Source organism: Atractosteus spatula, chromosome 25 (genome assembly GCF_055471065.1).
Source record: "Atractosteus spatula isolate fAtrSpa1 chromosome 25, fAtrSpa1.hap1, whole genome shotgun sequence".
Classification (NCBI taxonomy): domain Eukaryota; kingdom Metazoa; phylum Chordata; class Actinopteri; order Semionotiformes; family Lepisosteidae; genus Atractosteus; species Atractosteus spatula.
Window position 1 is genome coordinate 4,449,827 of NC_142730.1, and position 72,089 is coordinate 4,521,915.

At 40.2% G+C, this 72,089-nt stretch overlaps 4 protein-coding genes and 3 non-coding genes across 7 annotated transcripts in view; 6 read left to right on the forward strand and 1 right to left on the reverse strand.

The window, feature by feature from the left end:
* LOC148815129 (perforin-1-like) overlaps nt 1-3,092 on the reverse strand; it is a 4,369-nt gene extending 1,277 nt beyond the window's left edge. The window contains exons 1-3 of the mRNA XM_088905737.1: nt 3,029-3,092; nt 1,279-1,842; nt 1-155 (exon numbers count right to left, since the gene is read on the reverse strand). The exon at nt 1-155 is cut by the window's left edge and continues 1,277 nt beyond it. Of these exons, the coding sequence (XP_088761863.1) occupies nt 1-155; nt 1,279-1,820 (697 nt within the window). The 5' untranslated portion in view covers nt 1,821-1,842; nt 3,029-3,092. The remainder of the gene's footprint in view (nt 156-1,278; nt 1,843-3,028) is intronic.
* Nucleotides 3,093-6,467: 3,375 nt separating this feature from the next.
* On the forward strand, nt 6,468-13,320 carry LOC148815130 (E3 ubiquitin-protein ligase TRIM39-like). Its single transcript, XM_088905349.1, has 7 exons — nt 6,468-6,624; nt 8,270-8,371; nt 8,993-9,112; nt 9,723-9,794; nt 11,030-11,056; nt 11,488-11,514; nt 12,260-13,320. Exons 1-7 carry the CDS (start codon nt 6,504-6,506, stop codon nt 12,787-12,789), a joined length of 999 nt encoding a protein of 332 aa, XP_088761475.1. The 5' UTR covers nt 6,468-6,503; the 3' UTR covers nt 12,790-13,320.
* Nucleotides 13,321-25,627: 12,307 nt separating this feature from the next.
* Nucleotides 25,628-31,037, forward strand: LOC148815131 (uncharacterized). Its single transcript, XM_088905351.1, has 2 exons — nt 25,628-26,034; nt 28,428-31,037. Exons 1-2 carry the CDS (start codon nt 25,863-25,865, stop codon nt 30,587-30,589), a joined length of 2,334 nt encoding a protein of 777 aa, XP_088761477.1. The 5' UTR covers nt 25,628-25,862; the 3' UTR covers nt 30,590-31,037.
* Nucleotides 31,038-45,219: 14,182 nt separating this feature from the next.
* On the forward strand, nt 45,220-48,960 carry LOC148815132 (uncharacterized). The gene is made up of 5 exons (XM_088905828.1): nt 45,220-45,313; nt 45,532-45,825; nt 47,646-47,977; nt 48,627-48,712; nt 48,900-48,960. Exons 1-5 carry the CDS (start codon nt 45,256-45,258, stop codon nt 48,958-48,960), a joined length of 831 nt encoding a protein of 276 aa, XP_088761954.1. The 5' UTR covers nt 45,220-45,255.
* An 18,435-nt stretch (nt 48,961-67,395) lies between these two features.
* trnas-cga (transfer RNA serine (anticodon CGA)) lies at nt 67,396-67,477 on the forward strand. The gene has a single exon. It is a non-coding gene; the product is annotated as a tRNA-Ser (tRNA).
* A 216-nt stretch (nt 67,478-67,693) lies between these two features.
* LOC148815134 (signal recognition particle RNA) lies at nt 67,694-67,992 on the forward strand. The gene has a single exon (XR_016086091.1).
* A 326-nt stretch (nt 67,993-68,318) lies between these two features.
* On the forward strand, nt 68,319-68,400 carry trnas-cga (transfer RNA serine (anticodon CGA)). The gene has a single exon. It is a non-coding gene; the product is annotated as a tRNA-Ser (tRNA).
* Nucleotides 68,401-72,089: the final 3,689 nt, after the last annotated feature.

Sequence of the window (72,089 nt, forward strand, 5' to 3'; positions counted from 1 at the left end):
TGCCTCCCAGGCTGACCTGGGTGATGAAGTGAGTGCCGTAAGTCTGGATCATATAGTAATACTGGTGTTTAGTACTAAAAGTGTATTTTTTAGGGAGCATCTTCACAGAGACTTGAAATTCCTTGTGAAGTGGGGGCTTGGTAACTAACCTGTACCTGGAAACAGAAAAAAACAATTTCATGAAGAACATACGACCATACAAGAACATACAAGTGTTCGTAGTTCACTAGCTAATTACTCATATCAATAGCTCGTAGCTACAGATAATTAACAGAAGGTAATGTCATCCCCTTGAAATGTGCAGAGTGTAGACTTCTGCTGCATCAGAAGACCCCATGGTTTGGTGTAGTGGGGTTTGCACCCTGTCTAGAGAGTGGCGTTGAGGTTATAAGCCACTGTGTCTAACTCCTGGCAGGGACAGAGCAGATCTAGGATCGTCACACTGGCTTGGGCAACAGGTTTTCATAGCCTTCCAGCATCTAATGGAACTAGTATTCCCACTCAGGGGTAGTCCTGTCATGAGCAACTCTTATTTCAGTTGTTCTGTTAGATCCTATGAATGCAACAGAGTGACAAATATGTGGAGAGTGAGTTGCCTAGCTGAGGGAATGGCGACATAGCTGTGAGGTTAGGATGCCCAAACCCCCATCACTAGTGAGAGGAATGACCTAGGGAGCTGTTACAAGGGTGTAGATGAGGAGGCAGGAGAAGTGCAAGAGAGATACACAAAGGTAAGTCCTGGGTGCATGATATACAGTATATATGAAGTGGAGCAGGAGTGTGTTAGATGAAGATTTAACCTTCTTCCTTCATATTAACCTAGAGCAGGGCAACCAGACAAATAGTAAAAGCACAGAACCTTTTTAGTCCTGTGCAGAAAAGACTATTAGGAGTCAGAAATACCTGATCTCAAAAGCATAGATAAAGTCTACCCTAGTGGGCTTCTTCGGATTCAGCAGTGAAACACAAACTAGAGGGCACAAGTGGAAACTACTTGGAAGTGCATTTGAAACCAGGAGAAGGCGCCACTTCTTAAATTCCTAACGTATAGGGCTGTAGGAATATGAAACAAGCTATCCAGCAATGTTGAAACTGATACTCCAGCTTCCTTCATGACATGGCTGGCTGACATCCTGAGATCTATTTGTTGTGTAATTAGTGGAGTAAAAATAATTAAGCAGGAGTAAAGTAGAACATAACCTTTACTGAAAAATGTGCTGATGATGTAATGTATAATAATAATAACAGCAATATCAATATCAATAAGAAGACTGTTACCTGTAGAAGCTGCAGCTGACCTCATGGCTGGTGAAACTGTATCTATCTTCCTTTGACTTCTTCATAGCAAAGTTGGCGTCCCGGGAGTGAGTCCCCCCAAGAGCCGCCCCTACTCGAAACTTGGGGTTGCAATTTAGATCCAGGCCAGTTTTCCAGTTGTTTTCCACGCTGGAGGTGCTGTCGTTCACAAGGGATTCGCTGGACTCATAGATGGTGCTGGAGAGCTTCATGTTACAGCTGGCAATGGTTCTCCAGTCCACCATGGCCAAGGGGATCTTCTGCATCTTCCCGTTTAAGTACTGGTTCCTTCTCAATTCACAAGTGCCATCTGCCTTCTTCCAGTCTTCCATGTTGATCACGTAGGCACCTTTGCGCTGCATTTTCACTATGTCAAAACCTTCACCTGCCAGGTTGTAACCGGGCACAAATTCAGCCTTCTGGCACTGGACCGGTGTGCCAGTGTACCCAGCTCCAAGGATAGCAGGGCAAGACAGGACAGGAAGTGCCCAGCACAGGAAGACGAAAAGCCCTGGTCTCTCCATCTCCAAGGACAGCACTGTCAATCTGGAATGCAGAAACATTGAATAGAATTTCTACAATTCTGTAGCTGTCATGTCTAAAAACAAGCCTTTTTTCAAATCTCACAATCCCCAGAGTGCCAGAGCTTATTTTTTTTTACATAGACTTGCAGATGTTTTATTTTATCTGAATCCATAATGAAAGACTTTCAGTAACAAGCGGAACCTAAAGAACTAAGATAATATTTTAGTCAATCTTAAAGTAAATCTAAGTTCTAATGACCTGCTATACATATTTGACACAACACTAGTTTTTGTCACACATGCATAACTGTAAACAACAGAACAAATAACATAGCATGTGAATATTATACAAATGAGTTCCTTTGCAATTTAGAAAAAGATAAATATAGGTATTAAAGTTAAGCATAATTGAGAAATTTCTATATTTCTATATTTTCACATGCCTATATGAAGCACAATATTAGTTCCATTTTATTGAATATAATCTCAGGTTTTATTTCTTCTGTATTTAGTTTTCCTTAAAGTGCAGATTTTTCTAAGAACACACTAATTAATGTGATTCTAAAGTCCATTTGATCTGATTTGGTTATTTCATTTTGGGAACAATATACAAGGAAAGTGGATACAAGGAACCTCAATAAAGACCATAATAGTTATAGTATCTATCGTAGTTCAAAAGGGATATGACTCTACACAGCTTATATATACGTTTCTCTACACCTTACCCCTCCTGTCTTTGAGGTAACTTTCTCACATGCTCCAGAACTCAGACAGCACTTAAACCTTCCTTTCTCATCAGGAGTTTAGTGTAAATGTTCACCATTTGGGTAAATATTCACCATTTGGGGTTTAGTACAGGGGGAGCATCTGTGCTTAAGCAAGTGTGATGGTCAGAGTTTAGCATGTGGACTCAGCAGGAGTTCGCAGCTGCTACCACTACATGGGTATAAAGTAACACACAGATTCTGCTAGCAGTCTCCATCACAAGTAATAAACCTGAGTGCCTATGTCTTTAACAGGAAGCTTTGTCCTGACACTTGACTTCTTTCAAGATCTCCAGCTCCAATAGCTTCTAAATAGGAAAAAAAATAGATGAACAGAATGACTCCTCTCATTTGGAATATCTGTTGTGTTGTTATGCAATGGGAAAAAAAACACATTATTTTGAGTAGATTTTAAAATAAATTAATCTCCCGGATGTCACATACCTTCTGATCAGGTCTTCAGCGGTGAAGCCAGGAACAGAAGCCAGTCATCTAAGATCAAGCCAAGCCCAGCAGTGGATCTGTTAAAGGTCCCGACAGTAGATCTTTTGAATCTAAATGATCCCCACACACTAAAGGGCTGCTAAATATATAGACCCTGCATTAGGGCTGTCTCGTTGAGGTTGACCACTTTCAATGCACATTAATACATACGATGCATATAGATATATTTTTTTGTGATACTCCCACCTCCAAACTTACAATGCAAAATAATATGTGGCTAACGTGCATGAAAACTAACCACAATTAACCACATCAGTATTGAGGTCCAGCAAAGCCCAGCTAAAAACAATCTTGCACTCATCCTGGGAACCACTAAAGAGACGAGTTCTGTGCCAGGCTGGCAGCTGCAGTAGGTGGGTTGATGGGTGCCTCACTGACTGATTTCTCCATCAGTCGTTTTAATAAGCATTCACTTTTCAGACTTAACGAGACTTCAAGCTGATTCTGCCTTTAAAACGCTTCGTACATACTGTACACATCTTTTTCAAATTGAATAAGGAATGGCTATTGTCTCCTTATTTTCATGTTAATCCTGCATGCGTTGCTGCTGCATATAAACCAGACTAACAGGGTTTATCTGTCCCTTCTATACACTGTCCTGTTGCTTCAATCTGAATGAGCCAAGAGCATTGAAATTGCTGAAGAGCAGTGTCATTAGTATGTAGGGCAACTAACACAGAAATCTGATCTGCTAAAACCACAGATGATCTGGTGTAACAGCAAGCCTCCCATCCTAGGCCATATTAGCGCGCAAGAGCAAAGAACTCTAGGTAGGTGAAACAGAGCAAGGATTTGACACATAATTGAACACTTACAAATTGTAATTGTACCTTCAAATTAGAGCCTTTAAACTTCTGATCCAGTTACTTGGGTCTGTTTGATTAATACACCTTAACTATTGACTTCATGTTAAATATTGACAATTCCCCTTAATGGGTGGCATGGTGCAGTGGTTAGTATTGCTACCTTGCAGCACTGGGGCCCTGGGTTTAATTCCTAGGGTGCTATCTGCATGGAGTTTGCATGTTCCTCCCATGTTGGCGTGAGTGTCCTCCGGGTACCCCAGTTTCCTCCCACAGTCCAAATATATATTGGTAGGTTATTTGGCTTCTAGATGTGAGTGTGTGTGTGTGTCTGTTTCTGTGTGCCTGCACTGAAATGGACTGGCACCCCATCCAGGATGTGCCCTGCCTTGTGCCCGTTGCTTGCTGGGATAGGCTCCAGCTCCCCCACAACCCTGAACTGGAAGAACCAATTAGAAAATGGATGGAAGGAACTTTTGAATTTATTGCAATTGTATGTTATTGTGGAGTTTGTGTGTTCTCCCCAGGGTACTCTGGTTTCCTCCCGCAGACCAAAGACATTGAGTACTGGTTGGTTAATTGGCTTCTGGGATAAACTGGCCCTGGTGTGAGCATGTGTGTCTCTGTGTGCCCTGTGATGGACTAGCGTCCTGTCCAGGGTGTATCCTGCCTCTTGACTGTAGCTTCCTGGGGTTGGCTATGGATGGATTTCCTTTAAATTTTGTGAGCTACTTTGTGAAACCATTTGAAATGTAACTGGTCTTTGGGTATGACTGTCACCTCATAGACTTTTACCCGTCACACTCTCCTTAAAAGTAAGAAGTGGGATGACTATCACAGAGCAAAAATATCACATTTATTTTATTTATTAAAACCTTAATTATAGTAGCATTAAGGTATTGAAAAAGCAACAGTTGCATATTCATCTGAGGAGGATTGACACCCTGTATCTTAAAGAAATTATGTGACTGGAACATTTGAACTAACATCTACTAGGGCAAATGTATTCCATGAAACATGTCGTATGAGAATAATATAGTTTATCAAACAATATTTATAATTAAATATTATACCATATAGTTTAGCACCAAACCAAAGGTGACATATCTGTAGCTGTTTAGTATGGAAGAAGCTTAGTAATAAGGACTGTAGGTACACACACCTAAGGGAAGAATGGAATTCAATGGATATTTGAAAATTAACTTAAAAACTGTGCATTAAGACCGTGACCCTCACCAGCACTACGTGATTAAAAATGGACAGCTGGGCTGTTAAACTGACTTCACAGCAATTCAATTAAAGTTTCTTATCATTTCTATGGCCATTTCAAAACTGCTCTGCACAGGAGAGAAAAAGCTACCTGCAATTTCCTTTCTCATGAGATAAAAGCAGCGCTGAGGCAGCAGAAAAGCAAACCTCTTGATGCAAAGTGACCACAGGCCAATCGGAAAACCAATTCAAGCTTTGTTCCAGGAATTCAAGGCCACAGGTTGTGGCTGAAATAAAAAATAAATTCTCTCTGATCTCTTCTGGTTTTACATGCAGAAGCTTGTGTGTGTTTTATTTGGGGTTTTATCGTTCATTTTTTTCTCTCTCCATCTACTGATTCATTACTTTTTATTTTTACTTTGACTTTATTTTTTCAAGTAACCCTGGGGTTAAGAGAGGACAGTTTCGCATATTGAAATGTACATTAAACAGCATTTCATCCTAACATATCATTTATTAGCTATATGTTTTGTTAGCTCACCAGTGGCAGGTTAATGTTTCTCAGACTCTGCTGAAAAAACTGTGAACTGTGGGAAATCGAAATTAACTTGTTCAATCAGCATTGTGCTGTCAGCCGAGAGGAATACAGTCATGACTCTGATTCAGACTTGATTTTAAGCTGAACTCTAATATGCAGACCATATACTCTAATTCAGATACTGCCTGATTTTAAACTTTTTAAAACTTTTTTATAAATTATGATCCTTTTAGGAGCATGCATCTTATTGCCCATTGTGTAACTTCAGATACATAGTTGAAATATAAGGTATTGATCATTTTACAAAAAGATGAAAAATGTCATGTTTGATCTGGACTCTCTGTATAACTTCTGTGTTGTGACTTTCCACACTCTGAGATGCAACACCAGCACACATCCTGGAATAAAGAAGAGTCAGAGAGGAATATCCGTGCTCTAATGTCGAGACATGACGCCAACAACAATGAAAACAGGACAGCGAGTGAAAAATTACAGAGCAATTGATCCATATTCCTACAGTAGAACAACTTTCCTTGTGAAGCGCAGCCTTGTGAAGCAGGAGGTTCAATTAAACACAAGAAAAATGAAAATAAAATAAATGTGCCTCTTTCACATGAGGGACAAACTACCAAGAAACATATATCTGATCCTGATCTATACTTCCTCCAATAAGTGTAGTATAATTTCCTTAGAGGTAATATACTGTATTCAAGGTTTTCCTTTAGTTAGTCAGAGAAACCAGAACGTTGCAATGCAAGTTTGAAAACATGAGAAAAAGGGGAAGTGATCCATATTACCCAAACATATTTTTCCTTGTCTCTACACTTCAGTACAGAATACAGCACAGGACAGGTCTCTTACAGCTATGTCCATGGAGCTGACTCCGGCTTACAACAATCTGGACCACATCTACCAGGATGCCTATTCCTGCAGAGGCCAAAAAGGAGACATGGAAGAAGGACGGAGCTCAAGGAGACCTGTGGCAGGTACTAATCTCAAATTATAGCCATCTGTCTTCAGATGCTCCACAATTTGTTTTTTTTTGTTTAGCCCAGATCGAGTTTCACACATCTCTTTAAATCAGTACCTGCTGTAGCACAGGGCAAATTTGAGAGAGGTGTACAGTAGGTAGTTGAATAACTGGTTTAAACAGGTATTGACGAGCCCCACTGGAAGGGGAGCCAGAATATTTTATGGATCTGGAGGACTGCGTCCGAGTTCTCTTGGAAATGGGAAAAGCACAAGGATTTCCTGGCGTTTCGTGGGTTCAGAGTCAAGAGACTTGCATACTGTATTTAACTAAATAAATCTAATTAGTACTTAATAGCAAACCTGGAATTACATTTACAGAGCATACAGTAGTGTGTTACAGTTAATAGTTTTATTCTGAGACCAAACGATTTTAGGCAAACAGCAATATTAACACAGGGGTTTATTTTCCAGCATATGAAAGGATATTTTTTAGGGTAAAAGACAGAACTGCAAGAGGCAGGTCTCAAAGGTTTTGTTTTCCATGAAACAGAAGCTTCCCCTTTCACTTCTCTGCCTGTACATCTTAAAAATATCCCTTTTCAGATGGAGACATATTCTCTCTATTCTAGTGAAGACATTTGATCATTGATTGTCATAAACAATAGGTTAATAGGGGTTCTTAGAGCTTTCCATAGTGTTATGGGAAATTAATCATCAGAGGAGCAGGACTCAGTCTTAGTAAGATACATTTTTATTGTTCAGTAAAGACAGTAATGCATGCTGGGTCTTCCCTGGAGAACAGACAAACTGCAAGGGGTTCCTTAACAACTCTTATATAGGCCCAAAGAAGTTTGTTGTACAACCTGAATGCTTGACCAGTTCTTTGATATGCAATTACTTTTGAGCCTTTCCTTTGATAAGTAACAGAGATTGTTTTCATTGACTTAGTCTTAGAAAGTGGAAAGGGTGGAAAATAAATCATTTATTGAAAACTCTGTAACATCATTTTAATCCTGGTAATTATTTGTTGCCGCTAAAAGAATCCTAGTGGTGGCACTGTGGCTAAGGATCTGTGTCTGTGACTGGAAGATTGCCAGTTCAAATCCTGTGGCTGGCAGAAGATTCCTACTCTGTTGGGCCCCTGAGCAAGGCCCTTAACCCCAGCTGCTCCAGGGGTGCTGTATAAATGGCTGACCCTGCACTCTGACCCCAAGCTTCTCTCTCCCCATCTGTGTGTCTCATGGAGAGCAAGCTGGGATATGCGAAAAGACAAATTCCTAATGCAAAAAATTGTATATGGACAATAAAGTGATCTATATGTTTCTAGGGAGCATGCTATTAACATTCAACAAGCTATCATTCCTGCCCTGTAGCCAGACAGCACGACAGCCACCCATCTTCAAACTGTCTCTATCATGACAACTACAGTGCTACACTGAAGCAAAACTTGCTGGATCTCATCAACAACCCAAGTCACTTCTGCCTCGCTAGTTATTTCTTGTGATCATAATCTTTGTCCCAAGAAAGTGAAAATACCTCTTCAGCCTGGAATGCTATGTTTAAATGGAAAAAAATACGTTGTTGTAAATATGACACACTGCTTTGTGCGTGCAACCTACTAGGGTGTCATTTCAGTCTTGTCTTTTTTTACCTTGGCAGCCCACCACACAGGCCATGAGTCACTATACAGGAGAATATCTTTCATGCTGGGTGGCCTGTGCTGTGCACTGACTGTTGCCCTCCTAATCCTATGTTTTTTCAGTGAGTATCATTTCATGTTATAGATGCATTTTTTTACATATTACCTGATGTCATTAGTAAAACATTCTAACAGCATTAACAATTGTTGTCGTTGTTTTGCATTTATTATACTGCATGTGGGCATGCATGTGTGGCACAGAGGCACGGTGGTTAGCATTTGTATGTTCTCCCCATGTTCACGTGGGTTTCCACAAGTTTCCTCCCACAGCACAAAGGCAGGCTGGTGGGTTAACTAGCTTCTGAGAAACTTAGCCCTGGTGTGAGTGTGTGTTTGTGTCTGTGTGTGCTCTGCGGTGTCCTGTCCAGGATGTACCCTGCCTTGTGCCCCTTGCTTGCTGGGATAGGCTCCAACTCCCCAGCTACCCTGAATTGGATAAAGGATTTGGAAAATGGAGGGATGGGTGTACTGTACTGCATGTGTCCTGCGTATCCCAGGAGTGAGTAAAGGATCTTTCAGATCTGTCAAATTAATATGGCAGATTGCATTTGATGTAATCAGCCATGCTTTTGTAGAAAATACAATGTACAAAAGAAGGGACCGCTCACAGTTCACATATAGAGACCATATTTATGGCTGTGGCACAGTCCGTGGTCTGTACTGTTTTTTTTTCCATCGCTAAGCCTTCAGGATCTCCAGGCAGAGGACAGAGGATGTCACCCTTGTTGCGACACTTCAACCAGAGCCCCAGAACCAGAAGGAGAAACCTCTCGAGTGCGTTCCAAGTGAGAAGCTGAAAGATGGTGAGTTTTTCAGGCAGGCTGGACTTTTGGAGGAGGTTAGATTACAGTAATGCCTTTCATTGAAGTTGTAGAAATGGGACAAATTATGATGTCTCAGTATTTGTTTAAAGAACAAAGGTATTTCAGGGATCAGATGGTATTATATCAGTATTGTTCTGGGATGAAACTAAGATAAGATCACTTTATTAGCCCTATACAATTTCTTGCATTAGGAATTTGTCTTTTCGCATACCCCAGCTTGCTCTCCATGAGACACACAGACAGGGAGAGAGAAGCCTGGGGTCAGAGCGCAGGGTCAGCCATTGTACAGTGCCCCTGGAGCAGCTGGGGTTAAGGGCCTTGCTCAGGGGCCCAACAGAGTAGTATTCCTCTGCCAGCTGCAGGATTTGAACTGGTAACCTTCTAGTCACAGGTGCAGATCCTTAGCCACCGCTCTGCCCTAATGTCTAGTATGGATATAGTATATAGTACTATATATGACTCATGCAATAAGACATCACCAACAGACTCCAGCACTGTGTAACAACAGAGACATACAGTGAGGTTGAACTGAAGCAAACTACAGGCCTAAGACACAGAATCACTCAACAGAAATTTCTTCATTGTTTAGATTTGCAGGAACGTATCTACAGAAATCTAACTGAGAGATGTGCCAGCATTCCCAATGCAGAATGCAAAACAGGTAAAACATGTTCACACTTTTCTTTGAGCTGCAGTTTGGTGAGGAATTACTATTTTTGAGTACTGCAAGTTAAAATAAACAATCACATTTTAGAATGTTAATGGTAAGTTCTTATTGGTGTTGTTGTAACAGACAAATAAGTTCTGGATCCTGAGATGAAGTTTAAACAACTGAGTTAATTGCATGCAAGGAACAATAAGACTGAAGTATTGTTCGGAATATAGGTACCAAACTTCCAGTTTATATAGCACATTTCAGCCGTTTCTGACAGTTTGTTACCATGGTAATGGGGAGAACTCACGGTTTTGGTCGGTTTTAGGTTTCCTTAGTTTTAGGTTTCCTTAGTTGGGGGGTCTCTAGCTTGCATCTGGAATTCTTATCAGTTAACCCCCATCCCTGCCATAACTCAAAGCCTAGAATGTCTTGTGTCACAAGAAGTCCTTGTGCACAAAGGAATCAGTTAACCCCCTCTTCACATCTTATATCTTTCTTCAGTGTCCATTGTTGCTACCTACTTGAACCCTTAATTGAGCTAACAGAAGAGTCTGGACTCTTCTGGTACTTACTTTCAGGGGTAGTGTTGTGCAGGTGCTAAATGCGGAGCGCTTCAAATCCCAAGTCCAGTGTCATGCTCTGATTCTACATACTCATTACTTTTTGAATCCATAAAAATATAGAGAGCACTTCCAGGATCTGATGGAATTACAGATGTGTGGCAGGAATTCTTCGGTAGGAGTGAGAAAACAGCTGGACTCTCACTAAAGGCCATCTAAGGCTTCTGTTGTCAATAGACACATCGGGTGACAATTAGATAATTGGTGGTTGTTTATATCAGCTTCTCTCAAGGGGTTAATAAAGGGGATGTTTGGGGATATAAAGGGGGATATTACCGTGTGTGGGTGTTTGATAGCAGTTTGTGGAGGTAGGTGGAGGTTGTTTGCTGTAAAGTTCTAGTGACCCATCCAGTATTGCTTTTGTAAGTTCTTAATATCTTCAGGTCCCTGCAGCCACCTTCAGTAAGGGTGGGATCTGCCTCAAGATGGTAAATAGAAATTATTATCCACTTTACACATATACTGTATACAACTTACATTTTACATTGCTGCATTATTGAGTGCCCTCAATAATTGTTTAGATATTCACTTATGGCTTCAAAAATGTCTTCAAATCAAGCAGCCTGATGTTATTTGAAATTTATATGAGTTAACCAACACAGAAACTTTATTATCCCACAGGATCGATGGGAGCAACCCCTGGCACAGGTACTGTTATTGAAGTGTGCATATTCTCCCTTAGAAAACAAACCTGCATGCTATCGATTACTGCAAAAAAGAGTTTTAAGATAGCAAACTATTTAGGAATAGTACTATGAACAATGTAAAATACCTTTCTAAAATCTGAAATGTATCTCATAACAAGTTTTTTTTTTAAACAATATTTAGTTTTCAAATGTCAGAGATGGAATGACAGAAAGAACTGTTCATGGTGGATTTGAATTATCAAAATTTGAGGATAGCAGATATTGTTTTTAAAAGACATCAAATGTTTTAAGACTCTGCATTATTTACATTTTTGAGTACATAGAATACATTCTTCTTTACAGTGCTATTGTAACATAAATTATAATTTGGGGAAAAATATTTTTTCTAAACACATTTGTGTTGAAATTAATTCACACATCTCTCCTCTCTAGTCTGGAGATTGATCCTTGACTCATCAGGTAGGACATTGCTTGTCAACACTATTTTTTATTATAGTATGCTGTACAGAAACAGGTTGATTTTGTTTCACAATATATTAAATTTGGAAGTATAGTAGAAAGTGTATTATAGATAAATATGCTGTATTTTAGCCCTTCACCTCATCTTTTAAGAGATCAAATTCAATTTGCATTGATATTTTTTTCTGTAAGTTTGTCAGTCATTGTGCATTAAAACATTTCACATCATGTAGCTAACTGTCAATATATCTTGGAAAAGCTTTCCGTGTTTGTATTGTGGGCTAGAAATTAGATGTATGAGTTTAAGGGGGGGGGCACCGATCTTTTTTGTTTGGTTCAATTTTTTAATATTCCTTCATGATCATACACACCATGAAAACTCCTAACAGGATGAGAACAAGCTTAAACGCTGTTTCACAGTTTATCCAGTAGATGGCGTTTGGCACTGGCGGTGATAAGGAATCTGCGGTTCTGGAAAGGGTAAAAAAGGCGAAGTAATTAAAGGCACCGCCAGAACATTTTGCACGCTAATTCGTGTCCGGTTTCCTTATCACTTTGCAGTTCACCCCGACTTTTGCAAGGTGCCCCTTGTCTGAGACAGGGGTGACATATAGATACCTTGAGTATTTCTGTTGATGGTTGCGATTGTTGGTGGTTTGCCCTCCATAAAATACACACTTATTTGTCAGATTGCTTTTCTAAATCTCATGTTAATATCTCAAAATCTGTTCTTTTCTCCCTTGAGCAAATATCTATCTGGATCCCAGCACTGCCCATCCAAAGCTGATACTGTCCGAAGGAGGAAAGCGTCTGAGATGCGGAATTAGTAGCAGTTATGTCCATGACAATCCCCTGAGGTTTAATATCTGGCGCTGTGTGCTGGCAACAGAGGGGTTCACTGCAGGCAGACACTACTGGGAGGTGGACCTGGGGGAGAATTTGGGCTGGACCTTGGGTGTAAGCAAGGAGTCTGCACCAAGAAGAGGAGAGTCCCCCTGGACCCCAGAACAGGGTTATTGGACCCTGTCTTATGGAAATGAATTCAGTGCAGAAACAGAACCTCTCACCCAGCTTTCAGTGACCCTTAAACCCAGAAAACTCGGAATGTTCCTGGATTACGACGAGAGACAGATCTTATTTTACAATGCAGAGAGTTCAGCTCACATCTACACCTTCGCCAATATGGAGTTCGATGATCGCCAGAAACTGTATCCAATTTTTTGCACTGGGTTTGTCAACTTTGATCTCACTATAACGTCTGTTAGAAAGAACTAAGGGAACCGAAACTGCTCACGAGAACGATTGCAATTCGAGGATGTTAAAATGTCTTTACTTTTTTGCAATAGGAGCTAACTTGTTTTTGGTGAACTTGTTTCTTCGATACTTTTGTTCATTCAAACTCTGGACTAATGCTATTCCAATTAGACTAGTAATGGTTCACTAGTTCATCAGTACTTAAATGTTCTTCCAATTCAGGGTTGCAGTGGAGCTGAATGTGATGTGGCATTAAATCTGCATATTCCAACCTTCTCACTCATCTGAAGATCCAACTCCATAAGAAACATGGGCAACTAAGCCTTCTTGTGTGCTGCGTCACATCTCTGGAAGTCATTGTCCAGATTCAGTAGAGATTCTGCCACGGCCAACTTTCCAAAACCCATATTGACCCATATTTTAATAAAGCTTTTATTGTACAATTTACTTTCATTCTTGGCTTCATTTAGTCAGTGTGCTGTGTTATTTTCATGCTTTGTGTGTGCTATTGTAGTTTTTTAAAATAAAAATGAATAAAATAAAAACATAAAATAATTACTTTCTTATTCATTTCACAAACCACTGCAGAGTAGCTCAACTCCATCTGCGGCTGTCAACATTTTCAACATTTGTTCTTTTATCGCAGAAGGGTAAGTCTTGATGGAGAAAAAGAACTAGAAAAAGGCACGGAGATGACTGTGCAGTACCCCTTATTTTCATAAACCGAATATCAATTTGAGGCGAAGGTGCTTTCGATCGAATACATTGAACTGCACCTGACATTGTACTATAGAGAGCAGGCTCAGTGATTAAGTCAGGAACATCCAAAAAAAAGACATTTCTGCTGTAAAAAAATGTATTCCCCGTGTATACCAGCAGATGTCGCTGACTGATTGCTGTAGGAAGGTGGCAGCCGTGCTCAAGCACTCACTGAGGCTGTTCCGAGCTCTGAGGTATATAAGAGCAGCTGTGTACTCGTCAGTCTCGTCACAGGCTTCAGAGAGAACAGTCAACACCAATCAGACAAAACTGTGCATCCTGAAGAGTCTGCATCTTCAACATTTATTTTGTCAATAACACCAAGAGCTGTAAAAATGTATTTCATTACAATAATACCAGTGACGTATTTTATAAGTAGGTATATTTTGTAGGGACAATGTACTGTATATTTACCACGTGCAAATAAATGTGATATTTTTAACTTTATTCTTTTTTTTTCTCTGCATTATAGGTATCACTCAGGCTTTGGATGTGAATCAGCCCTTCAGTGTATTTTCCCAAACAGGACAGAAGGCTGTAGTGAGATGTAACCACAGTATTGTGAGCTATAACAGTATGTACTGGTATCTACAGAGATCTAACGGAGCTCCTGAGCTTTTGATTTATGGATATGATAAAGCTGAACCTAAAGGACGTTTCTCAATGGAATTCGACAGAGCTGGTCGTGTAACTGAGCTTCACATCAGTGACACTCAGCTGGAAGATGCTGTGATGTACTACTGTGCAGTGGAGCCCACAGTGGTGAAGAGCATGAATATCTCAGTGCAGAAACACCGTGGAGCAGTTCACCCTAAAACAATGACCAGGAAGATGCAGAAAAGAAATAGCTCCATGTGGCCAAAACTAAGTTAAGTTGTATGACCTTTCATTATCAGAAAGCTGCTTATTCCTAATAAGTGTCACAGTTCAGCTTGTACACAATTATTGTTTTATGATTTTTTTATGCATTACATTTATGTGCAGGTACTAGATATCGCAGTAGATGGCAGCATGGTGGTTAGCATTGTTTCTTCACAGTGGCTGGACTTCGGGTTCAAATCCCAGACCTGGGGCGCTATCTGTGTGGAGGTTTTTATGTTTTCCCCCTGTTTGTGTGGGTTTCCTCCAGCTGCTCCAACTTCCTTCCCAGTTCAAAGGGTTAATTGGCTTCTGGTGTGAGCGAGTCTGTGTGTGTCCTATGATGGACTGGCGTCCTGTCCAGGGTGTACCCTGCCTTGTGCCTGTTGCTTGCCAGGATAGGCTCCGGCTCCCTTGTGACCCTTAATTGGATGATTGGATGAAGCAATCCAGTTAACATAAAGTTGTGTTTCTATATAACTGACTATTTTCTGTGAACATCTGGATCATTCGAGTGGGCATTTGTTCCAACACACCTTGGCTCTAAGGCGTAAAGTGAAGTCTCTGTACATGTAAACCACAACACATGAAACCACTTTGGTTATTTTGGTTAAATTCTGCCCTAACATAAAAAATCTCAGAAATAATAAATATTTATAAACTTTTCTCCCAACTTCCAGAAACATGCTAACTACATAGCTAATTGAATTGGTGTCTTTAAATTGCCTTCAATAGTGCTGTCCGGGAGATGCTGTCCCACCTTGTACCCCATGTTTCCAGGATAGTTTTTACATTGCCACAAGATTTATCAGGAATGGATTAATTCCTTATAACAGATTTATGAATACTGGCTCCAGAATAGTAGTTCATACCTTCACTGCAGTCTGCTTATCAGCTGCTCTGATCCCATGATCTGAGCTTGTGGTGAAGTAATAAGGGGATGGGCTTGTCAGAGAGTAAAGTAGTACTACGAGCTGCTGCACCAGTTCCTCACAAGATATTGACTGTTGGGTCACAGATCTCATCACACTCTTTCTAGACTGAAGAACAACAATGCGCCTGGGGATTCTCCTATACTTGTTTCTTTTCTACACTGGTAAATACTTATTAGAGGTATCGTCTTCTTTTAATAATGTCTACATTGTTGTGCTGAACATATATGAATGACTGTGATGTATTTTCAGGGCTGACTAATGGAGATAGCATACACCAATTGAAGGACATGGAAACAACCAAGGAGCTCCAGGACATCAAGATCTGGTGCAATTACTCTGTCACATACAGCAGTACCAATGATTATCTGTTCTGGTACCAGCAGAGACCAGGGAGGAATCCCAGATATATTCTCTATAGAACAGGAGGTAGCACCCAGGATTTCAAATCTAAAGAATATGATGATAGATTCACTGGATACTTAAATACATCAGCAAAGCTCACCTACTTGTCAATCTCACGCACACAGCTGTCTGACTCTGCTCTCTACTACTGTGCTCTGAGGCCCACAGTGAGACTGATCAAGGAGCAGCTGCTCACAAAACCCTCTCTGAATGGAACCCCTTGTAGTAAAATCTGACACAGACACACAAAGACAAAGGTGTCTCCACTAGCTGCTATTATGAGTCTCTGTCAGTACCAGCCTGCTGTCTTCTATCATGAATGAACTTAAGGTCATAGATTTATTAACAATACCCCCATATAGATGTTTTTAATTGATATTAAATATTTTAAATATTGTTCATGTATTACAACAGAACAATATACTTTTCATTTGAATTGAACCTATTATCTGTTTTTGACTCAATTATCCAGGAAAATGTAGATAATCATCTCACAGGATAACTTCAGTCTTTCTTCATGTTCAGGGCACATCAATTTTATTACTTTTGCACACAGCTCTGCACTCTAGGCAGAGATAAAGAGCTACTGTATAGTATATCATTTTCTAGATACTGCTCTTTACACCTTCCTGAAAATTAAAAGCAAAAAAAAAAACAAAATGATGCCTGAGTCCAACATACTCTTCAATAGTTGCAACACTTTCATGTATCTAAATGATCAATAATAAAATTGATCAGAATCAGTTTCCGTAAATATCTGTGCTGTCCGTGAGCCCATTGCTTTGATCATCCAAGCCATCATCATGTCCATTAAAATCTGTCTACACCTTTCTGATTTCTATCACTTACAAAGGGCTTGGTAGCTGAAGGCCAAACCAGATACCATTAATTTCCTTGTGTCCTAGTTCAAATACTTTCCTGCAAACAATTTCTTTATCATCTATGACAAAATGCAACCAGTTAATCACATTCCAAACTCTTTCAACCTGTAGGCTCTACAGTATGCAAAGGAACAATAGGTTTATTCCATGCTGAAAAAAAGAAGAAAGAGAACACAACGTTTTGGCCGTGGAGCCTTTTTCAGCATGGAATAAACCTATTACTTGTTCCTTTGCAGCCTACGCATGCTGACGCAGCTACCCACCTGGCTCTACAGTATGTCCCACCAGTCTCAGTCTCTATGGAGAGTGTAATCAATATCACCTTAATTTCTCCATTTCTTACGGGATGTCGGCAAAGAAGTCGTGACAATTAGTTAACAAAAACTAAAGACTCAGAATCACCTTCAGGGCTACCAATGATAGCATGAATCAAGTCAATATAGACTTCAGATATATATTTTTTTCAGTCAACATCTCAACAGCAGTTCTGACAGCAAACCTCTCACAAAAGGATTGAATGAGACCAGTAGCGGTATTATTTCATTAAATCAAATAGTGTGGATTCAGGTTAAGGGCAGTTCCCAGATTTCATTCTCTTATCTTTCATTATTTCAGCACCAATAGCCTCTCCTACTAAATTTCCCCCACATCAGTGTGTATCTTTTCTCTAGGCAGAGACTTTGAACTGACACTGTTCCCAGGGCCTGGAAAACTCAAACTCTGATGAAGATGAAGCGTGGTCTGATCCCGTACTGCACTACAGTTTCCTACCTCCTGCCACAGGAGTGACGCTTCGCAAGCAAGAATATGCTGCATATGCAACAGCAAAGCAGCTCATTACAGGGGAAGGGAGGAGGACAAAGCAGACACACAGGACTTCTCTCCCTCTTCTGGCTCAGATCGGCAGTGATATGAACAAACTACTTGTGATTTGCTCTGTTTTAATTTTCCTCTCAGGTATTATCATCTTTCAATACTTTTAATAAGTATTATCAACAGGATAATCCTAATTGCTAATATTCTTATTCTTATATGTGTACTACTACTACTATGAGTTTTTAAATAATAAGTAACATAATAAAATAATAATAATAAAATAATAAATAATATGTGTTCCATGTATAGTTGTATACAATAATTATTTTGTAACATCCTAAATACTGAGGTTTAATACTGCGTATTCTGCTGTTCTTCATTTTCCAGCCATGGCAGCTGGTGACATTATCTCCTCCGAACAGTCTGACATCTCCAGGACAGAGCGGGAGTCTGTGACAATTAGCTGCACTTATGACACAAGTAGCAGCTACGTTCGTCTTTACTGGTACCGGCTGAATTCACAGAAATCGCTGGAATATATCCTGTACAAAGGGGCTCGATCAGTTAGTGCTTCTCATACCGCCAATTTTGCTAAAGGACATTTTAGTTCTACTACAGACTCCCGATCCACAACACTCATCATTTCAGATCTGACCCTTGGGGACTCCGGTGTTTATTACTGTGCTCTGAGAACAGACCCACAGTGTGCAAACTGACTGAGAGGCTATACAAAAACTTAATTGCCAGAAAAGCCATTCTCAACACATCTGTTTAAAGACAAATGCTAGGTTGATGGAGAAAGATGTGGTTGATTTTGTCAGATAATATTCCATTTTGAATAGGAAAGTTCAGTCTGCTGTCAGTTAAGTTAAGTTATTGTGGTCTTTTCTTTAAATGAAAAGGAGAAATACTGAGCTGGTTGATTAGAGATTAAATGCAATACCTTTTGGGCTACCTTAATGTGGTTTGGATATTAAAGAACAGCTTGCCTTCTCGAAAGCCAGCTTCCTGTATATGCTGTTGATGCTCTTCTGATTTCTTCTTCTTTGAAGCAGAACTGAACGCAGCTGCATGTGGGAAAAGCTGCTCAAGGTGCTGATATACTGTATCATGCCAGGGAAATATGGGATCACTGCTGTCCTATCAGGGGGCTGTAAAGCAGCCCTCTGTGGATGGCTTCACAGCCGAAATGTTGTGATTTCTCTCTTCTCTTTTCAGCATGGAGTAAACCTATTGTATTACTTCTTTCTTTGCAGACTATGCATGCCGACACAGCTGCCCACCTGAACTACTAAAAACTATATTGTACGTACTATGATCTCATTTATGAAAGACCAAAATTCACAGTCTATTAATGAATTTCAAATAAGGAGCTGTGTCAGTGCATGATGGCTGCAAAGGAAAAAGTAAAGAATAATTTCATGCTGACAAGAATAAAGAAGAAGCAATATATTTTGCTTTTATGCTTTTCATACCTGGAGAAACGTTGTGTTTCTTACTTCTATAGTTCACGAATGGGTAACTGTTGAACTCAATAGTCTGGATTCTTTACTGACATACAGGAAGCCTGTTTAAAACTGAATATATCTGATTAATCTCTTATCATTGCTTAACAGGCTTCACTCACCTAGTGAGCCACAGCAAGTAATTTACAGTGACAGATCTGACCAATGAGCTTCATAGAATTGAGTCCCTGTCATTGGTTTGCATTTGCCAAGTGGGTGGAGCCATACTGCTGCCCCTCCCCCAACCCACACAGTCACACTCTCATTTACTCACCTCCTCCCTGTGTTCTGGGCTGAGTTGATTTCTCTTTTAATACACTGAGCAGCACATTTCACAGCACAATGTATCTTTCTTTAGGGTTGCTGCTCTGCATTGAATTCTGTAAGTATTCCTTTCTAGCATCTGTGTGTTTACCATTTTACCTACCCCACCATCTCCTAAATATTTAATATTTTGATTATTATTCATGACAGATGTTTCCTCTGCAAACCAGATCAGATCGAAGAACACAGTTGCGTTAAAGACCGAAGGTGAACAAGCTGTGTTGGAATGCTCCTTCAGCACGAGCAGTTCCAGCTATCTGATCTACTGGTACCGCCAGTATCCTGGGACGGCACCTCAGTTTATACTGTACACAGGGTCTCTTAGCAACACTGCAGATTTTGCCAAAGGAAGATTCTCAGCCAATGCTGATACAACCACTGGTCTGACAACTCTAACCATTTCTAAAGTGCTTCTGGAAGACAGCGCTGTGTATCATTGTGCACTCAGAGACACACAGTGGATCAGTCCTGGATGCACCAATACAAAAACCTAATTTACTCTCAAAGTACTAAAACTCTACTGTGCTTGTTGTTCATAAGTACAATAACATTAAGGTTAACCTCAACCTCAAGGCAGTTGACACACTGTAAAATTTGTTTAGTTCCAGAATCTTGTGGACTGATTATACTGCAGATATAAAACCTGTTCTGTTTCCTTTTTGCTTTCATCGCTGTCTCACTAGCAGATGTTTATCAACCAATTAAAATGTGTGTGGTGAAAACTGGCCTCCTTTTCCCATTGCTGGTACCAGGCAATTCCTGGATGTGCCAACTGTTAAAACAGTTGCAGATGCAGCTTTTTTCTGAAAAGTCTGAACATAAGCCTTTAGCTCATGTGGTTTCTAGTAGTTAATAGATCTGAGGATCTTGTCCAACTGTCTCTGGAAAGAAGCCAGGACAAGCTTATATGGGTGGGTAGGTGGCTCCAGACTCCCATGAACCGTTGTGTAAGGAATACCACCAGTCATCAACATAAAATACACTCCCATATGAGACATTACTTCCCCAAGCGGCACAGATTAAGAGAAGTAGAAATGGATAGGATTGTTATGGTATGAGTGGAAAATGGATGGCAACAGCTTAAGGTGATTCTGCTTAAAGCATAGAACATATTCATCCCAAGAAACAGCAAACCAGAAGCTGAAAACAGTGTGCCAGACGAGTCAACAAATATAAGGAGAAAGCAAGCACTTGATAAAATCAGTAAAAACCAGCAGTTAAGAAAAAGGAAAGGAGGTGCAATGATCTGCAAGCACATGTAAAAAAGATTATCGGAAAAGGCAAGGGAAAGACAGAAAGGAATATGTCAATGGAGGCTAAATGAAAAGGTTTTTCAATAGAAAAACAGCAAGAGACACATTAAGGATGCTTCTCTTCATCAACAGCTAGATGATGATACAGCAGCAGCCACTCTCAACTAGGCTACAGGGCTCCCCTTAGTGGTGACTTACTCAACCATAGTTACAAAACCCATTCTCACAATAACCAATAAAGGGAAGGGAAATTCCCGGTTTTCTGTTTGTAGAAATTATTTTTCAGATTAATCAAATCAGGTATACTTTTACATTTTATACCTCCCTTTAGAGAGATGCAAAGGACTCTATTGTTGCTTGTTTTTAGAAATAATGCCAACGAAGGCACACGTTGTTAACTCATTTCTATTAACGCTGGCTGATATTTAAGCAAGATGCATGAACACACACAAGCATTTGGTCAGGTCTGGAGAGACGCCCGTGGTCATCAGTTCCTATACTGCTCACATGCAAAGCAAGTGATCCACTGTCCAAGCTGATTATACAGTGGGCTAATATCACTCTCACCCTGAAACTACCTTCATTGTATAATTCCATTATTTTTATTTCTAAGTATTAACACAGCAAACAGTTAAACAAATGAACGAATGCATTCCCTGCACAAAAAATGTTTAGAATTTAATTTTTAAAGAATTATTTGCAATTTTTGTGTTGCTAATTTAATTGATTCAACTCTGTTACTACTGACATCAACAACAGTATGGACAATGGAACTACTGTAAGTGACATCAGCCTAACGTCCATGACCCACTTAATAAACTTTGTTTTAAAAGGGAGGTTGCAACTATAAACTTTGTATTAAATAGGAGGTTGCAACTAACTATTGTCAACAATTCATATTTGGATGCAGATTTAAGGGTATTGCTGTAGATGTGTAGGAGAGTGTTAATTTCTCGTGTAAGGTCCCACGAGCACATTATTAACTCAGTGAAGTACAGTACTTTGTTTCCCAGTGATCTGTGAGAATACATCTGTAAAACATAACATTCTTAAATGGCAGTATAAACCAAATAATAAAGGCTTTTGCAGTTTAAAGGATTAGCTCATACATCATCACTGTCTTCTGTTGGGAAAAGGAAAGTGGGAGGGATTATAGCAGTTCATGCCTTTGCAGAACATAAAATGTATGAACAGCCTTTTACTCACAGATCACTTTTACTCAGTGATCACTGCCACAGCCTCTACCATGGGTCTCAAATCCGGATTATTGCACTCAGTGGTTATTGCACTGGTTTTCTTTCTATGTAAGTATTTCAAATATACTGTATTACCATCTGTTGATAAATAAATGTTCTTATAAAAGTTTCCGGAATGTAACCAGTTTTGATCAATCTGTTTAGCATTTACTAATATATTTACATTAACATGTAAAATCTGAAATCTTACGCAGGTGTGAGATCTCAGTCTCAGGTGTCCCAGAGACCAGCCTCGCTGACTGTAACAGAAGGAGAGACTGCGATCCTTTACTGCAACTATTCAAGTTCTGATGCCCGCAGTCTACACTGGTTCAGGCAAAGAGCAAATGGAAGCCCAGAGATTATAATGATCTTGTTTTCCACACAAAACGAGGAGAACCAGTTCAGTGGGTCAGTGGACATGGAGAAGAGGACGGGAGTTTTCAATGTCAGCAATTCACAAGCTGAAGATTCGGGCTCCTACTACTGTGCGGTCGAAGCACAGTGTGTGAATCTTGTGAGAGAGGCTGACAGAAACTCAGTACAGTTCACAGAGTAGCTGCACTGTGTGAGCTGGGATTCACATCAAACTGGAAAGCAGTACTGCTTGACTTTGCAACTGATAGGCTGCATTATAAGGGTTGTCCATTATTTATTTCTGCATCCACATTATTTGTTACTTTTTAAATAGAATCGGTTTATGGACATAGATTTATTGGAGTAACAAGACCATGTGTTACTGGATAAAAACTGCCATTTCAAAATGCAGTAATTGAACAGAACTGTTTCACGTCCACACTCTAAGTTAATAAAATCAACTTTATAAACTGTTTCCAAAGCAGTTCTGTGTTGAATGAGATTTAAGGGATTCATATCTCTGCAACTGTCAGCTTGTCCCACAAAGAAATGACTAAAGACACAGAAAAGTGTTTAAATTTCCCACATTTTTGTGATTTTGTTCATTATGTTATTGTTAGAATTGTAAAATCTACATTACATAATGACATAATGACCTGTAATTTACAACAGAAAAGCACAAGCAAATCTATGTTATTTTTTACTAAATAAGATTAGTTTATGCTGTAAATTCTCTTGGGTTCACGTTAATGAATCTGCAGTATTTGCTCAATTTCCAACTGATTATCACCAGCTTACAGAAATCCCTAGTCACAATGACCTGCGGTGTCTCGTTATCTGTGAATCCAACAAGCCTGGTATTGTACAAACATCAATGCACAAAGCGCAGTAGACATTTCATACAGTGCGGTAGCCCAGCCGTAGTAACAAATTGCAGTAACAGCTGACCTGCCACTAGAGGCAGTAAAGACTTCTAATAGACACGCATAGACACACGTGTGGTGGATCTGATTAGTTAATCATTAAGGTAAGCGGCACAGACCAAGCAAACGTTCTCAGACAGGTAGAATTGGGTGAGAACGAAATCAGAAACATTAAATAATCACACAGCTAGTTCTTCCTGGCAAGGTCTGCAGAGGGATGTCTGGTGGAACTACCTCCTAGATTGGAGCCACTACAGTACATTGCAGACCGGTCACACGCAGTTTAAACCACTCAACCTTTCCCCCCTCAATTTCTTTCTCCTATTTAATCAAATCAGTACATGAACTAATCAGTAGATCAATAAATGAATAAATGTGTCCGACCCGAAGTCCATATGATAAGACGTTTTTCAATCAGATGCCAGGATAGATGAGGGATAGGCTTCATCCAAAAAGACTAAAGAAAAGTAGAGAAGTAAAACTGAAAATTGAGCAAAGTCAGGCCTCCTTGAGACACAGAAGTAAATCTTACTTAACCTTCATTTTAGCCTACTACTGCCTGATTACAGATTCAGACTAGCAATAGCCTGCAGGCAGGATGGAGCCTCAGACTTCACTGCATACACACTTCCTGGGTGTGTGTTAAAGCTCTGACACAGAGCAGCAGAATGACACTCTGGGTGCAAGCAGCACGAAAGTAATAAGCACACCGTTTCTCCCGAGGCCTCAGCCTGACATACGGAAGATCACGATGGAAAAAATCTCACTGCTTCTCATCGTCTTGGTTCTTGTTCCAGGTGACTGTGGCAGCCTTATTGCTGTTATTATCTGTATTGTCAGCAATGTTGATGGGCATTGCTCTGAATGCCGTGTTTAGTATCGCTGCCTTATAATTTTATGGTTTATAATTTCCAGATGTTACGACTGGTGACTCTATCAGATCGGAGGAGACAGAGGCTTCCAGTCAAGAAGGAGAACCGGTGACACTGCACTGCACTTACTCCACCACTGGAAGCTATGTTTATCTTTACTGGTTCCGACAGTACCCTGACAAGCCACTGGAATATATACTCTTTAGACCAGCACGGTCCAGTACCTATTCTCACACTGCAGACTTTGCCAAAGGCTATTTTGATTCATCCACCACAAAGGACTCAACTACACTCACTATTAAAACAGTCTCTCTAGCGGACACAGCTGTCTACTTCTGTGCCATGCAGAGACACAGTGTGAAATCGAATTGAGAGGCTGTACAAAAACTGGAACAGCCCTCTCTTTAGCAGCTGTTCCGGAGGGAGACGTTATCTCTATTTCACACCAGGATTATAATGTTTGATGCGGAGAGATTGAAGAGATTTAAGATTTTCAGCGGGTTTTTATTTTTGCTTCCTTTTACATTGCTCAGTGATGAGGATTTGATTTGTCTGTTTCTGTACTGAATACTAACCACAGCATTTACCTGTTCCAAGGAACCCAACTTTGTTTCCTTAGGTATAGTGTACAGAGAATGCTAAGATTGTGTCATCAGTCAAGGATGCACAGAGTCATGGAGGAGCTGGAACCTGTCCTGGCAAGCAACGGGCACAAGGCAGGGTGCACACTGGACGGGATGCCAGTCCACCACAGAGCACACACACACACTCGACCAGAGCCCACTACACTAACCACTGTGCTACCCTGCTGCCTCAGTGAATAATCACTACTCAAGTTATACTGATGGCTGGTTTCCTCAAATTATGCTTTTGTAAGGCATTTTAAGAGCTAAGGTTTGGAGGACCAGTTATAGAAAACAATAGTCTATGACAAAAATGAAAAGAAAATATTATGACAGGAACAGAAAAAACTGTGTGTATATGTTACTAGAAAAAAAAAGCTGAATCAAAGTTGAAAGAACGTGAAATTTAATTTTAAAAAATAAACGTGTTCTTTGCTAGATTTATGACTCAGCCTCTCAGTTTTACAATAGCTCCAGAAAGCATCTGTATTCCATGTGTAAAATGAAACCATGTGTACGCACGTTTGTTGTGTACACTCTGTCATGTGTGCGTCCTTATTTTCATCCATCACATTGTTCATGTGCATATGTCAATACAACTTCTCAAAATACTGCAGACCGTACTGCAGGTACAGTAATAGAACTCAAACGAGCAGTCAGAATTACTACAAAAAAAAAGGAACGAAATGGGGAGAAAAAAACAACATACTTAAAAATAAAGACACTAAAACAAATTTCGTCCCACAATAAAAAAGTCTAAAACTTTTTTTAAAATCTGGGCTTCAAATAGACAATGATGAATCGAATATTATCCCAGATAAGTTTTTGTTTTCTTCTCGTAACTTAAGTCCTAGAAGTAGGAGAAGCGACCGGTCCAACACAATGACTTCATTTCCCCAGTTCTGGAGCTCTCTCATCTACCCCGGCTTGAATTACCACATCTCGCGGGATGTGAAAGAGGCGTCGAGATGTGCCGTGACAGCTGTGACCTTAGGGGCTGACGTCACGCCCACAATGATGAAGAGGGGCTAGTAATAGCAGAGGATGTTTTTGCTTTGGCTGTTATTGAAATAAAGAATTCCACTCCACTCCACCCACCCCCGCCCCCCCCCCCGTTACCATTTTTGAGTGCTTTCACAATGTAACGATATCAATACTCAACGCCTTGGTAAATCGTAAACAGGGAATGAGCGTAGGAAGGCAGTACTGAGCGAATAGCAGGCGTGATTATTACACGTCTTGTAAGAAGAGCTGGACGTTTGCCTTACGAGCACGGATCTGACACGGATCTATGTGAACAGGCTGTGAATTGGGACCGCTTGCCCACTCTCCCCCGACTGAAAAAGTTCAGATGGAGAAAGAAAAGGAAGACGCGCCTTCACAATTTCAGCTGCGGCAGCAGGGGGGATCGGGAGCCGCGGGGGATCGGGGAAGGATGTCGCATCCCGGCGAAAGGGATCGTGTTGGGTCTGTCCGGATCTGTCCGGGAATCACGGGGGCAGAGCTGACAGAAACCGGGGCCGGTAAGCTAGGACTGAGCTGTCATTTAAAAATTTTTTTTTGCTGTAGTGCTGGATATGGACTATCTGGGCAGAGCAGCGTTCTTGGTTATTTAATGATAATTACTGCTACTGTATTACAGTTTTATTAAAAGGGCGTGAAGGAAGACAAGAGCTGACCAGAGCAAGCCAGATTTCAATATTACATTTCTAGCAATGTGATACTGTAGCTTCATATTTTACATTAAGATCATTATGTATGAATAATCATTTAAACCAGATTCTCTATCGATTGAGGAATTATCATCCAATAAGGACGTAGCCAAAAGCCAGACCAATGTGCACAGAAAGCGCCGAAACAAAATTAACAGTAACGTGTAAGCCCTTGGTTCTTAGTGAGAGAATGACAGTGTGCTCTCATTTAGTTGTCGTGGGGGCTACAGTCGTTACTGTGTGTGTCCAGGTGTTAAATATTTGTGTTTGTAATCAGCCTTCACAAGTAACATTTCTTCCAGCAACAAGAAGCATGCATTTCGATCCGTCTTAGGAGTTGCGATTGATGGAATTCGATGTTGTAGGCTGGGGAATTTGTTTTTAATTGACAGTTTTTACATTTATTTTCATGGACAAGACACAATAGCAGAACTGTAAATGAAACCTTAAACACCTTTACTGTCGAACATGGAATGCAAAACTAATCCTGAAAAATATATATGAACGCTACTAGCATTTTTTTTCAAATAGCCATCTTCAGGGCATGGAGCTCTGCTGGTCTTTTTCCAGCCAATCACAGAAAGGCTCTTGGTACTGTACATACAGGAGTTTCTCCTTGTAGAACCTGTGCAGACGATCCCAGGTGTGTGGGTTCCTACCAGGGGTACAGTGAGGTCTGATGCTGTTGTGATCAAGCTCCATACATGCCTGATGAAACATTAAACAGCTGTGTTTCTGGTGGAAGCTGTGCACAGGTCAAATATTAGATTAAAATACAGTACAAAAAAAAAACCCTGAAATGTTAATGAATGTTATTACTGACAGACTATTCCATGTGCCAGTTTTGGTATATAAGCCTGTGGATTTCTTTGCATTATTGATGCATACATTGGTTTGCTCCATTGATATTTTGCATGAATTAACCTTAAATAGTCAGTGATTAATTTCTCAAACCTCAATGTAATAATTGGATAATAATTAGATGCAATTATCTAGGAAATCTAAGAAGAATAGCCACCCATACATTAGTACAGGCACAGAAGACGGCAAATGATTATATACAGTAAAGGAACAAGTAATAGGTTTATTCCATGCTGAAAAAAAGAAGAAAGAGAACACAACGTTTCGGCCGTGGAGCCTTCTTCTGGTGACACCTGAAGAAGGCTCCACGGCCGAAACGTTGTGTTCTCTTTCTTCTTTTTTTCAGCATGGAATAAACCTATTACTTGTTCCTTTGCAGCCTACGCATGCTGACGCAGCTACCCACCTGATTATATACAGTATATATTTAATTAGAAAATGACAATTTAGTCAAGAATCATTCAATGTAGGGAGGATGATAACTACAAGAATAAATAATGAAACTCAGTGGTGTGAGCATTGGTTCTATCTTTCATAATAATATAGCCATCTTAAACATCATAATACTGTTGTATTTTAATGGCCAAAACTCTCATAAAATATTTTTCTATATATTAAATGATAACATTTTTTGCACACTGTTTCCATCTTGATTGTTACTTTCTTATTTTACTTTCAGCAAATTTAGAAAAAACGTAAGCAATTTGTTTTGTTTTAAGAGAGTCTATCTACTGTAAATATATGCTTCTTTTAAAAGTCTGTGTTCGCAAAAAGAGTGAAACTGCCCAAGCATTGCATTTAACCTCAGTGTGTCCAGATACACTCTCTTAAAACCAAAACAAATGCTGAAGTTTGTATATATAAAAACTCTTAATGACTTTAAAGTGATCCGATGCAAAGATATGTTCTTCCGCAGTCCCCCCATGATTAGTTTAAGAACATTTCCCTATCTTCACCCAAATAGTACTTCATCTCCCTAAAATTCAAGACCTCCTATCACAATACAAACATTTCAAGAGATACAGGTTCCGGCATCCATGTCTGTGAAATTCACAAGTCACAAATCCTAAATACAGAATCCATTACTGAAACAGGGGAAACAGCTCTCTTCAAGAGCAAAGACAAGGGTCACAGAATATATGTATTCATTTTTTTTAAATCATACTGAATTGTAACAACACCATAAGGCAAATGTTTCTTTTCTGAAAGCTCTTAAATAACCTGAGTATTTTACTTTTTGAGCATGCAATGAAAGTGCGGTATACTGGCGCTCATGGTTGTGACTGGACTCCCCACGGTCCCCCTGTTAAATGCACTGTTCTCTCACCCTGTCTGTTCTGCAGGAGCGGGGCAGGCCACCCCTGATGCCAGCGAAAGGCTTTCTAATCTTGAACAGCGGCACCATGAGAAGCAGTGGGGCTCCAGTCGCAGACTAGGCCCAGAATGCCCCGCTCCGGCAGGCAAGGACGCTCTCGCCCTGCGGCACAAGAGCAAAGAGAGTGGAAAACACATCGGCACTCTGACACGGGCACCTGAGTGGGTTTCACACAGTCTCAAACTACTGAGATCTGACCACAGCACGGCGGGGCTCAGTGATCTGGACGCTGAGAATGCGAAAGAGAGTCTCACTGGACTAGAGTGTGGTGTTGAACAGGGGGTCAAAGAAGAGGAGCTGAACGAGCTGGATACTGTTCGAGTTACTGAACAGAGCAGCGAGCCCCACTCGGCTCAATCCACAGAGCAGCACACTGAGCCACTGCCGGTTCACATCAAAGAAGAAGAAGAAGGCAATGATCTTCTGCGTGGACCTTGTGAGGGATCTCCATTCGTGAAGGAAGAGGTCATTGAGCTGGATTGCGTCCACATTAAGGAGGAGAGGGAGACCCAGTCCACACACTCAGATGGGAACAGGTCTGAGTTTGATCACGGCCAGCTGGGCCATTACACAGAGGACTGCAAAGGGGAAGAGCAACTCCGAGGCCAGGAAATCAGGAAGACCGACCCGCTGGACATTATAGTTCTGAGGCCTTGCTCCGTCAGAGTGGAAAGACTGTCATTACAGCACAATCAGCAACAGCACGAACCCCCCACTACGTCCGCTCCACCGCCTGCGAGTAAGAGCAACGAGGGATCTACTCGAAACCCAGACGCTGTCCATCACAGCACCCACTGTGGGAAGAGTGTCAGTCACTTGGGAGATCTTGTGGCACACCACCTTATCCTGCCAGAACACAGGCTGTACTCCTGCTCTCACTGTGAGAAGAGGTTTACCCAGCCGTCTGATCTTGAGATACACCAGCACATTCACGCGGAACATAGACCTTTCAGTTGCAGCCAATGTGGGAAGAGTTTTCCCGAGTTAAGTGACCTAAACCGGCATCACCGCTGTCATACAGCAGAGAGACCCTTCATCTGCAGTCACTGTGGCAAGAGTTTTAACCAGTTATCCAACCTTAAAATACACCAGCACTTTCACACCGGCCATAGGCCATATAGCTGTAGCCAATGTGGGAAGAGCTTCAGTCAGTTAAGTGACCTTAACAGGCATCAGCGCATTCACACCGGAGAGAGACCCTTCATCTGCAGCGAGTGTGGCAAGAGTTTTAGTCATTTAAGCGTTTTAAAATGCCACCAGCGAGTTCACACGGGAGAGAGACCTTTCACGTGCAGCCAGTGCGGGAAGAGCTTTAGTCGGCTCAGTTTTCTGAAATGCCACCAGCGCATCCACACAGGAGAGCGCTCGTTTATCTGTAATCAGTGCGGGAAGAGTTTTATTGACTTGAGAGGTTTAAAAAGGCACCAGCGCATTCACACGGGGGAAAAATTGTTCATCTGCTGTCAGTGTGGGAAGAGTTTCCTCGATTTAAGCAGCTTAGAAAGCCACCAGCGCACTCACACAGGAGAGAGGCCGTACAGCTGTAGTCAGTGTGGGAAGAGCTTTATTGACTTGAGCACCCTCAAACGCCACCAGCGCATCCACACAGGAGAAAAGCCTTTCAGCTGCAGTCACTGCGGGAAGAGTTTTATTAATTCAAGTGACCTGAAAAAGCACCAGCGCATTCACACCGGGGAAAGGCCGTTCAAGTGCACGCTTTGTGGCAAAAGTTTTTGCCAGTCAGGTGCGTTAAAATCCCACCATCGCATTCACACTGGAGAAAAACCCTTCAGCTGTACCCAGTGTGGGAAGAGTTTCAGCAATTCGAGTGATCTGATCAAGCACCAGCGCATCCACACAGGAGAGAGACCCTTCACCTGTAGTCAGTGTGCGAAGAGCTTCAATGTCTTGAGCAAATTAAAAAGCCACCAGCGTGTTCACACTGGCGAGAGGCCTTTCAGCTGCAGTCAGTGTGAGAAGAAGTTTAGTCTTTTAAGCACACTGAAACGCCACCAGCGCATTCACACAGGAGAGAAACCTTTTAGTTGCAGTCAGTGTGGGAGGAGTTTTAGTGACTTAAGCAACCTAAAAAGACATGAGCGCATTCACATAGGGGAGAAACAACTGTAAGATATTTTCATCATTTCGTCTTTCCTATTACGGTTATGATCTGTCCAGTTCTTCCACAATATTTCTATTATGCTTAACACTGTTTGCTATATAACATTCACTGTTGTCGGGCCTATATTAACATTTATTACATAATCCTCTGGCACCCTTTAGCCTGACCTTGTCAGGTCTCAAAAGCTCTCTCCGGACTGATGTTATTACTTTAACTGCTGCCCCACATTAGCTTTGAGAGCAGGTTTTAAGGCCTGCAAGAAGAAAGCACAAGGCAGAGTTTTGACTCTGTTGCCTGAGCAAAACATTCATGTTCCCCAGAGCAGTAACTGGGGTGTAATATCAAGTCTGTGAACAGGATGTCTTCAAATTACTGTACAGTATGTTGTTTTAACAATCCGTATTGTATTTTTTACAATGTACTGTATGTGGTAATAAATAGAACTGCTGTATATTCCAACTTGGTTGTGTCCTCTATGTGAACACACGTGGAGACAGAAATAAAAGGGTAGAGGCATAAAATCAAGTTTATACCCTAAAATGTATCCAGCAGCATTGAGTTACAGTCAGCGTGGGGACAGTTACACGACCTTGGTTGCTGCTGTATTTCTCATCGTGCCACCTTGCTGGGAGAAGCCGGTTTCTCCTGTACTCGGGAAAGTAATGACACAGAGGCACAGCTCAGGGCTTGTAAATTCATAAGAGCCCCAGAGGTTAATGTCCATTCAAGTACCCAAGAGGAGCAATAAAATGTGTGCTCCCTGCCAGCCTCCAGTGAGGAAAGGCAATATTGAAGGCTAGATTTTCCCAGTCTTAATGAATTACAGTAGATAAGTGACCTGGAAAATCTTCCTGGAAAGTACAGAACTGGTTTTAAAAAAACCACGCCTGGTGTGCTTAGGATAATTCCAGGATTTTACAGAGCATCGCTGCAGATTTCATGCTAAAAATTCTAAAGTGGATTCTCAAATTTTAGAATTCTAAAGTGGAAAGCAATCGCTGTGCATCCTGTTTAATTTCGTAGGCCAATCGAGATGTCTTTATTGTCAAATATCCCCACCTACTGGATAATCTGTAAAATGCAGGTTGTCCATTCCTGTTAGTTAAGAATAAGAATAAGATCACTTTATTAGCCCTATACAATTTTTTGCATTAGGAATTTGTCTTTTCGCATACTCCAGCTTGCTCTCCATCAGACACACGGGGGGGGAGAGAGAAGCTTGGGGTCAGAGCGCAGGGTCAGCCATTTATACGGCGCATAACTTATTACATAACTAAAAGTCTCAGTGTACAGCACTGTTTCCGTAAGACTATGGTTAAACCGATCTGCCCAAGCTTCTGTTCAGCTTATTTACACTGTGAATTGAAATGTTTTTTCTTAACCCTAAGAGCTCATTAAAGTAGGACTCATTCTCGAAGAGTTACTCATTACTGTGATATTGTGTTCTGAAACAAAGCTTATTCTAGTGTAGGAGATTGGGGGTTTGATTTACCGTAACAATCAGAAATTGCAACAATAAATTGCACAAGTACTTTATGAGTTTTAGGTACCAATCAAACAGAATATTTTATAGTCTCCCACACAGATTCCAAATTTACAATATGCAATTTATCGATCTAACCAAAACATGCATAACAACAAACGTAATAGAATATACAGTATATCTGTGAAATGATCTGCTGGGATTCAAAAGCTGAATGTTCACTCAGGGATTACAAAGACCAGAATTAATAACTTCAGAGTTAAAATACGCATCAATTATAATGTTATGGTCTACCTCCTTATTTTTATCAGTCTCATACTGTTAAATCACATTAATATTCTCAGACACTAGTCTGCATTTACAGTTGTGAACTAAATATGTGTTTGGGTAGTAGTTCAACTCTCGTTAATTATAATGTGAATAATTCTGAATAATGAAGTTACTCAACAGATCTGTTGTCCAGACGTCCGTGAAGAGTTTAAACTTCATGCTGGTAAAATGCAGCTGATCGGGATTGTTTTTTCTATAGCTGGTTCTCTGTGCTGGCAGAGTCCCGGAGCAGACAGATAGAGAGAGAAAGAGCTTTTGCCTTGCTTTGCTCTGCCGAAGTAGCGAAGTCTTTCTGCCTTTGGTCTTTAAAAACCGTCTGTACCCAGTTTGTCTTCTTGTGGTCCAGCCTCAAGTTAGACAGGGGTGAACTCTGTTCATGCCAGCTATATATTTTTTTGTTCATAATTTGCTCTGATATTCTGGATGTCAACAAACAGAAGGAGTCTATTTTTTGGAATGGGCAAAAATAAGCCAACACAAGATGTCTTCTGTTTCAGGAAGAATATCTTAGAAAGAATACTGTGCTTTCCTGACTTGCAAATGGGAAGCCATTCTCTTGGCAAAAAAAAATGGCAAAAATACTAGGAACCCTTACAGGGCAACAGTGACAAATTATATTACTCTAAAGATGCCAAGTCAATACCTTCCAGATGTGCATCTTCATCACCCAGGCAGGCAGAGCAGTACAAAGGCAGTTGTAGAATTACTGAAATCTCTAAACACCAGAAGGAAGCTGAATTATAGGAATTGCTGTGCTAAGTTAAACACCTGATCAAAGACGTACTTCGTCTTAATTTGAGACTCAATATTCTGTTGCATGCTGTATACAGTAGGTTAGAACATTTAACAATTTGTCTAGGAATCATTTTATATGTTCATATTAAGAGTCGAGAAATATGAGCCCAAGCTATCTGTAAATTGAGGAAAGACAATAATAGAATAAAACTCAAATGGTTATTTGAAATTATAGTGTTATAGTTGTACTCAACACTAGGTGGCAGTATGTGCAGTACAAAGCTTCAGCCTTCGTCAGTAAGGTATAAGTGCAGTAACACGTCTGTCTCATCACAGACTGGCTTCAGAGAGACAAATCTGCACCAGAGAGATTAGAGGAGTCAAGATCTGTACTGGGAATGTCACCAAGAACTGGAAACATGTTTTTCATAGCAATGATCCCAATAATATCTTTCATAAGTGCGTGTATTTTTTATTTTCATTCTCCACTAATTGTATGTAGATTTTACTTATGTACTGTATGTCTGTTAGTAACCAGCATTTATGTTCTGATTTTACTGTAGGTCACTCAAAGGCTGAAATTGATCAGCCCTTCAAGGTATTTTCCTCTACAGGACAGAAGACTGTACTGAGATGTAACCACAGCTTTACAAACTATAACAGTATGTACTGGTATCTGCAGAGACCCAGTGAAGCTCTTCAGCTCTTGATTTATGGATACAATTCAGCTGAACCTAAGGGACGTTTCTCAATGACCTTCAAGATCAATCTTGTAACTGAGCTTCACATCAGTGACACTCAGCTGGAAGATGCTGTGATGTACTACTGTGCAGTGCAGCCCACAGTGGTGAAGACTGTGAAGATGTCAGTGGATAAAACACGGTGACATGGCAGCAAATGTGCTTACATGACTATGAAAAAGAGCTCAGAGCTTACTGAAGCAATCACACATTTTCAATTTGATCTACTATATTCTACCAGTTGCCTTAATGAGAGATGATTTCAAATGTAAGAAATATTATTTTTTTATTCTATTTTAATAGACTTGACATACAGCATGAATATCAAAGATAAAATTAAAGAGAGCAATTGAAACATTCGGAAAATACATCCATACCTGCTGGTGTTCTAAGGTTACACATACAAGATAAATAAATTAAACTGATATGGTTCAAAGTAAAACTACAAGTATACATTCAACTAAATATTTGAAAAATAATCAATACCCCCTATTCCTCCAAAGCTGTGTCATCACAGAGCTGTTCTTTCCAATCAGATTTGGAACCAGATTCTGTCCAGGTAATGTGGGCACTATAAAGAACACCAGGCTTAGAACTTTACAAGAGGAGTTGCTATTGTATTTATATTAGGAAATTATGATTTCCTATATTGTGGAATTCTAGGGCTAAAAACAATGCTCCTGTTTTAGTGATACAGTACATTTTTAGTACAGAGAATTCGGTTCCTTTTCAATTGCAGACATTCATATTTCAGAGGGATATTTAACATCCCACCACTTATGAAGTGGGACAATCATATCTGTGTATATTTAAGGTTACAGTATACTGTTATATTACAGTAGGTGCATTGTTGAATGTGACCATTTAATACCTGCAGTTAACATCAAGGCAAAATTATCTGTCAAAGTGAGATAAAAAATTACTTTGCTAAAGCAGCCAAAAGTTCTTAGTTTAAGAGAAGAACAGGACAAAAACCGCCTGAGTCTGCACCTAACTAACCTCTGCCATGTACCACCTGCAGCTGTACCTTAAAGAAGTCTTGGGAAATACATCCAGCCTGTCTGTCCTGCAGGGCAGTCCCAGCATTGCTTTGCTTTGCTGTGTGCACTGAGCTCAACAAAGACTAAAACTACACAAGGCCATCTCCTGCTACTCTGCTGAAGATTTTCCACAACACTTGTCTTATATAGAGATAAATGTTTCTTAACCTTTAAACTTCATCTAGCTCAGGCAAGGTAGAATGACATTTGGGAGACCTAGACACTTGATCATTAAGGTCACTGAGATGTTATGGTCTGAGAGAGGCCATCACTGCAGTCTTGATTTCTGAGAGAGGCGGCCCCTGTAGCCTTACTTCCTGAGAGAGGACTTCCCTGAGAGCTTACATTCTGAGGCAAGCTGTCACAGAAACCTCATACTCTGAGTTAGTCAGGTTGTCAGTGTTTCTGCATCATCATGATGTTCTTCTGTATTCTTCTGGTTTTGACTATATCAGGTAAGTACAAGTACTGTGTAACAGACAGCGGATTTAATATGTTAAAAATGGGTATTTTCTCCATTTTAAATCGATTGTGCTATGCCATAACACATTTCATTTTGGTTTTCCACAGTTTATCATGTGAACATCTGGTTTATCATGTGAACATCTGTATTATTGTACTGTTTCATGATTTCATGAACTTTAAAACACGATTCTCTGATTCAACAATAATGGAAAGCACAAAATGGCACTGTACATTTTGGCAAAGGGCACAGGGCAAAATAAAATTTTTAAGAGAATCTAAGCTAAAGTCCTAAAACAGGGAATAAGAGAAGTGTATGTGAATTGTCAAATGACAATCTCTTTTTATGTTGTCAGGAGAGAGTGGGGCAAACACGATTGTCCCAACATCTAAATCACAAGTTGTCAGTGAGGGACACAGCACTTCCCTCATCTGTAACTACACAGGTGCTGTCAGCAATTTACAGTGGTATCGACAGCTTCCAGGAAGAACCATGGAATTCATCATCCTCATCTATGAGACTGGTACAGATGTCAAAGCCAGCCCCCCAATCCCTGGCTTCTCAGCTGCAGTTGATAAAGAGAAGAAACGTGTGGAGCTGAAGCTCTCCTCCGCTACAGTGACAGACTCAGCCCTGTACTACTGCGCCCTGAGCTCCACAGTGACAGGAAGCTCACAGCAACACCTTACAGAAACTGGCAACAAATATGTTAATATGTGCAGTCAAAATGAAGTGAAGTGAACACCATATACAGAGAAGCTTTTTGGTTGCTTTCATATTGTATAAATGTATTGTTTTCTCTGAAATTTAATTGTTTTCTCCAATACTTTCATTTTAAGGGATTAAAACTGCAGTTTTTACAGAAAGACAGAGACAAGTCCCCTTCTTAAATCCTATATCTGGTCCTTTTAGTTTTTTTACCTGGATAGATCCTGTTAATGATGTGGGAATGTGTGTGTTTGGGTTGGGGATCTATTTTAAAAAGCAGAAAGTAAAGATAATGGAAAAATGCCAGACTTTGGTCCTGTAATTAGCAGAGCATTTCAGGGATCTATAGTGAAAAAGATAGTCTTTTCCTCTTCTCTGACCTTTCTCTGAAGTTTAAGATGACATAACAGATTGCAGATTCATGACTGTACCCTGATATTAGAGACACTCTACACATCATGACCTCATGAGCCAATGTTGTCAGTCTGCTCATGAGGAAAGAGCTCCGCACCAGGAATCCCTGCTCTGTGCTGCACTGAAGAGAGCTGAGTGTCTGTTCGGATATGCTGGGGAAGACTGTGGAGACACACTGGAAGTAAACAGAGGTTCGGTATCTTCTGCATATAGGACCTCTGTTATTTAAAAGCAGTGATGGAGTTCCTGTTTCTCTGTCATAAGGGGTGGAGACAGCTGTCTTTGTGTGAGAGTGTGGTTATACAGGCTGCTGTTCAAACAAAGAGACAAACGAGAATAGAGGTTGGACTCATAACCCCCTCAGAGAGAAACACTCAGGACAGAAAAAGGATGAAACTGGAAACATTTCACTGGATAGTCATCATAGTTCTCTGCTTCAGAATAGGTGTGTGAGACCTTATAATTTCCATTATTGTTACTGTTATATATTGTATTAATCTTTAAACTGATTGATTAACCTCTTCTTTTTCTTTATGTCTAGAACACGCAAGGGGACAGTCTGTGAACCAGTCTTTGTCTTCAATCACAGCTAAAGAAGGACAAAATGCAACAATTCCCTGTTTCTATAAGGGTGCATCTAGAAACTCTTACTTGTTCTGGTACATTCAAACTGTCCCCCAGCCTCCATACCTCATATACAATGAGCTATTGAAACAGCAAAGTGTCCCTGAAAAGTTCAAAAACCGTCTTTCGGCAGAGAAAACAGAGAATACATTCGATCTTCAGATCAGCTCTGTGGAGCTTTCAGACTCTTCGGTTTACTTCTGTGCACTGCAGCCCACAGTGAGAGGAGCTGCACCAACACCACACAGAAACCTCACCCTGACTTAACCCCTTATACTGCTGTTATTGTGTGTTTGGCCATAAAGACATAGAAAACGAAACTCTGTAATGAACTGTAATGTAATGAACCAGAAATATTTCTGATCATACTCTACAAATCTATTTGAGTGGGCAACACACTTTTACCATATTTACACTTTGCTTTAATTGGAGGCTTGTGTTTCTGTGAAATGCATGTAAAGTTTTGAAGAGTTTGCTGCTAATTTCATCCCTTCTTCTTTATCCTGCATTGTGTTCTAGAAATGGTGAATGTGATGAGCACACATGTATTCTGGTGCACACGCATTTTGTGCCATTAAAGTCCTAATCTAATCTAGATTGTCTATAATACCAATAATCTAGTCTAAATAATTCAAATGTAAATTCTCCACCTCCCAGAAAGTAATCTTCAATAACATTGAAAAGAAATGAATGTTTTCACTAGTTTCTCTGTAGATCTCATGATGGCCTGAATGATGGAGAAACTGAGAGAACGTGAAGTTTGGGTACCCTGTACCCTGATATTAGAGACACTCTACACATCATGACCTCATGAGCCAATGTTGTCAGTCTGCTCATGAGGAAAGAGCTCAGCACCAGGAATCCCTGCTCTGTGCTGCACTGAAGAGAGCTGAGTGTCTGTTCGGATATGCTGGGGAAGACTGTGGAGACACACTGGAAGTAAACAGAGGTTCGGTATCTTCTGCATATAGGACCTCTGTTATTCAAAAGCAGTGATGGAGTTCCTGCTTCTCTGTCATAAGGGGTGGAGACAGCTGTCTTTGTGTGAGAGTGTGGTTATACAGGCTGCTGTTCAAACAAAGAGACAAACGAGAATAGAGGTTGGACTCATAACCCCCTCAGAGAGAAACACTCAGGACAGAAAAAGGATGAAACTGGAAACATTTCACTGGATCGTCATCATAGTTCTCTGCTTCAGAATAGGTGTGTGAGACCTTATAATTTCCATTATTGTTACTGTTATATATTGTATTAATCTTTAAACTGATTGATTAACCTCTTCTTTTTCTTTATGTCTAGAACACGCAAGGGGACAGTCTGTGAATCAAAATAAATCTTCAATCACAGCTAAGGAAGGACAAAATGCAACGATTCGTTGTTTTCATAAGGATGCACCTACAGGTTCTTATTTCTTTTGGTACATTCAAACTGTCCCCCAGCCTCCATACCTTATATACAATGAGCTATTGAAACAGCAAAGTGTCCCTGAAAAGTTCAAAAACCGTCTTTCGGCAGAGAAAACAGAGAATACATTCGATCTTCAGATCAGCTCTGTGGAGCTTTCAGACTCTTCGGTTTACTTCTGTGCACTGCAGCCCACAGTGAGAGGAGCTGCACCAACACCACACAGAAACCTCACCCTGACTTAACCCCTTATACTGCTGTTATTGTGTGTTTGGCCATAAAGACATAGAAAACGAAACTCTGTAATGAACTGTAATGTAATGAACCAGAAATATTTCTGATCATACTCTACAAATCTATTTGAGTGGGCAACACACTTTTACCATATTTACACTTTGCTTTAATTGGAGGCTTGTGTTTCTGTGAAATGCATGTAAAGTTTTGAAGAGTTTGCTGCTAATTTCGTCCCTTCTTCTTTATCCTGCATTGTGTTCTAGAAATGGTGAATGTGATGAGCACACATGTATTCTGGTGCACACGCATTTTGTGCCATTAAAGTCCTAATCTAATCTAGATTGTCTATAATACCAATAATCTAGTCTAAATAATTCAAATGTAAATTCTCCACCTCCCAGAAAGTAATCTTCAATAACATTGAAAAGAAATGAATGTTTTCACTAGTTTCTCTGTAGATCTCATGATGGCCTGAATGATGGAGAAACTGAGAGAACGTGAAGTTTGGGTACCCTGTACCCTGATATTAGAGACACTCTACACATCATGACCTCATGAGCCAATGTTGTCAGTCTGCTCATGAGGAAAGAGCTCAGCACCAGGAATCCCTGCTCTGTGCTGCACTGAAGAGAGCTGAGTGTCTGTTCGGATATGCTGGGGAAGACTGTGGAGACACACTGGAAGTAAACAGAGGTTCGGTATCTTCTGCATATAGGACCTCTGTTATTCAAAAGCAGTGATGGAGTTCCTGCTTCTCTGTCATAAGGGGTGGAGACAGCTGTCTTTGTGTGAGAGTGTGGTTATACAGGCTGCTGTTCAAACAAAGAGACAAACGAGAATAGAGGTTGGACTCATAACCCCCTCAGAGAGAAACACTCAGGACAGAAAAAGGATGAAACTGGAAACATTTCACTGGATCGTCATCATAGTTCTCTGCTTCAGAATAGGTGTGTGAGACCTTATAATTTCCATTATTGTTACTGTTATATATTGTATTAATCTTTAAACTGATTGATTAACCTCTTCTTTTTCTTTATGTCTAGAACATGCAAGGGGACAGTCTGTGAATCAAAATAAATCTTCAATCACAGCTAAGGAAGGACAAAATGCAACGATTCGTTGTTTTCATAAGGATGCACCTACAGGTTCTTATTTCTTTTGGTACATTCAAACTGTCCCCCAGCCTCCATACCTCATATACAGTGAGCTAATGAAACAGCAAAGTGTCCCTGAAAAGTTCAAAAACCGTCTTTCGGCAGAGAAAACAGAGAATACATTCGATCTTCAGATCAGCTCTGTGGAGCTTTCAGACTCTTCGGTTTACTTCTGTGCACTGCAGCCCACAGTGAGAGGAGCTGCACCAACACCACACAGAAACCTCACCCTGACTTAACCCCTTATACTGCTGTTATTGTGTGTTTGGCCATAAAGACATAGAAAACGAAACTCTGTAATGAACTGTAATGTAATGAACCAGAAATATTTCTGATCATACACTACAAATCTACACTTTTATAAATACACACTTTTATCATATTTACACTTTGCTTTAATTGGAGGCTTGTGTTTCTGTGAAATGTATGTAAAGTTTTGAAGTGTTTGCTGCTAATTTCGTCCCTTCTTCTTTATCCTGCATTGTGTTCTAGAAATGGTGAATGTGATGAGCACACATGTATTCTGGTGCACACGCATTTTGTGCCATTAAAGTCCTAATCTAATCTAGATTGTCTATAATACCAGTAATCTAGTTAAAATAATTCAAATGTAAATTCGCCACCTCCCAGAAAGTAATCTTCAATAACATTGAAAAGAAATGAATGTTTTCACTAGTTTCTCTGTAGATCTCATGATGGCCTGAATGATGGAGAAACTGAGAGAACGTGAAGGCAAAGTGCTCACACCCCCCTTACCTGTATATGGATTTATTTTGTGTTACAAGAGCATGTACTGCCCTCTAGTGGGGAGGAAAAGATCCTCAAAAGAGAAAGAGCAGCAGTAAGAAATATTTCTTTAAATCATATAAAGCCCAGGTTTGGAAAAGAGATCAAGATCAGTTCATTACCAAGATGATGATAAAGAAATCATAGATAGAAGTTCTGTTCTATATTCAAATGTTAGCAAAGTCTAGTAAAATATTTTGTCATATTTAACAACAGCCAACAGAAACGCGTCTTCTACATACAGTACTGTAAGGTGTGCATTTAGAATTACTTTATTGCTGTTTTATAAGCCTTTCATTTCAATCTAGTGTAGCAGCAAAGACAGTCTCATCCTGAAAGAGGAAGTCTCAGTCTCTTTCAGTGCTGAGGTGGGAAATTTTCCTAATGTGTCAGACTAAGAGTACAGTATTAGATATTAAGAAGTACTTATCCGAAGCAAGAACGGATAATTGAACAGTTAGTAATGTATGTGAAAGTCCAAGTGCAGTATGAAAATCATTTTCAGACTGAAAGACTGAATGAAGCAGTTTCTGCCACCAGTGGTTATCCTTGCATTAATTTAAAGGTAGGAAAATACACAGCTATAAAAATAACTTGATAATTTTCATTAAACAACTCAATTCTGACTTTGTCACAAAGAAATCCACATTCATTTGTGGCATGCACACTTGGTAAGAAAAATACACTTAACATTACAAAGAAGTATTTTGTTATAATTCAAAGCAATGAAATCTGTCTTCAAACAGGAAGTGATGAGGTGCAGGTGGGAGGGACATGTGCTTACACAAAACTCTTGGCTCTTCTGTGACTCTCCTTCACACTGTACGATGGGCTCAGAAAAAGGATGGCTGTATCTCCTTCTGCACACAGTTACACATCTTCACTGTAAGTGAGTTCTGCTGTATATCCAGTTCATCAGGTTTCTGCTTTTGCGCTGCTTGTCTGAGCAGATCACTGACCAGGTTAGCTATTGGCAGGCATTCGCAAAGGATCGAACAGTGTTCCGACCTCTAGCTAAGTAACTCCTATATTTAAATTTGCTGGACATGAAAACGCTCTATGATATATCCCGCCTGGTGCCCGTTGCTTGCTTCACCACCCTGTACTAGATCAACTGGTTGAGCAAAATGGATGATCATGAAATTCAACCACTTCTTCATATTGCTGTCTTCCACAGATGTGAGGTCTGCAGAGCAGGTGAGCCAAATTCCTGCACAAGCGACTGTGGCTGAAGGAGGAACAGTTAGCATTCACTGCAATTATACCGACCCCAGTGTCACTGTGATGCACTGGTACAGACAGCAGCCCAGCACAAAGCCGGAGAAAGTGATAAGCTCGTATGGGGACCTCGAGAGAGAGAATCAGCTCAGCGCGTGGCTGAACACCAAGGGCAGGTTCGGGGTTTTCAACATCAGCCTCTCACAGACAGGGGACTCAGCCCTCTATTACTGTGCAGTGGAGGCACAGTGAGTCACAGCTGTGACAGGATAAGACACAAACACCTGGCGGAGTCAATAAACTAGCTCCAATGCAAACCCAAACACTCAGAACACTAACCTACCAACTGCTGCCAGAGTTCATTTTCAGTATGTTGAAAATTTGAGCATTTCCCATGAGGCACTGCAGGCACAGTGCCTAGGGCCTATGACATTTTCAGGGCCTACGAAGGAGGGAAACCCTAGTGACTAACGAAAAAAGAGCTGAAACAACATGCTTTGCGATCGACTCCAAATCAATAATCATACGCTATCTAGCGGATGTCCTACAAACCAGAAGTATCAAAATTATGGTCGCCCGACTCACTCTATCAATCACATGGTTTAGCATTAGAATAGTTAAAAGTGCATCATGTCAATCAACGTAATTCAATTGGCGTTTACCCCTCTTTTTACACATTTCAGAGTGAAAGTTCGTAGGGCCTACGAACACCAAAATCCAGCCCTGTTTGGGTCCAACTCAAAGTCAGATAAATCCCAGTGGTAAATGTCAAAGTTATTTACCTGCTTAACTGTTATCTTTAAATCCTTTGTTCATACATCTTTGTATTTCCCTGTGGTTATTACATTGCTAATGTAATCAGTACTGGCAGGTTGTATTTTTGTCTTACCTGATGTGGATTATGTTATCCTGATGGTAGTTGATGCCGCCATTTTGTGTTACAGAACTACAGATCCTGACTCACCTCCGGTTTAAATGGAGGCTCACCTGTCCATCAAGAGGAGCCAGGAGTGTGGTTTAGGGTGTTTAACACTCAAGGTGTAGCAGCCTAGTCTTCTCTTAGTCTTTGTTTGTGTTTATTCACTTGAAATTTTACCTTCAATAGGTTCAAAGTTTTGATTTAAAAGCAGCCTGCTGTTTAATTTTTTTTAGAAATAACCTTGTGTTTCAGTATACATAACCCTCACTCCTGTTGTATATGCCCATGATCTGGACATTGTACATAATCTAGTAGGTATGGAGCAATATACTGTATTAATAGGGGTTGTTTTATGTGGCACAGTTTGGAAACAGTTTGATTTAGAAACTGACCTTTATTAGTGGGGTATTTTATTTATTTATTTGAACAGTAATGAAGGTTTGGAAAACCATGACAATTATGCTGTGGCAAAGAATAAACATTTTGTGACTACTTTACCCTGCTGGTTAAAGCCCACTGAGTTAGTTTAATATTACATTTTCATCTCCTACAGAACACCGGACCCAGGATCTGAACACCCAGAACAGTGAGGGGGAGGCATGAAGGCTTAAACCTCTGTAGCTGCAGTTTTTATATGGTCATCAGTGCTTCAAAGAGCTCTGTAAAAGTGAATCCTCTAAACAACAGCAGTATAAATAATAGTACAATATATTCAAGCCATTGTAGCCTAAAAGGAAATGCACAGACTTCAGGTACCTATTATACAGTATTTTTATTCTTTCAAGAGAGTAAACCATTCTCCTCTTGCATACCTACAGTATAAGACTCTACATGGCTTGGCATCTCAGCACCTATCTTCCTTTATTATCTTCATTTATTATCAGCATTATCTTTCTATTCCCCACCTCACAACCTTCGTTTGTCTGAATCTGGTCTCCTGTTTGTCCCCCAGGCTCGTCTGCACTCTAGGGGTGAGCTCTTGCTGCGCCCTAGAGCTCTGAGATCCGATATCCCCAAGGATGTCAGAGAATCACCTTCCCTTAGCACTGTCATATCCACACAGAAAACCTTCTTCTTCAGAAGGACTTTTACTTTACGCCTATATCTGTAATGGAGCAATGGATGCGTCAATGTCAGTCTAAGCCTCTAGAGGGCAGCTTAGTGACACTCTAGAGAGAGGATTTGAGAGCAGACATTCGCACATTTCAAACTGATGAGGGATGCAGCTGTGAGGCTAATGCTGACTTTGAAAGAGCTGCAAGGTTCAACGGCTAAGATGATAGAAAATGACCTTGAGTCAAAAATTACCTGGTCACTCCACTTCACTGGCTTGTATGTCAGAGTGGTAACCTCATCTCCAAACCTACAAGGATTTTTAAACAAAGCATTTAAGTGATACTGCAAACACTTAGCAAAAGGTTTTGTGGTCAGAGAAGACATAACTGGAACTTTTGGTCTAAATGCAAAGTGCTGCATATTGCACAGGCTCTGCATCTACTGTATATTAACAGCGTCCCTAAAGTATCAAGCACAGTGGTGGCAGCATTCTGTTATAGTTCTGCTTCTCATCAGCAGGGACTGAAAAACTTGTCAAGACTGATATAAACATACGATAAATGGACTAAAACACTCTCAAGTCTTACAGGTCATGGTGGAATCCTGCTTGAGATCAAAATCTGGGACAAAGATTCACCCTTCAGCAGGAGAATGATCCAAACACAAGGCCAGAACCTGAAAAGGGGCAAATACACCACTGACCTGCAGTTCCAGCCTCCTGCCACTCTTAATATACAGCAACCTGCGCAAGGGAAAACCAGAGGGGGATCTCTACAGTATTTTGGACCAGTTTCTTAAAATCGAACCTTAACCAAAAGCCTTGCTTGTGTTCCTTGCCATTATATGACCCTAACTTATGATCTTATCTTTGGAGCAGAGGGTCTCTTCATTTGACTTGAGAATCACCAGGCCCCCTGGTTCATGGCCAGGTGATTTTATGGCCTTGTCTGTGCGTGCACGTATTATGTCTGTTTGAGAAGAAGTTCACAGTTCTTCTGGCCTTTGTGGAGCAACAGGGATAACGAATGCCCCCATTACTGAGAGATGTCTCAAGTGGGGGAGGCATGCAGAGTTGTTTGTTTACAAGAAAAGAGCACACACACTCTCCAAAAACAGATAACATGACTTATAGTATTTTATTTCTCAGTTGCCTCTATAACATTACAAACGGACCTGCGGTAATTGTAATCTGAAAACCTTAATTGATGCTTCAGCAGTTCAAATACACTTAAACATTCACCTTTGTCTAACAGGAAGAGAGAGGTGGGAGGGATTATAGCACTGTGACGCATTTGCAAAGTAAAGAGCTGTGCTGCAATGTTTTCTTCTTTGCTTTTTCTCTTTGATCACCTCAACAGCCTCCGCCATGAGCCCAGAACCAGGATTATTATACTTAGTGATCAGTGCAGCATTTTTCGTTCACTGTAAGTATCAACACCTACAGTAGTTTATGAGCCTTGTTCCTTTCATTGTAGTTAAATCTGGTAAAACGATATACAGATTATTCACGTTCTTATTATTACAGCATGTGGTGCATTTTCATAAATATGTGTCATTTATACATGCATTCTGATACAATGTTATAGCATTGCACATTCGATTTTGAGAAATCACTACATTACTTTCAAATATACTCTTGCAGGTGTGAGGTCTCAGACTCAGGTGTCTCAGAGACCAGCTTCACTGACTGTGACTGAAGGGGGAACTGCGACTCTTCACTGTAACTACACAGCTAGCAACTTCTACAGTCTCCAGTGGTACAGACAGAAACCCAATGCAAGCCCAGAGAAAGTGCTGATACTGACCACAGATAAAATAGAAGAAGACAAACAGTTCAGTGGGTCAGTGGACACAGGGAAGAAGATCGGGGTTTTGAATGTCAGCAATTCACAAGCAGAAGACTCTGCCACCTACTACTGCGCAGTGGAGGCACAGTGTGAGGAACTTGTGAGAGGAGCTGACAGAAACCCCCAGTGCAGCTAAAGAGCTACTGCAAGGCCTGAATATGTATGAATATGCACACAGTAGGGCATGAATATGCACACAATATGCACACACTGCCTGTGTGCATATTCTACTGTTTGCCTTTTTTCAGCTTGGAATAAACCTATTACTTGTTCCTTTGCATTTCTATGTAAGTCACATAATAAAATCCATTATATTATAGTGCACCTCATGTAAACCTGAGTTTGATATGACCTCACCTAAGTAAAAAAAATGTTTACAACTAGTTAACCAACATATTTATTCTTTGGAATTTCTTCCTTAAAGTTAATAGTATCAGTTAATTAAGATAATATTTTTAACATACTGTAGCATATCAAGTCTTATACAGTATGTCTTTCTGCATCAACAAAATATGTTTCAAGCATAGTACAAGTGAAAACACAAAGCTGGTATGTTCAGCATTTACTGACACCACTAGGTGTCGACACACTCCCTCTCAACAAAGTACATTTTACTGTTCTTTCTGTACATCTTACAGACTCATGTGCACCTGGATCCCTGTAAGGTCACTTGCAGCCATAAATCCACTGACAGGGTCAGAGTGATCCACCAATGAGGAACATGTAGGGACGCCCACTTAACCTAATGATGTCACAACCAATCACAACCCATGATGGCTCCACTTAAAAGCCTTTGCCCAGCAGGTTGCAATGGCTTCTGGGAACCTGACATCCTGACAACAAGCTAGTCATGTGACTGTGAGCACTGCTGTCTGAACCGCAATGGCATCCCATCCAAACTTAGTAACAGCTGGGTCAAGAACCCAACGTAAACCAAAATTCTGACCAATTAATTCTTCAGAAATACGAGCAGTTTTATGATTAGGTTCCAGTTGTGATTCCGCATGAGCACCAACATAATACTGGAGAACATTTGTAGACACCACTGAATATCAACGAATATTCAGAGTAGCAGGTACAAGATATGGGCAAGCAGACTTTCTTAGTTTCCCTCCATCTAAGTCTCCATGCACTCCAGTGGAAGACACCACGACTCTAATCACAGAACCCTTCCCTCTTCCTGTGCCTAAAAGAATATCCTTTTGGCATAGATCGGGTAAGCTCTAACAGATCCATCTGACTGTTCCTCTTCCTGCGGAACTTTTAAATCATCATCAGAACTGTTCTTGACCCAAAATTCCTCATTACTTACACTTTCAATGTTTACTTTATGGGTACTAAGAACATTGTGATCAAGGAATTCACTGCCCCAGTTTCTAATAAATTCTAAATAAACAAAATGTATGTGGACATACAGTAAATACAACAAGAACATTTGCTTAGGGGAATTAGAAATTGAACAAATCAGCATTGAAAGCAATACTACCTTATATGTTTTTAATGCATCTTAATACAGAACATGATAAAGTTTGCAAATGAAACTCATTTTCTCAACATTTTGCAATGCAGCAAATTACAAGGCTGAATATCCTGTTATTTTCTATCGATTATAATACATTAGTTTTTGTCAGCACGACACTGCTCATAATCTGAACTCATCCGATGTCAGCTTGTGGTGAAGGTGCTGGGGGAGGAGTCTTGTCTACATCACACAGTAGGGCATTATTACAAGCTGCTACAAACATGCATCACATTCTTACTAGACTGAAGAACAACAATTATGTGCCCTGTGACTCTCGCCTCCTTGCTTCTGCTCTACTGTGGTAAATATTTTCTTACTGTATCATGATTGACTCTGGCATTATTATAATACCATAAATATTTTCTAACAAGTGTGATTCATATCCAGGTCTGGGTACTGCAGATGAGGTGTTTCCATGGAAGGATATCCAAACATCTGTGGAGACCCAGGAGACCAGGATCTACTGCAATTATTCCCTGACAAACGAAGCTTACACTGAGTATCTGTTCTGGTACCAGCAGAGACCAGGCAGGAATCCCAGATATATTCTCCATCGCTATAAATCAGGATCCAAAACTGAAGGGCACAAATCTTTGACAAAAGACTTTGACAGCAGGTTTACAGGACACTTGAATCTCACAGCAAAGCTCACCTACTTGTCAATCTCAAGCACACAGCTGTCTGACTCTGCTCTCTACTACTGTGCTCTGAGGCCCACAGTGAGACTGATTAAGGAGCAGCTGCTCAAAAACAACTGTAGAAAACTTTCAAATGTCGAATATCACATTTGTAGCTTCATCACACTAAGTCAAATTCTTATGCAACCAGTGTCTTTTTCAGATCCACTTTGCTATCTTTAAACAATTTTGTCCTGCAAAATATTTTGTTATATTTCTGTTACCAGTCATGGCCTCCTAATAATCCCCATCTGTGAACTGGCTTCATTACTCTGCCCTCCTCCCCACGGATAGCTGATGTGTGGGGAGTGTTCTGGCGCACTATGGCTGCCATTGCATCATCCAGGTGGGGCTGCACACTGGTGGTGCTGGAGGGGATCCCCATTACCTGTAAAGAGCTTTGAGTGGAGTGTCCAGAAAAGCGCTATATAAGTGTAAGCAATTATTATTAATTAATTATATATTGAGATGTCCCTGAACATTAAGAATACTTTTTAAAAATATTTTTCTTTTTATAATTTGGATTTTTTTTTAAATTTGAGATTTTAGTTCAGTTTACAGTTTTGTGATTTAGGCTAGAAAACAATCTGGGCAATATGAGATTATACTTTGCTCTGCAAATCTCACACTGCCAGGCCCTGGTATTGCTTGAGTGCCAGTTTCACAATTGTTTTCTGGCTGCCAGTAAAAGTCCATCTCTTTAATCTCTTATGGAAGCTCTTGTCCATCCGACAATTTGCAGCTGGACAAAAGTCATTTCCGCAGAGAAATACACTGGTACAGTATGTCTTGGCTTCAGGGGTTTGACATGATTTATCTGACCCCCGGTTTAAAATCTGAAGTACAGTATCTACTGACGCCACCAGGTGTCGACAAACTCCATGTGAAAAAAATACATTTTAAAGAGTGTAAAATCCTATCTACGTTTCTCAGTTATTCTCATCTTTTTTCATTCTACAAACAGGCTGTCCAATGGCTTAAACCAGCTAGAAATTCTGAGACTGAAATTCCTCAATGAGGAATGAAGGAGTTTTATGACCACTGTCATCTGAGCACCATCCTAATAAACTCTCTCCATGTAGCAGTCAGACCCACACTGGGATCTCGGAAACAAGCGTTCTCTTGATCGCTTGAAGCCTTTTTGTTTATAAAGGGAGACTAAAGGGAAGACAAGTGAATTATCCTCAGTGATACCTTTACACCCTCATGTTCCAGGGAAAAACACCTAGAAGACATCAGGAACTGAGCTGTAGCTTTTTCTGTTGACTTTGACTTTGAATGCCTAACACAAGCACAGCCCACAACAGTATTTTGTGCTCTTGCTGTGCTCAGACTTTTACATCGCAATACAATCTATAACACCTTTGAATCATATATGGAATTGTGATTAAGACGTCCAGTTGAAGGATAGTATGCTGGTCAGTATAAGCAGAGTTCTAAATAAACTGGTCTCGTACTGTAAAGATTTCCACTCAAATATTTTCTACATTAGGTTTGATAAAATCACATTTTGTTGCTGGTGCTCCCCAAGAAGTAATAAACAATTGAAATCCAACTTAAAACATTACAACATACTACTGTATATACTGAGAGGCATTCAAAACACAAGAAATCAGTATGGGAACCAATAGCATTTTTGTGTTTTTAATGCCTCTTAGTATAGAGCATAAGAATGTTTGCAAATCAGACACTGTCAACATTATTTCATTTTTCCACAATTTGCAAAGTGTTGCAGTGAGCATTCTAAAGACAGATTCATGTCTGCTGTCTGAATATTGGTTTTAAGTATTATGTTGGTTACGATACAGCTGGTGTTGTCAACATCCCTTATCTTTCAAACTCAGCTTGTGGTGAATGGATTAGGGGAGGAGCCGTATCCTACATCACACTGCAGAGCACAATTACAAGCTGCTACAAACACATATCATTTTCTTTCTGGACTGAAGAACAAGAATGTGTCCTGTAACACTCATTTCCTTGCTTGTGCTCTACTGTGGTAAATATTTTTTTACTCTATCTTCTTCTTCTCTGCTTAACTCAGACATCATTATGGCACCACTAAATATTTTCTAACAATTCTGATTCCTGTCCAGGTATGAGTTATGGAGATCAGGTGTATCCATGGATGGATATCCAAACATCTGAGGAGACCCAGGAGACCAGGATCTACTGCAATTACTCTCTGACAAGTTCTAACACTGAGTATCTCTACTGGTACCAACAGAGACCAGGCAGGAATCCCAGATACATTCTCTATAGAATTAGCAGTAGCAACAAAGATTTCAGATCTGAAGAATTTGATGGCAGATTTACTGGATACTTAAATACTTCAGCAAAGTTCACCTATTTATCAATCTCACGCACACAGCTGTCTGACTCTGCTCTCTACTACTGTGCCCTGAAGCCCACAGTGAGACTGATCAAGGAGCAGCTGCTCACAAAAACCTCTGCAGAAAATCAGATAAAATATCACACATGTACAGTGGCTTCATCACTCCAAGAAACAGTTTCCTGTGACTGGTGTTTATTTCAGCTCCAGTCTGATATATTTTTTATATACTGAGTGCAAGGTCTGCTACACCCTTATATACACTGAGCACAGGACTTCATCGTGTTCCATTAATTCAGGACCAACCCTACAATTGGACCTTATTGTCTCTTGGCCCATTGGGAAGTTCAGTTCTAGCCTCTCTTGACGGCTCTTTCTCCTACAGACACAAAAGTGAGAAAGTTCTATCCTGCTGTATCACATTGCCAAATCCTAGACCCATAATAGACTTCCCCTACAGTTTTACCCCATACTCTGTCACAACATGTGAACAGAAATTGTTACCCTGGAGCTTGACTTATCTTTTTTTAATGAAATACCCTCATACAAATGAAAACATTTTGTAGTGAAGGAGAAAGAGTCACAATCTATACATGAAGGACATTCTCTGAAGGTAATGTTATGTCAGAAATATTAAGGTCACTTTTGATCTTAATATAAAATAAAAATAAATGTGTAAGTGAAAAAGATTTGGTCAATGGTGTTTCCTCACTGGAGGCAGGTGTAGAATGCAATGGAAGGCTGTGTTAACACAGTAGAGATCATGAAGTTTGCGAATGACTGGAGGCCATTTTATGATCATATTAGTATATCTGGCAGAATATAATGCTGGTCTGTTAGTTATAAAAGTGGCGGCACTACACACTGCTCTTTGTTAGATCTCATCTGAGCTCCGCTTGTGGTGAAGGGACTGGAGGAGGAGCCTAGTCTGCATCAGGCAGCAGAGCACAGTTATAGTACAGGCTGCTACAAGCACACATCACATTCTCCCTAGACTGAAGAACAACAATGTGTCCTGTGACTCTCTCCTCCTTGCTTCTGCTCTACTGTGGTAAATGTTTTTCTGTATCATCTTCTTGTCTTGTCGACTCCTGTACCACAATGGCACCATTGAATATTTTCTAAAACTTCTGATTCCTGTCCAGGTATGAGTTATGGAGATAAGGTGTATCCATGGGTGGACATCCAAACATCTGAGGAGAGCCAGGAGACCAGGATCTACTGCAATTACTCTCTGACAAGCTCTACCACTGAGTATCTCTACTGGTATCAACAGAGACCAGGGAGAAATCTACGTTATATTCTCCATCGCTACAAATCAGGATCCAAAACTGAACGGCTTAAATCAGAAGACTTTGACAGCAGGTTTACAGGACACTTGGATCTGAATGCAAAGTTCACTTACTTGTCAATCTCAAGCACACAGCTGTCTGACTCTGCTCTCTACTACTGTGCCCTGAGGCCCACAGTGAGACTGATCAAGGAGCAGCTGCTCACAAAACCCTCTGTAGGAAACTAAAATATCACACATGTACTGTAACTACTTAACTGTCTCTTGCATTCAGTGTTTCTCAACTCCATTCTGTTTTTTTCGTCCTAATTATTGCTTCAATGTATTTCCATTATTCATTTGATCAAATTCTTAATGTGATGGCAAATATGATTGTGCTGCAAAATAATTTACTTTAATTTTGATTATATTAAAGTGCACTTTCCCTTGTGTCATTTCTAAATGACAAAGTCCCATAGAGGGTTAAATCCTTGAGAGTTCCATTATTTCCTAAAAGTACGGCAACCAAACTTTCCCTTTTTTATGTTGTTAAAATTACCCAGATGAATAACCAGGATTCTAGTTCATTTCATAGATCGGATAACATAAAAAAAGCGATTTACTGTATGTATTTTTATAATCTGAAATACTATGTTCAGTTTCCTGTATAAATATACAGTCAACTACTTTGTGAATGAGCCAGAATGAAATTCCTTTGAGAAGATACCAATATCTGGTGTCAGTGTAAAGGTGGGGGTCTAAAGCAAGCAGGTCTTTGTCAGGTGACATTGGTGATGATGTGCACTGCTCTGACATGCTATTCCTATTTCAGAGAGTGATCTGGGTGCAATACTGGGGCATAATCTGGCATTATGATAATGCTACATCATACACTGCTAAAAGCACCAATGATCAGGGCTTATGGTGATTTATAGTTAGAATGTTCAAGACTAGCAACTTTATAATCATAGCTTTTTTTGCTGGCAGTATTTTCCATAAGTTTAGTTTCCAGATGCACATATCCAGCTGATAGGTAGCAGCTGGACAAGCTGTGTCAAGACAAATGAAAGTAAGAAATGTATGTATTTATAGGTGGAGACATTCACTCAAAACCATAGTTTGTGTCTAAAGAACTCTTGGGACCCACTGCAGTGACATAAGTATGGATATCTTCCGCATTCAAGTGAGTGCCTTTTACAAGAGGGTGGAGGCTTTTACAGTATCCCTCTCTCTCTATCTCTTCATTCTCCATCTTCTCCTCTTCATACAGTGCAGTATATATTATATTGTTTCCTCAGTGCGCAGCGATCCCCTGGTTATCAGCTGACTCACCAAGATGTGTCTTCTTCTGGGACTCTTCTTAGGCAACCTGATCTGTACGTATTCTTGATGTATTTCTCTTTTTTGCATCATGCATCGCTCATTCACCGATGCCAAATTCGATCTTTCTCTTATTTCGCATCAGACCTTTCTACTGGAAACCAGATTGACCAGAAGGGCACATCAGTGATAAAGACAGAAGATGCAGAGGCTACACTGGAATGCACCTTCAGCACCGACAGTTATTTCTACTACCTTCACTGGTACCGTCAGTATCCTGGGAAGCCTCTACAGTTCATGCTATTTAGAGGGACTGGAGCGCACACTGCAGATTTTGCTCAAGAACGGTTCTCCTCCAGCGCAGATAAAAGCACCAGTTTAACCTCTTTAACCATTTCTAAGGTGCTCCTGGAAGACAGCGCTGTGTATTACTGTGCCCTGCAGCCCACCACAGTGATACAGTCCTGGGAGCACTAATACAAAAACCTGCCGTGCTGTCAGAACACTCTGATGTTCATGAAGATCAGACACCGCAACAACACTGAGGTTAGCCTCAACACCTGCCAGTATGATATTTGGAAAACATTCAAACAGATGAAATCACAGATGAGGACATATAATGTTATCATGGTAATCTTTTTAACAGCTTAGAAGAAAAATAAACTAACTTTTTATACAAATTAGGGAACATTAACAAATGACATTTTTTTAACTTTATCATTATGATACACCTGTTTGCTTTAGTACACACATGATCTCATGCAAAATCTCTCTTATTTGATACAGAGAGAAAGTTTTTTTTTTTAATTAGGCTCAATGGCAAAGGAAAGAGAATTATACTAAGAAGTGAACTGTTGTGAGCATGACTCGTCTGAAGAGACAGACTTCAAGACTCTTCAGATTCATACAGAAGGTGACGAGTGCGTCAGTGATTCTGGCTGTGGCAGGTGGAATGCTCCTGCACAGCTTGGTCCTGTGAGCGATGGTTTTCACTGCTGGTCCAGAGGGACCACTGCCTGCTGGTTTGTGGTCCAGTCAGTCTCTTAATCAACAGTGCTGCTCTAAATGTTGCATGTACCGTAAATGATCTCTAAATGATCTGCTTGCCTGTTGAAGTGACAAGGCCTATTATATGTATTTCACTTAGAATTAAGTGTTATTAAAGATTTCTACATTTTTGTGTGCTTCGGCCAAGCAGCTTGGTGCCTCCCTCTAAATCTAAAGGTAAAGAGGTCTCACACCTAAAACAGAAAAATGAAATCCCTGATCCTGTGATGTGGATGAAGCACAAACCAGAAGACACAGTGTTCTGCAGGACCTGGACTGAGCATCACTGCTGTACAGCTTGTATTCCGGTTAATGGTAAGATAACATCCACAACAACAGAGAAAAACACTTTGGTCATCCTGCAAACAGCAGAAAAACTTCATACAGCAGAAAGTCTGAATGAAGGTCAAATAGAAAACAAATCGGTTTTAAAAATCTACATACAATGCAGAAGTGTTTTGTGAAACATAATGCCCTTTGAGCTATTTTAATGGTTTCCTGGTTACAAGAATTGAAGTGACCTAAAACAATAATCAAGTACAGGAAGACCTACTGTAAACTTAAAATTTGTCACAGGTGATGAGTAAATATATTCCTGCTGCAGTTGTCACTGAAAATGTCTGTAGTCAACCAGCAGGTGGCGTCAAAACCTAAGAAACTAATGAACAGTCTTTTCTTATCCTTTTCACTTAAGAACACAAAGAGGTTAAAATTAAGAGCAGACAAACAGACCAGGGGTCTCACACTCCCTTCAAGAAGGACTTATCTTTTTTTTTTGTTCCAAACCCAATATTCATGTAAACAACAACTGTTGCCCGGTGATGGACTGGCGTCCTGTCCAGGGTGTACCCTGCCTTGTGCCCGTTGCTTGCCTGGATAGGCCCAGGCTCCCCAGTGACCCTGAACTAGATGAAACAGTTAGAAACCAGATAGATGCAACTGTTTTCTGCAGTAGACAAATTGCCCAAGACATTCACTTCATTAAATGTGCAATAAATGTGCAATCACTTCATGCAGCTAATTAAGACAAGAGGACCTCAGGAAACTGAGTGTGAGACTTCTGCGTGACATCCACATACTGTGCTGGTTACTAATATTTGATCCAGGGATCTCGTCCACATGATCGGTGACTGAAGCCAGTGGATCAGCAGTTGAGTGCTTGGCTGTTTGTTCCAGATTCCTGCAACCCTTTTTGTGAGGAATTGTGTCCTTGTTTTCTGCCTTAAATTCTCTTCCTCTTTGTTTCCACGTCTTTTCGCTGTTGGAACTGCAGAAGTCCATTCTTCTGGGCTGACCGTGTCAGTACTATTGAAAAGTGTGAATCAGGCATCCTAGTAGTCTGTTTTTCTCCTCACATTAAATGGATTCCCATATTTCAGTGCACTGCTTTGAATACGCCCTGTTGAAATGCAGTGGACTGGACAGAGGAGCACTTACAAACATAATTAAAATGTTATGGAGGCATACAGTACAGAATTACATCATCAAACAGGAATGGTGAGACTCTGTCCCTGGGAAGGTACTGTAGATACATGTACAGTACAGTATATAACCGCCATTACATGTGCCACATGCCAGTTGCAATCAATCAACGAATCAATCAATCTAGAAAAGGGAACATTTTGCTGTGCTCAAGATGTAATGATTAAATATCAGTTTGTTTCAGGATATTTTGAACAAAGTCCAATGCCAGCTGCATAGACGGAAATGCAGACACAGTGGAGTAAACTTGTCATCCTATAAAAGAGGTGTCACATTACATTACTCCACCTCCTCTGTGCTCACAGACGCAACTCAAGAACGTACAATACAAACCTAGATTTGGGTTTTTACAAGGCAGTGAAAAAGGCACATCTTACTGAGGAAAACGAATTAGTGATCTCATACAGCTTTAGACACGTAGCCTTCTACAGTGAACATGAATTTATTCTACGTAATGGCAGTTTTGGTAATAGGTGCGTGGTATATCTAACATTTTTCGCATTTTTCTTTTCACTAATATTTGTTGCTGTTACTGAGAATTTTTCACCACTAACAAGCCGTCTTGTGTTTCAGATGTGTGCTTTGGGGATTCGATCACACCAACAGAAAATGAGGTGCTGACTGAAGAAGGACAAACCGTGTCTTTGACTTGTGATTACAAAGCTACCAGTACAAGCACTCCTACCTTGTACTGGTACAAGCAGACTTCTAATGGAAGACCTGAATACATAGTGCACACTTACAGTGGAAGCAAGAAGGAAGGTCGCTATGAGATACAAGTGGACGACAAAAACTTCAAAGTCTGGCTGCATATCACAGAGCCTGGAACTGCAGACTGTGCTGTGTATTACTGTGCTCTGAGGCCCACAGTGATCTAGAGCAGCAGAGCCGTGTTACCAAATCTCACTGTGACCCAGTTTCACCTGTAAAAGACTGTCTGCAATGAAACCGACAAGGAATGTAGGAGACAAAGATCAACAGTTCATAGGATCTAATCTGAAGTACATACGTAAACAGCACTTATGCTGTACATTTAGATCGACATACAGTACATGTCGATCATGTTACATGTGTGGCAACAATATATAAATTGCACATCAGTCTATACTGGCAGTGTATTGCTGTAGTATGTGTCATTAAAAATACTCTCCAGGGAAGAGATACCAGATACATTTCGGGTATCTCGGGTTGACAGGCTGAAGGAACTGGAGACTCCTTTATTCTTGAAACGAGATGTCTACCAGGGAACCTCATACGACTATTCATAATCTTCAAAGACTCTGACAAAGTCAATTTCAATTAACCTCTTCAAAACCTACGGTGAAGTGAAGTATTATCACTGTTGGAAACAGGTGAAAGCTACAGTATGTGGAAGTGCAACTAGACAGGGCCAGCGCACTGGATAGGGAACTCTAGTTCTGGAATTGAACTCAAGGCAGCAATGCTAACCACTGCACCAACATGCCACCTTGCATTCTCAACAGATAAAGTTGAGATAAGTATCATATTAGACAACAGGAATAGAAACAACATATAAAACAAGCTCATTCAATAAAAAAATGAATAAAGAACCTGCAGTGTAAAATTCAACACAGACATTCACAGATGTCTGAGGTACAAAGGCACGTAAAACTTCACTTGTTACATTAGGTCCTCCTAATGTGAATTTGTCCAGCAGGTGGAGATATTGTAACATTTTTACCTCTTGAGTATGAATAAAGAGTAAAATGAGGTGACACTCACAGAACATTGGTTTACCGACTCGCTCACATAAAGTATCATTTTTGTTGGAGCTACAGTCATTCACAAGTTTTCTTACAGCTTGTAAGGTGGTTTTTAAAAGTACACTGCTCAACATGGCTTATAAACTTGTGATTTTTGCTTTAGCAATATTCGGTATTTATGCATTTACTTTTGTGTTTATTTACAAAAACAAAACAAGATTTTTGTTGGAGCTTTATTACATGATCGATTTTCTTTCTTGCAGAATGCAGAGCAGAAGACAAGGTGACCCAGTCTCCGGGCAGTTTGAAAGTTGTTGAAGGAGAACCAGCTGTACTCAACTGTGGTTACAGCACAAGTGATAGTTCTCCTTATTTATTCTGGTATGTACAGTACAGCAACGACTTTCCAAGGTACGTGCTGACAAGATTTGCAAGCGGCTATGAAGAAAACGCTGATGAATTTAAGAAGAGATTTGATGCCACTCTCGACAAAAATACCGTCCCTTTAACAATACAGAAGACAGAGATCTCTGACTCTGCGGTGTACTACTGTGCTCTGAGACCCACAGTGAGAATAAGACAGTCCACACTCCCACAAAAACAACAGAGAAAATATTTTGTGAGTTAATGGAATAAAAAAATTAAATTGTAATTTTCTGATAGTCATTAAAATAAGATTACAAAAATCAATCATAAATGCATAAAATATTTTAGTAAAATAATGTAAAAAATGTAAAATGTTTATGTACATTTTTTATGTAAAAAAATCAGTGAACATTAACATTTGTTATTCTAACACATTGGGGTGTTTGAGATAAAATGTTTTTAGCAAAACATGCTACTGAGAGGCTATTAACACAACAACTTCACTGTACTCTTTTGAGCACAGTTTTTTAATGTTTTAGATGTTGTAGATCACTACACAGAGCCACAGTAAAATTCACCAGTTTTCCAGAAAACAAATTTAAAATTTGAGGTAAGCAGTGTACAATGTGGAGTGAGCAATAAAGCCTTCCCTTTATACTGTAACAACCAAAAGTGTGCAAAAAACAAACTAAATGAGATTTTCTGTACATTCGTATTTCTTACTCTTGGAAAAATCAGCATGAACAAAAGGGAATTAATGCAGATTAAATATTAAAGAAAATTAAATAAGATTTGTTCAGTTCTCCAAAGAAGAATTTCTGCTTAGACTGAGAAGATAAAAGAATGCTAAAAACTGAAACATGACTTGAAAATAAGCAATATAGTAAATAATATGCTAATCTGAAACACTATCAAAACAGTAGGAGGGTTCTCAGATAATTGTAGATGCTTCAGATGATCATTCATATGTTGCTAATTGTTTTATTCAGAAATAATGGCAGACACAGATCTGGCTTTGATTCTGCTTGTAATCTTCAAAATGAATCTGCTAATACACATTATTACCACTTTGCACTATTGAGGTCATTTGTTTCAAGTTATGAAAAAGGTGTTCTAATTGACATTGGAAAATATGGACAATAAAGGAACAACAGGGCCTTTCTTCTTTCAATTAACAACTTCCAAGGATTCTCCAACAAGTTCCAAACAGTCTTGAACAATCACGTTCAATTTCGATATCATTTATAACATGAATATTATGACTCATTATTAGAATGGAAGGTATTCTGAAACACTGAGTTATCCAGGAAGGTTACTGAAAAGACTTTTCAATCATTTTTAGCTAGCATCTGGTCTTTCTATACAGAGCATTGCTTTATTCTGATAAAAAGAGTGAGTATGATACAAAGCACACAGTCCTTCAAGGACCTTGAACTTCAGCTTGCAATGTAAGTTAGTGTGACACAGCCCACCCTCCATTAGGGATGTCCTGAAGAGTTTGCATACAAAAAATAACTCTTGACAGTTATCAAAGCTGGTGCAGAATCTTAACACAGGCCTTTTACAGGATCCTCCACAACTAAAGAAATACCATCAAAACTATCAAATTAACACCCAGTGTGGCTATTTACATTGAGAGAAAGCTTGTTACATGCTTTAAACCTAAAATTACAATTGTCAGTACTTCTTGCACTGTGTATTACTTCTCAAAATAGTGTATATCAAATACTGCAACATAATTTAATAATTGTGATATTTAGTACAGTATAATGTATAAGGAAATGTACTGTATAAGCGCAACTTTTGCAATCACTGCTTATAAATTGCCTAGGTTGTAACAGGTGCAATGTTCTTCTGTGATGACTTTCCCCATATTCATACTACGGTACATTAATATATGTATTGGTATATCCTGATCTCATTCTGTATCTTACTAAGACTTACAGTACTAGTCTCAAGAAACAGATCACTGCAAATACTGTATAACTGCAATGTGAGACTTCGGTCAGAATACATACAGTATGACTACACCATTGTATGCAAAACTGTAGATAGCACCATGTCTTACTTTACATCTTAAATAGCAACATTGGAAAATAATGCTATGATCCTGTGAGTCTTGGCAATTAAAGTATTTAAAGCAGTAGTAGACTTTTTGCATATTCCTTTGCAAAAAATTAATGTGCCAGATCTACAGTAGGTTGTGTTTCATTTTAAAGATTGCAAAGGTTGTAATTAGGAAACCTTTCTTTCCCATATTCTTCATTTGTCTTTTATTTAAAGGTAGACTATGTGCCAGATCTAGAGTTTCTCAGGGTGATATCTCAGGGTGTCATAAACCTTAAGGAATCCATCTCAAAGCCATACAGTTTCACTAACGTCTCTGAGTTCATCACACACTCATCATTTCCTGTTGACCTTAATTATTTAGGATGTCACTGTCACAATTCTCTCACATAAGGTTCTCTGTGTTTGAAAAATACAGCAGCTGAAATGGGTCTAACTTTGCTTTTCTTCTGCATGGGTATGCAAATTATTATTTTTTAAAATTCATAATACATACAAAATGTGTTCTGTATGTTTACATACTGTTTTCAGATAATGAAATTATGATGTTTTTTGCTTTCTAGCAATTCTTTGTATCAATTCAGAAATCCATCAGACACCAGAAGCTCAATTTGAAGAAGGAGCAACTGCTGAAATTAACTGCAGGCATGAGGATTCACAGTATAGTAGCATGCAGTGGTACAAGCAAAGCCCTGGGCAGAGCCCAGTCATTGTTTTGTCTTCCTATAACACTCGAGAGACCTCTGGAAGATTCACCATGTTTGCCCACAAGGAGAATCTCTCCACTTCTCTACAGATCAGTGAAGCTGAGGCTCGGGACTCTGAGACAGTTTTCTACTGCGCAGTGAGGGCACAGTGACTCAGGAGGGTGAGCAGCTGTACAAATTCCTGTGATGACTGTACTTAAAATCAAGTCAGTCAAGTCACAAAACATGCAAGAAATACATCCATCAAGTGCAAAAAATATAACTCGACTAAAATAAAGTACTATTAGATACAATACATTCTACCTGAGATTTTATATATACAGTATATACTAGTTTATAGGATTTGTAATAAATTAAAGGGAAAAATAATGAAAGTTAAATGCAAATTATTCTGTAAATCAAACCAAATGCAAATGAATTTTCAGACATTCATAAGAAACATCCAGAGTTCATAAGAAGATCTTACACTTTAATTACACTTTAAGAAGGACCACAGGAAAAACTTACATACTGTATTTTTAAATATTTTGAAGTCGGAGTTCTTTATCACTTTAACACTAGGTGGTGCAATTGCATATGGTTATGTTAAAAAGTGACAGCAAGAACATAAACACATCTGTTTCAGGATTAAAGGGTGGATGCAAACCCATTCTGCCTTTCCTGTTCGTCTCATCATTCATTGGTGTACTTTGGGTGTTTCTTCTCTCTGGTGCCACACTGGACTATGAGCTCCAGCATGTCCAAGCAGTTTTCATGCAAGGGTCTGGGCCGAGAGTGATGCTGCAAGCTCAGTGGATCATACAGACTGTCAGGGCAGCCACATGGCAGCACAGCCCAGCCAGCAGCCTGTGGGTTCACTAGGCTGCGGACCTCAACCTCCATGTCCATTTCTACTGTACGTGTTGAACATTAGGGATGTGGCTCTGCCCTCCATCATGTCTAGTCTTGCAGTCTGTTTCTTGCACTCTCCATCACTATAGACTCTGGATAGCTGCCCTCTTGTTCTGCAAGACCTCCAGTGTCTCCGTCTCCCCAAGAATGAGAATTGCATTTTGACTTGACCCTTCAGGGGGTCTCTTGTGGCCTCGGTCAGGTTCTTGCTAAGCTACTGAACCATGCTGGTACAGTCAGAGGAGACGTACAGGGCGGTGTGAAATTGCAGGGTCTGATGGGGTGACTTTCCTATGCAATCACAGTGAAGAGGCAGAATAAAAAGACACCACCCCAGGAGAAAAAGACTGCACTTCTTTTGGGGAACTAGAGTTATGTCAGTAATCTCACATTCTGTTTGAAAACATTCTAACATTTTCAAACGTTTAGCCTTAAAGCTTGGGATAGTCAATAAGGCTGTAGCTCAATCAGTCCATTGGTTTTCAAATTGGATGCAATCCGATTAAAATAAATGTGATGCAATTAGATTGGGGATATGATGGAGGAAAAAAACAATGCGAAACATAAGGAACTCAGTAGCAGAGTGTGTAATCATGAGTAATTTGAACATTTTTTTTCTTGTATTTAGATCTTGTATTTAGTGTTCTGTATAGCCAAAAAGTAGGAAGAGGAATATGCCTAAAATTAAACTTTATAAAACAGTGCAACCCTCCTAATTCTTTCAACAGAATGGTAATTATCTTTCCCCAAATTAAATAACTGGAATAGCTAAAGTCTTCTGTAAACATGGGAGGGTTTAGGAGTGGTTTCTGTAAATGGAGGAATGGTTAGTAAGTTTAAACCTCTTCAGTAAAGGGGAGGAGACACAACCTCCTCCTGTTTTTAGTTCTTTCTATACTGCTGTTCTGTGCTTTTCTCTCCTAAAGAGAGGAAACCAGCAGATTAAGCAAGATGCTGATATTTGTAGGGCTGCTGTTTACCATCTTGTTCTGTAAGTAGTTTTGTATCCTGAAGGTAATCATAGTCTGTTCTGGAATAGTCTCTTAATAATTGTCTCTTACAGCATATCACTGCACATTTCATTTTTAACAGGTATTTCTTCTGGAAACCAGATCAACCAGACTTCAGCTGCAGTGGTAAAGACAGAAGATGATTATGCTGCACTGAAATGCACATTCAGTACAGGCAGTGCTAGCTACTGGATCCACTGGTACCGTCAGTATCCAGACACAGGATTTCAGTTTATACTGCTCAATGGGACAACTAACTCCATTGCTGATTTTGCCCAAGGAAAGTTCTCATCCACAGCTGATAAAAACAGTGGTCTAGCAACTTTAACCATTTCCAGAGTGAAGCAGGAAGACAGCGCTGTGTATTACTGTGCCCTGGGGGACACAGTGATACAGACCTGGGAGCACTAATGCAAAAACCTGCTCTTCTGCTACAAACCTAAATCAAATATACAAATCCTGGAATAGAATAGAATAGAACTGGGATCATCTTTGTGTCATCAAATTATTATAGACCTTTAAATAAAATGTCAGTTTACACTTACTTTTACTCACTTTTTCCTGCTTTCTTTTTTATGATGACAGCAATTCATTTTCTGTATTAATTCATTTTTCTGACACACAAGAAAAATATAAAAAGTACACTTACTCCTAGCAGTGCACTGCGTTATTGTAAAGAATATTATTGATATATTGTCTTATGTGCCAGTTGACATTGAGTATTGTTTTTCCTAAGCCTCACTTAGGAAATGGCTGTTGTTTCTGACTCACTCTTGTAACTGGAATAAACTTATTAAATCTTAAACTTAATAAACTGGAATAAACTTATTGAGCATACTGTACTTATTAAATATAAGTACAGTATGCTCAAGGTGAAGGAGAATCTTCTTCAAGCTACACAGGTACACTAAAATGGCCAAGTCTCCTGGACTTCATTTGATAGATACACCAGCTACTTGCTGGTTATAACTTGTCACTGGATAATGAAAAACAATTCAATAAAGCTTTACCAAAAACTAGTGGCTAGTAGTGTTTTCTGTAGCAGCTGGGTTAGTCTGACAGGAAGTGAAGTGTTGCAGGAGGGAGGGACTGTGTACTAGGATGTAAACAGCAGAAAGACAGCAGCTCACAGTCGTGCCACCTTCACCATGAGCACACACGGACTGCTGCTCTGTCTGCTGGTACATGTAGCCACACTCCTGCCTAGTAAGTGTCCAGTTTCACTCTCCCTTGTCTCGTTTGAAAATATTGAGATTTTCAGTCAGTTATTCTGAAGTTGTGTATTTATGCTAGATTGGTATTAAACATCCTGTGGTATTATTTCCCAAATTTTCTATATACTGTATATTAAACAGACTTTGTAAATGTAAAATATAAATTCAAAGATTTTAAATGTAGAAAAACTGGATATTTAGAATTGCGTTTTTAATGATGAAAATGTCTGTCATTAAAATGAACAATGTTTATTATTTAGGAAGAAATTACATTCCGAGCTAGATTAGAATAATTGTTGTAGTGCATCTTTTTAGGGGTGTTGTAGAAGTTTGAAGTCCTGAAAATCGGAATGTTTTAATACAGTAGCTTTTCAAGGGTGTTTCTAACGCGTCCTCTCTGTGTGACAGGCGTGAGATCTCAAGAGCAAGTATCTCAGGATCCCTTTCTGACCCAGACTGAAGGACAAACACCAACCATCCACTGTCAGTACACAACAGCCAGTGTGTACACTATGCACTGGTACAGACAGCGACCAAACCAAAGCCCAGAGAAAGTTTTATTAATATCAGGAGAAACAGGCACAGAAAATCGCTTTAGTGGTTCACACTACAAACAGAACAGCTCTGGGGTTTTGAAGATCAGCAGCTCTCAGCTGGAAGACTCGGGGACCTATTTCTGTGCTGTGGAAGCACAGTGTTTCAGCTCTATGGGGAGATGTGACAAAAACCCTCAGTTCCAGTCACAGACACAGCTGCTCTGCTGTCAGTGCTCAGGTATCAGACTGGGGAAGAACATCACTGTTACAATGAAGACTAGAAAAATCAGCCATGTGATTCTGATTTATGAATAAAAATAAACCCTTTTAATCAAATCAAAATGTCATCTCTTTCCCCTTGTTTAGTATTTCTGAAAAATCAGCCGTTTGATTCTGATTAAGTTATCAATAAAAACAAAGCCTCTTTGTGTCAAATAAAATCTCCCCTTTTGTTTAGTATTTATGAATGATTTCACTATTTTTTCAGCAAAACAATTATCTCAAGAGCCTAGGTACAAATGACATCTGGAGAAAACAACTAACAAAAACAACGGATAGCCAATATAGAAAAACTCCAGTCCAATATCATGGGATAGAAATGTAGAGAATACAATATTATACTGTGGGGTGTTAGAATTTAAAAAATATTTTGTTAGTGCTTAAAATAGTTATATTGAAGGAATAAAAATAGCTTAATATGTTGAATGAAATGTATTTTTTTAGTTATTGAACCTTGTGAGCACTGCTGGTATTGGAGAGTTCTCATTATATTCAAGTTAACTAAGTAACTTTGAGTCTATCAAACCTCATGTTAAAACCTGTGTAATGTGTTTACAGTATTCCTCAGCTTATACCTTCTTTATTCATATTTCCTAAAAGGCTTCTTTCAATTCTAATTATTCATAAAATGTATTTTTCATAGCTGCTTGTGTATCAAAACTGTATACAAGCCAAGCTTTTGTGTATCCAATGAGTCAGATCGGCTGGTAGTGAGAGTCAGTTACTTCTATACTGTACACATATCTCCAGTGCTCCAGTCCAGTTTAGTAAATACAGTATGAAGACAAAAAATAATCCATGCCCATTCTCAGGAAAAGTGGTCAAAGTACTGTACTGTATGTTAAACATGGCAAGTGAGGGATATAATATCTCATGAATATGGTTTGACTTTTCAGTCAAGTGCCTATCCAATATAAAGTTCTCATTGTAGCTCTTATCCATGCAGTGCTATAGATTTTCTCCAGAATCTGAGGGCAGTGGCTGTGCATCATTCTAGCAGAAAGTACTAAATGCATTTTATTATTAATTGTGCTTGGAATAGCTATATTCTTACAATAGACACTCTGAGTTCTGTTACAATAGAAATGGTACTTCGTTTATGATCAAACCAGTGACAAACAGCTACAGCAGACAGCACAGAGTCAGACCAGCTGTTACCATGAAACATACAGTAAAGCAGTGAAGCGAGTGCTGGAGTTTCTGATTGGCTAACATTGCAGACATGTGACCAAGACACACTTCAGATTAACTGGGCCTGCCTGCATTCTCGAACAGGACTCAGATTTAACTTTTCAAATCGTGAACACTTTGTTCCACCTTCAGGGGTGTTATTTTACTGTACCTCTTCAAATGGAAATTCTATCTGTGATTTGTATGACTATAATTTTCTTACCAGGTAGTTTTTTTAATGCAATGCATTTATCAATAATGTAATTATTGTCTGCTGTTGAGCCTGGTATTATAATTACATAGTAGAATTTTTTCTGTTCTTTTTCAGATGCTGTACATTGCAACTCCATCTCTTCACTGCAGACAATGGTCTCTGGAGAAGACGGGGGATCAGTGACTCTTCGATGTTCTTACTCCTCAAGCAGTTCTGTATACGCACTGTACTGGTACCGGCAGTATACTCCCAGACCCCCGCAGTTCATTCTGTATAAAGTCCGCGGTGCAGCAAGTGCAGAGCACACTGCAGACTTTGCTAAAGACCGTATGACTTCTGCTGAAGATGGGAGCTCCACCACCCTCACTGTTTCCAAGCTCAGCCTGAGCGACTTAGCCATGTATTTCTGTGCTGTGAGAGGAACACAGTGCAGAAGAGTCATTGAGAAGCTGTACAAAAACTCAGGTTCCAGTGAGAGCTCAGAGATCAAAAGGAGATTCTTGTCTTTATCAAGTGTCAGCCTCCCACACTGTACATATTGAGGTGTGTGGTTAGCTTTCTAGTAAACAAAAAACTGTTCTCTGGGGAGAGAGTGTGCATCTGTTAGAGACGTGATTAATGTACACACAACCTTTCATTGAATCCTGTAAATAAAACAGCAGGGGGACCAGGAGCACACCTGCCAGAAACTACAGGGTCTATTTTTTTATCTTGCTGGATGTTATCTTCTGTTTCTGTTACTGCGTGTTGTGTTCTTGAACTACCCAGAGACATACAGGAATTGCTGCCTACTAAGACTCTATTGCTAAAATATTGTATGAAAATCCCCTCTGTCTCTCTGAAAAGCTTCTGAAATCTGATCTTGCATGTCTGGAAGAAGAGAGTGAGTCTTCCGTTTTTGAGAAATGAGTAATGTACTGTATACTCTTATCCAGGCTACGGTGAATTTTTCAAAATGTATGGACTTCTGGACTGGGATACAGCAAGTTCCCTGTAACTGTTTCGACCTCCTTTAATCAAACCATCTCTTTACCAGGCAGTTTTTTTTGTAGGCAGCTATTTATTGTGCTTTTTATATTTACAGTATGTCCTACTGACTCCCACATTGTTTAGCTCCTATAACCATTGTGGTTGTGTTCCCTCTTGTTAGTATTCCATAATGAGCTGTAATTCATGCTCAACTGAAATAAGGCTGATGATTTACTACAGCTTTTGCATGAGCAGATGAAGGATTAAATGTTCCGCTGTCCTGCATTTTTCAAGAGTGGAGCACACAGCTAATTCAGTAGGCAGTGTAAAACTGACTTGCTTTCACCAGCTAGCTGAAACTACATAATGGTGTCACCAACACAATGAAGCCTAACATTATCAGGTTATTTCATTCCAGCTAACTAAACCTGCTTCACAAACTATCCTCAAGAGCTTTTTTAGGTCTTTTAGACCACAAACTCCCCAAGCATGCCCTTTATATGCCAAAATACTGATTAACAACCATGTGGGAATGTGCATTTCTAAACCCTTCACTAATTAATCACCACCGTGACGATTTTCAGGTGGTTAAAAGGCATTATAGCGGCCTCTAGTGGAAGGTCAGCTGCAATTACATACCTTTCACTATATAGCCTGTCGCAACCATCAACATACTGTAGCTTCTGAATTAATCAAGGGCTGAAAACTGCAAGTGTGCTTCGTGATTTCTTGGACGCTAGAGCGAATGATGAAAAAAAGATCGGGGGTGATTGATGCTCTAATTCCAATCGTGCGGCGCATATTGGCTAAATGACAGCAATTCGCCCCATCTGCAGAGCGCAAAGGGGCGCCTCTGTCTCCAGGTGTAGTCGTGGCCGAGAGGTTAAGGCGATGGACTCGAAATCCATTGGGGTTTCCCCGCGCAGGTTCGAATCCTGCCGACTACGAGGAGAGGAGGGCTGTTGGCTTGGCGCTGGTTTTTCAGCGCACTCCTTGAGTTTTGTGCCTTGCTGGTTTCGTTGGCGTGTGGCGCTGCCTTCCTTTTTCTCCGTTCTCTTTTCCACTCTGACATTCGTTGTTTCCTAGTCGTGTCACACACCGAGCTGTCCCCTGGACGTGGCTGAAAGCACACGAAGATGAGAGAAAGAGCGAGGCTGTTGCTCGCCGGACGTGGTGGCGCACGCCTGTAATCCCAGCTGCCGGGAGGCTGAGGCCGCAGGACCGCTTGCGCTCGGGAGCTCTGCGCTGCGGTGGGCTGTGTTGAGCGGGGGTCCGCAGCGTCACCGGCATCAATATGGTGAGCCCGCGGGAGCTTGGGTTCACCAGGTTGCCTAAGGAGGGGTGAACCAACCCAGGTCGGAAACGGAGCCGGTGAAAGCCCCCGTGCTGATGCGTGCTGGGACAGCTCCTGTGAGCGGCTGCTGTGGTGCAGTCCGGGCGACATGGTGGGACGCGGTCTTTTGCAGACCCGTCTTTTCGCCAAAAGCCGCTCCAGTTTACTGTAACACAGTGGCGTGTTTCTTGGCACAATACTTCAAGCCGAAACAACCTCCGATCTCCGTGTTTCGCCGGCTTCTCTCTAGGACAGCGCACAGTGACTCGAAGCAAGGGGCCTGAACCAGGTGCTGGAAACAGCGGGTGTCGTGTCTTTTTTTTTTTATCTTTTCAGCTCAAGTGATGTAAAAGCAAGGAGGGACGGGCGTCATTCATGCGTTCCAGAAAGTCGACGTCTGCTGGCTGAATTCAAGTGATTCTCCCAAAGACCCGAGCAGAGAGCCAGATCAGCACGTAGTCGTGGCCGAGAGGTTAAGGCGATGGACTCGAAATCCATTGGGGTTTCCCCGCGCAGGTTCGAGTCCTGCCGACTACGCAAAGCCATACCGCCCAGCGGTGCTTTTTGAACGACCTCGACGACAGGACGGGGTTGAAAGACTAGCAGACATCGGGGTAATTTCAAAGGATTGGCACCACTACAAACCGTTACACTGATGACTGGTTAAGTGCGTAAAAGCTTGTTGAAACTCAAAGTGTTTAGTTCAGTCTCCTGTGACGTAACCAATTCTTCTAAACAAGACACTGGAAGATAAAACAATAATTTCAGAGCACTATGCCATCATTATTTCTAATATATGATGTGCCACCTGTTGTACTTTCATGCAGAAAAAAAATATATCTGAATTAAAAACAGAAACAATGATCTAATGAACAGAATATTCTAAAAACGATCATTTAGACAGGGGTGATAATGAAAAGCACAGTCACTTCTCTATAAATGTGAATTGTTGATGGGGATATTGATCTATTTCAGTTTCTATAAAATACAAAAAACAAAGCAAGATTCACTAAGGAAATGTATCAAAAACATGCATGGTCTGGTCTACTGTATGACCGCACTCAGCTGTTCAGACAGGAAACAATGAGCAGGAGATACAGTAGGAGTGACTACATGGTGTGATGAGCAGTTTGGAGACAGTACTGCACACACACGTCTTTCTGACTCCACAGCGACTTCAACATGCACAGCAGAGGACTGTTCTGTCTGCTGCTGCGCACAGCCCTACTCTTACACTGTAAGTATTCACTACTGTCACTTCCATTCCTTCTCACCTGCACAGTAAAATCAGTTCTGCGTCAGAGTTATGACTATAATGTAAATTACTCTGTATACTGTATATGAAACATATTTTCACAATCTACATTTGGAAATAAAATGTACAAGAAGTGGACTGAAAGTGTACTTTCACAAACCAAGATGCTAATTGTATCCACATTTATGTTAACATTATGTTAAATTCATGTTAACAATGTTAGTTATTATAAAATTGCTAGCTGAGAAGTATATCATACTTAATGTACTGTGTGCTCTATTATATTTGACCTTGTCTGGGTATCATTTTGGAGGTCATGTAGCAAAACTGAAGTCTTTGTAAAAGGTAATGATGAATTCATGTGTGCATCTCTCTGTGTGACAGATGTGAGCTCTCAAGAACAAGTATCGCAGACTCCCTTTGTGACCCAGACTGAAGGACAACCAGTAACCATCCACTGTACTTTCACCATCTCTAATGTCTTCTACATGCACTGGTACAGACAGCAGCCCAACACCAGCCCACAAAATGTTCTGGTCATAGCAGGAGACAAGAGCACAGAGAACAGGTTCAGTGGTTCACTGGATAAGAGCAGCAGCTCTGGGGTTTTGAAGATCAGCAGCTCTCAGCTGGAAGACTCAGGGACCTATTTCTGCGCTGTGGAGGCACAGTGTTTCAGCTCTATGGGGAGATGTGACAAAAACCCTCAGTTCCAGTCACAGACACAGCTGCTCTGCTGTCAGTGCTCATGTATCAGACTGGGGAAGAAGATCGCTGTTACAATGAAGACTAGAAATCAGCTGTTTACGTCTGATTTATGAATGAAAAGAAAACCCTTTCAGTCAAAACAAAATATAATCTCTTTCCCTCTTGTTTAGCATTTTTGAAGGCATGTTTATGACTGGGCTAATATTTTTTTAAATAAAACAAAGTGTTTCCTCCTGTAACACTTTTACAGTAACATGTTGATCATTTTGTATTATGTGGTGATGGTCAGCTGTTTTATTGCAGGATAAACAATGTTACTGTCACACCCTCTGCAGCCAGAGGGCGCTCCTACTCTGTCCTGTCCCTAGTTTCCTATGCTTTGCTGTCCTTCTGGTGTCTCTCTGTCTGGGGCTATATATTTCCGGGTCACTCATTCCTCTTTGCTCAGCATTGACGTTCGGATGTCCTGAGATCCGCCTAGCACCAGGTCGCCCCTCGTCTGCTGCCTGAGGGCATAGGTTTCTATACAACTCCTGAACTGCTGAGCCCGGGCTAACCCCCGTCCCGCCGCTATGCATATGGGTCTTTTTCCGCTCTCCTGCCATTCCATGGTTCGTCCCTTCTGACATCCATGACAGTTACAGGTTTTTCTTTAAGGTAACTGCTGGTTTTCACCTGTTCTTAAACCAAAATGTTGTCTATCCAATTTTTAACTTTAATTCTCCTGCCACATTCCCATTCTTCATGTGTTCACATTGAAAATAGAGACGCTATCCCCAACACTGAGCTCCAAAGGTCTGGACAAAAGTATCCAAAAAGTGCAAACACTCATTCGTCACTCAAAGACTTAACAACGTTCTATTCATAAATCACTTTTACAGATGGGCTCGCAGCAAAAGACAATGTGTCTTCAGTAGACCTGAGTAACCAAGAGTCTAATGTAATAACAGACATGCAGTATCGGTTTTGCCCACTCTTACATTCTAAAAATGGAGCTGCAGAGTTAGTGTACTTCACAAGAGAACTGTCACTAGAAACGCCTTCTTCCAGACAGAGCACATTCTGACAGCGCGCGTCACTGGAAGTTCCTGTGTGGTTTTTATAGATGTGATTTTTTTACACTCGAGAGAGAAACTCTGCAGACTCAGGTGAAACCAGCTGTCTTGCACAAAAGCAGAAGGGCAGCAGAGAAATGTGGTTCGTTTACCTCTTCATGGAGAAGCCACTTTACATTTTGATTTTCATCATCAGTGGAGGTAGTGTTTCTTCTGTACTCTAGGATTGTGATTATTGTTATTACACTGTTATTGAAAAACAATTTTCTTTGCTTTCCTTTTCACTTCAACACATTTTTCTTTTTTTTCCAGCCATGGCAGCTGGTGACTCCATCACCTCTCAAGAGACAGATCTCTCTGGGAAAGAAGGGGACTCAGTGACTCTGAGCTGCTCTTATGATTCCAGCAGTAATTACATTTATCTCTTCTGGTACCGTCAGTCTTCAGACCAGCCACTTCAATACATACTGCAAAAAGGAGCCCGTTCATACAGTGATACTCACAGTGCAGACTTCGCTAAAAGACGTTTTAGTTCTACTGCAGAAAGATACTCCACCACACTCACCATCACAGGTCTCACCCTGGAAGACACAGCAATCTATTACTGCGCTCTGTTGGAAGCACAGTGTCACAGAGACATGGAGAGGCTGAACAAAAACTCCTTCCTTAAAAACTGGCTGCATTTCAATGGGTTTTGGAAGATGAAAAAGGCTTCTGAGTTACTTTGTCAAGTTACAAACTGCCACAATACTGTGGTGAGATTGCTGCTCTGATTGTGGTTACACCATGCTAAACTAAAATGTAGAATCTTCATTTTCATTATGATTTGTGCAGTACCTATCTTTTCGTGTTTTTGAGAAAACAGCTAGCAAAAACAATTGATCAGCCACTTTAGACAAACACCAAAAACATCGTAGTGAATATTCATTTTCATGCAATCCATAATCACAGTGTAAAAAACGAAGAAACTATCATTTTTTAAATATTTATTGTGTCAGTGCTAAAACTCATGAGAGTTTTCATTATATTCAGGTTAACTAAGTCACTTTGAGCCCTGAAAACCTTATCTCATGTTAAACTCTGCACCTTGCTTAGCGTCTCCTGCCTTTTTTCTTATACTCACTAAAAAGATTCTTAAAAATAAATACCAATTCTTCCAAAAACTTGTTTTTCATAGCTTCTGTCTGAGTAGCAGAACTCTGTACAAG

Coding starts and splice junctions, on each gene's coding strand:
- LOC148815130 (XM_088905349.1), top strand. CDS start 6,504: ATGTCCATGGAGCTGACTCCGGCTTACAACAATCTGGACCACATCTAC. Junction 6,625..8,269: donor CTCAAGGAGACCTGTGGCAG/GTACTAATCTCA, acceptor TTACCTTGGCAG/CCCACCACACAGGCCATGAG. Junction 11,057..11,487: donor GGGAGCAACCCCTGGCACAG/GTACTGTTATTG, acceptor TCTCCTCTCTAG/TCTGGAGATTGATCCTTGAC.
- LOC148815131 (XM_088905351.1), top strand. CDS start 25,863: ATGGAGAAAGAAAAGGAAGACGCGCCTTCACAATTTCAGCTGCGGCAG. Junction 26,035..28,427: donor GCTGACAGAAACCGGGGCCG/GTAAGCTAGGAC, acceptor TCTGTTCTGCAG/GAGCGGGGCAGGCCACCCCT.
- LOC148815132 (XM_088905828.1), top strand. CDS start 45,256: ATGAGCCCAGAACCAGGATTATTATACTTAGTGATCAGTGCAGCATTT. Junction 47,978..48,626: donor ACTGTGCTCTGAGGCCCACA/GTGAGACTGATT, acceptor TGCCAGTAAAAG/TCCATCTCTTTAATCTCTTA. Junction 48,713..48,899: donor TTCCGCAGAGAAATACACTG/GTACAGTATGTC, acceptor TTCTACAAACAG/GCTGTCCAATGGCTTAAACC.